General features: G+C 42.3%; 2 protein-coding genes across 2 annotated transcripts; one reads left to right on the top strand and one right to left on the bottom strand.

Moving 5' to 3' along the window:
• Positions 1–48,565: 48,565 nt before the first annotated feature.
• LOC134586156 (galactose-3-O-sulfotransferase 4-like) lies at positions 48,566–63,676 on the top strand. The gene is made up of 2 exons (XM_063441662.1): positions 48,566–48,908; positions 62,810–63,676. The coding sequence occupies exons 1-2, from the start codon at positions 48,729–48,731 to the stop codon at positions 63,674–63,676; spliced, it is 1,047 nt and encodes a 348-aa protein (XP_063297732.1). The 5' UTR covers positions 48,566–48,728.
• A 1,925-nt stretch (positions 63,677–65,601) lies between these two features.
• LOC134585498 (aquaporin-12-like) lies at positions 65,602–71,663 on the bottom strand. Its single transcript, XM_063440922.1, has 3 exons — positions 71,046–71,663; positions 67,341–67,457; positions 65,602–66,064 (listed from the first exon to the last, which is right to left on the bottom strand). Exons 1-3 carry the CDS (start codon positions 71,650–71,652, stop codon positions 65,850–65,852), a joined length of 939 nt encoding a protein of 312 aa, XP_063296992.1. The 5' UTR covers positions 71,653–71,663; the 3' UTR covers positions 65,602–65,849.
• Between the last annotated feature and the right edge of the window lie 426 nt (positions 71,664–72,089).

Raw genomic sequence — 72,089 nt, 5'->3', positions numbered from 1 at the left:
AGATTAGGTGGTATAGCTCTCTGGGGAGATCTATATGACATCTATGCACATTTTCTTCACTGCATGCAATTTGGCACTATTTTCATTGCGTGATCACATACGTGGATTCACTGTAAAAGTCTTACAAATTTGTTTGCATCTTATATAGCTGTATGCATAGCTATTCCTACATTTTTCATAGTTCACATTTAATTTACATAGATATATATTCACATATCTATACACTGCTCGGGATAGATAACTCTGTAAAGGTTTTGTATATGGGTTTCCTAGCAACACATGTACACGTCAGCACGCACGTAGCACGACGGGTCACGTAGTCACGTGATCGCTAATTCACTTCCGGGTTTACACGGAGGAGGGGAGGTGATTCAGTCACGATTGGTGAGTACATTATTGATTATGTTATATATTTGGTTAATGTTTATTGATACACTGATCTTGAGGAAGACCCTGAGGGGTCGAAACGTCGATCGTTATTTCAAAATTTGGAAATAAAATACTAAAGGACTTTTTATGAAGTCTTATTTCTGCATATATATCTTCTACACGTGGGATAGCACCAAGGCATCTATAACTTGATTTTTGAGATAGGGTGAGTGCCAAGCATATTTGTTTTTTGTATATATATATATATATATATATATATATGCATAAAAGCGTATCATTTTTTGGGGGGAGGGGAGGGGAAGGGGAGGGTGGATCTTTGGTGAGTTCCCACACTTTATCCCCAGGACTTGACCCCTGGTGGTCTGGACACGAAGTGGTGGTGCAAATTTAGATTAGGGGGGTGGCTGAATTTAGTCGTGCCTAGGGCAGCACAAATCCAAGATACACTGCTGTTTATATTACTAGACTGTAGACAGTGTTTACAACAAAAAGCCTGAAGGTAATGATTCTACTCACCAGAGCTGTAGTTGTTCTGGTGACTATAGTGTCCCTTTATGTATTAAAATCATATTATTTGGTAGACTTGTTTAGAAGAACTATGAACCTATGAATGTTTTCAATGAATCACTTAAGGTCTGCTCCCTGTCTCTCCTGGCAGTGATTTTTTTTTTTTTTGTGATGACTTTTTTTATTTCTAGGTCTTGATTGGTCTTGTACAGATAGACATTTATATAAATAATGTTGGGGCTGATGTTATTGATGTTTAAGATATTTACTAATAAATAAGGTAAGACTAGTCAATGGTTCATACGGTGTTACATTTTCCCCCATTTTTTTGTCTATTTGTTAAAATTAATAAGGACTATTTAAAAAGATATTTTACAACATGAAACACTTTTCAATAAAAACAAATATTTGTTCATGTCATTGTGATAGTGATTTTTTAAAAATAATTTTAAAAAGGTGAATCGAGTATAATGCAAACTAAATATAAAAAATCTGGCACATCATAATATCATTCTTTTAGTTTAGAAGTATCAAAGTTAAGCCCTCCAGCAACTGTTATGAAAAAAACTCATTAGAGCATAGAACATCTGTCACATAACACCATTGTATCCTTACATTTTTCAGGACAGCTGAATTAAATGGAAATACAGTTATTCATTAAACAGGAGACCTCATTAGGTGCCAACTTTGCATAGAATCTAAGAATCACAATCACAGTTTTATGTATGCTGGTTAACTGATAAACCTATAAAGATTAAATAGAAGCACGGTAAGGGCTCAAAAGGCTCAAAAGGTACAGCCAAGGAGTTGCCAGTACCTTCCAGTGGGCAGGAAACTGTTGAACAGTCTGATTGGTCGAAGAGATGAATGGGGAGAAATAACAGAAAGTTAAGTGTGTTGCTAAACCAGCATAGTGCGCTAATAATCATCACAGCGTCAGAATCATAACTTTGATACATAAACAACACAAGATAAATTGAATAGAAATTGCAAAATAGTAAGAAAAGAGAAGAACAAAATAAATGAGAGGATGAATGATTAAACACTACAGGGAGAGTTAGACGGGTGCATAGCAAGCCTCACATCTAGCTCACCTGTGAAGATAAAGGCATTCCCGAAGAAATCAAAAGAGAAATATAGGAGTGAAATACGAATTCTAGACATGAAACGCAGTATTGGGAGCATTTGCAGGTAAGCATTTCACTTTTTAACGCTGTAATGAATCTCCTGCACTTTGTTACTAACTTCTTCATATAACTGCAATTAAAATTGATTATTTAGCATTTTTATTTCTAAATAAATAGTGCAGCTTTTATTTATTTATCTTTAATTTATGTTCCATGATATACAATTGTATTATTTTTTTCCTGATCATTTGCACGGAGCCAATAACGTATATGAAACAGGATTACAGGTTTCTCTGATTTTTCACCTGAGTTTTTACCTGAGAGAATATTTCCACCATCCATTTAAAAAAAAATCCTTCTTAATAAGTGGACATAATTCTGTAAACTGTAACATAATTCGATTTTAGTTCCTTAATTAGTAGCAAATGTTTTTTGTCTGCTCTAAGTGATCTTTTTAAATGTCTCTCTCTCCATGTATACGTTCACATGGATATTCAGTGGTAATCATTGGGAATTGAAACTGATTTAAGATAAGTAAGTCAAAATGGGCATATTGGAAAAAATCTTCTAGTTAACAATGATTCCAGTTTTTCAATTTTAAATTTGAATTCACTTTCAGGATTATTCATTAAAGTGTAAATAGTTACAGGCAGTAACAGACAAACTGGAAACACAGTTAAAGGGTTATTCCATCGACCGTGATCACTTCTGCTTTTAGAAATGGTCATGGTGGTAGGAATCTGTAAGCGCGGCGTTTCATCCAGAGATATTTGCAGTTGCGTGCCTGGGGCTAGTTACACACCTAATTGAAATTCAGTATTAAATGTATGTCTGTCGTCAATGCGCATAGACATACAGAGCTTCTACCTTGCAGGCAGTGTGTGTCTCTCCTCGCTTCCTTTTCTTTCATCTAATGCCTCCCCAACATCCCGCCTCCATATACTGCCTAAAAAATATACCCTCTCCTGTTCTCCCTCCCCTCGCCGGCTCAGAGCACGTGCATTCACACTGAGCCGACCTTTCCCCCCACCCAATGATTAAATGGTTAAAAAAAACAAAAAACTTGGATTGATCTCTTAGTACTTTGTATTCCGTGCGCTATGGAATCTCCTTAAATATATATATTTCTGACATGAAGGTATTTAAAAATGATATAGCAATATTTACCAGTCTCTAGAATGCTAATGTAAATCTAGAATTGAAATGGTAGAGTCCATTCACTGTTCCTTTCTTTGTGGCTCTAGGAATGATATGACCTATTAAAACTTATTTTACTATTCAGAAGCAGGGGATCATCAAATTTACAAACATTATATCAATGACTAGAGTCAAACAAATGTGTTTTTCAACAGGCTGTTAATCATTCCTAGAGCATAAATCAGGGCCAGTGAGGCACTATTGGCTAAATTTCATACTGCAAAATACATGAAAAGAAAAACAATTGTAAAAGATTTTGGTAGTGAATTTCTATTTTATTAAAAGCTCAACTGTAATACTTACTATGGGAGTGTTAAAGGGATGATATAGATAGTACATTCCATATAAAAGATAAAATATAACATATCGACCAACAAAAGCCATTAACTGAGATGTTGACAGCAACCTCAGGCAGTTTACTGCATCAACAGGAAAAGGTTTAACCAAATAGGACCCTTTCATTGTGGTATATGGGGGTCAGATCTTCATAAACCCCTTTAGTGTTGTGGTTAATGGACTAAATATTTTAACACTCAGCAGCTCCACTCATCACATAGGATGGGTGGAATTGCTCTACAAACTGATTGTAGATACTCAAAGGATTTAAAAATAGTTTATACAAAGCTCTTTATATGACTCCAACGTAAATCTCTCCTGTGAAATGAGATCCTCCTCACTTGTGGGTACAGCATTCACATGTTGCACAACCAAGTTGGATAATATCCACAAATCAAAGCAATAATTAAAACTCCTCCTTTGCTTTGTCTGAGCAAGGATGCTGAGTTATTGCTGCAGTGATTTTTACAAATTGCTTCAGTTGTAAGCAAAATCTGCCACTTTTCTAGAATTGGACAGTCATCACCAGGTCAGGTACTCAGATTTACTTATGGTTGCAAGGTTCCAGGGAGCACCAAGACACAGTTGTACTTGCCTCAAAATGCAGACCATGTACTCATGGGAAGAATTACTTTGGGTGCACTCAAGCCCAGGCTACTAGTAGTGAAAGTCTGGCAAAGGGGGCTGTGGGCTGCAACGTCAACATATTCTTCTGAACACTAAAATAACAGTAGGATGCAGGGATGCTTGTTTTTTTTAAGTTTCTGCAGCAGGCAGGAATTGTTTATGGCCTTTGCTAGCCTGGCACTGGCTGGGTTTGTGCTTGGGCTGATGCAGATCCGGTGGATTGCAGTATGAGGCTGACCAAGGTTTTAGATTACAATGGACATGCATGATGTCGCTGGAGGTGTTTGCCAGGCACTCTACATGCAAGGTCACCTTTAGCGCAGGGCAAACGGTACAGCTTCCCCAGGCCCAGTTACTCTTGGATGCATCTCCACGGCCCCGTGGATGCAGCTGGGTGCCCACACACCAAGCAGGCCCACCAGGTGGCCCATGCACTTACGGCCACCTGTTGGGCTTGTATCAGCAGGGGCCCGGTCGGGCACTGTGGCCCTTTAACAGCGTGACCTGCCCCCTTGTTTTTCGGCAGTACTGGGAAGAAGTGACTGCTGTGAGTCACTTCCTCCCAGAGAAAACGCAGAGCCGCACGGGAGAAGGAGGAGGATGAGGAGGCAGCGAGGAAAAAGGCTTGGGTGTCTGACCCTTACTCCCAACTACCTCAGGAATCACACTGGACCCCAGGAAGCCACCCTCCAGCAAAAGGTAGGAAACTGGAGGGTGGGTTTCCAAATGTAAATTTTTGCATGTCTGAGTGTGAGTCAGTATGTCTGTTTGTATGTCTGTGTGTCTGTCAGTGTGTCTGTGTGTTTCTGTGTGTGTGTGTGTGTTTCAGTAAGTCTGTGTGTGTATGTGTCAGTATGTTTGTAAGTGTGTGTGTCATTACGGCTGTCAGCTGTGTGTGTCAGTTTGTCAGTGTGTATCAAAGTGTGTATCAGTATGTCTGTCAATGTGTAGTAAAATGTATAACAGAACAATTATTTTGACATATATATGAACTTGACTAAGTATTCTATTTAAGTAGTAAATAAAATATATATTTAAAACATTTTGAATATTACTGACCTTGCAAAACCAACACAGATAACCCTATTTTTTCCAGAACAGAGACTTATCTCTGTCCAAACAATATTAGTCAACATATATTAGAGTGTGTAACAATGTCAACCGCTTGCCCAGTAAACAGGCTCAAACAATAAAGATTATGAACTGAGTGTGGATTAAAAACCAGTTTGAAAAATGTAGGCCGACATAGCTAAATTGTGAGTGTAAGTGTGTAGGAGAATCCAAACTGGAGGGGACTGTTTTTTCTATAATATTATTGCCGGTAAAATAGGTGATAACATGCTTTATCCCAGCCATATGTCTGTTATAGTGAGAAACATGTATAATATCAGCATACACTGCAAACGCTGTGCTAAACAATTTCAAGTAAAATGATGATCCAGGGTGGTCATGATATAATGGCATATGCCAAGGGCTGTCAATAACGGGTGATAGCAGCTGGCATGTGAAATCGTACACTAGAAATTTGTTGTTACTTTGTGTCTTTGTCCAGGGGCTGGGAAAGTGCAGAAGCACACCAGGGATGGGAAGGTTTGGTCCCATACTCTGCATAACAGCCAACTTCCTAGAATATAGCAGGTCCCCTGTTTCATCATCCTGGGTTTTGTCCTGTATTATCTCAGTTCTGAGGACACCAAAGAAAACTCCCCATAAAATACAAACTGAACACATGTTCGATCTCTCTTTGAAGCTGCACAAGACAATACGGTGCATTTATAGCCATGGTCGAGTGATTCAGGAGTACTCGGAGCATGGACAAACCTTGTTGGCTGCTTTGGGCAGCTGGCATGACGAACTTCTTATTTCTACAAGAGTCACTATTCATGCGATAGGGTCACCTCCATGCTGCCATGCTGTCCTCACCATTCAAGCTGTCAAGAGTTGCAGGTATAACCTGGGTTATATGCTTTGCATTCTCTAAACATGTGCCACTATGCCATTTCTTTTTAACCCCTTAAGGACCAAACTTCTGGAATAAAAGGGAATCATGACGTGTCAGACATGTCATGTGTCCTTAAGGGGTTAAAGCCGCGTTGAAAGGAACTGATACTTTTAACTCTAGATTACTGTTCTCTTTTATTGTATCTAGTGGTTTGCTTAAGACTGAGATGGTTGAAGATAAGGATACCAAATAATAGGACTGGGATTGCAGCCCAGAAATTATAAGTACACTCTTTATTTTTCACCTTCAGCAATGAAAGGAGAGTCAGACCTAAATACAATTACAGGCAACAACAGAACTGAAGCAGTGAGAGTACAAAACATGTTGTTATGGAGGTGAAATAATAGGAAAGGAAAAAGTAAATGAGTTAGAACTTGATCGAGGAGGTCGGTGATTTATGTGAAGTGATTATTTGATCACAATTATTGAGAGTGGTTAAGTTATTTTAGCCCTTGTAAACAAAATCATATACAATGACAAAAATAAAAGGACAAACAAAAGCATATACAATAATACAATGTGTGTGTCCCTCTTTATATACATCTATATCTAGAAAAAATACAGTTGGGCATCATCCGCATAAATCAAGTTAGACTTTGGGAAGTCCTGTGGGCACATACATTTAAAAAAATTGTGTTTCCACAACTATCCCAGAGTACCTAGTTATCATTAGCAATAAAAATGCTAAGGGTATGACATTATATGCAATGCTTTCTGGAAGCATTTAGCTAGGTGCCACAAAGTTTGTGGTAAGACCAAAAAACACTACAACACCCCACAGAGCAGAAAAAAAACAAACATTTTTTACTTTAGACTTCAATTTCCATTCCAGAATCTTTGTGATATTGACAAGACCCAAAAGGATGATGGTTGGTTTCCGGTCACCGGTCCTTTGGTTTAAAGCTGTGTTTAAAACAGCACCTATAGCTACGTGTCCCTGCAGAAAAGGAGGGGGAAGTCTTAAACATGATGCCTATCTGTGCTCATTTTTGAAACTTTGCAGAGGCTTTCAGTAACAGCATGGTACATGCCAGAATTTCGATTTAGATAAAGTCAGTTTTATATTTAAACAGTCCCTATAAAGTAAAGTAAAATCTAGGATAAACAGTGTTCCAACAATCACAGAAGGTCCAAAAAGGAAGCAGACATCCAAAACAGCTCACTAATCAGCGCAGATTGAAGGTACCACAGAGTCAAGGCATTCCACGCTAAGCAATATTCAAAGAAAAACGTATCCAGCACCTAACATCTCCCTTTAGCATCACTCATGGTCATGAGTGAGAGGAAAACATAGAGGTAAGGTTAGTAAATATCTGTGCCTACAAAGCCCCCTTTGTTTGAACCTCTTTTTATTTATTTCTGGAGCTCTCTAGTTTTCATAAAATACATAAGGTCAAGTAGGGAATACGTTTATTTATGACTCGAATGGCAGAATGATTTGAACCAGACGCTAGATACACGAGTATGGAACACAGCATTTGTGACACACAGGGGTAGATGGAGGTGTGCCTCCCATCTAGAACTTATGAGGAAGATACAATATAGATAGTACATGGTACCAGATAGACTAGCACGTATATATTCACACACTTCTAACATTTGTTGGACATGCTTACAAGAGGTGGATACGATGTACCACATATACTGGGCGTGTACCGAAATCAAGAAATTCTGGCAAACAGTGGCGAACATCGTGACCACTGCATTAGGCACACACATTGAACTCACTTACGAATTATGTCTACTATTTATATCACTAAAAATTTCAGCGCTAAGTAGATGTTCCCCTTAAAAATTAAAAAGGGTGCATTAATATGCAGAAATGGAAAAGTCATATAAAAAAATCATATACAAAAGAAAAAAGAAAGTGTCCAAAAGTTCTGTCTAAAACAAAGTCCTGAAAACAGAGTCCAAATATCGTGGTGGTTTGCAGGGGCTCAGTAGTTGGTAGAAATACCTTAGAAAAAAGGAGACAGGAAAAGATACATAGCGTGATACTGTATCGAAAATGTATTACCCAAAAAATAGGAACAAAATAAAAGTCCCCCCCAACTTAAAACTCGTACATTAGAATAAGTTTTGTACTCATCATAATATGTAGCAGGAAAAAAGTCTGTCCCAGCAGCAGGTGTATCTCCCCGTGGCAGCTCCTCTCCGGTGCACTCGGGAAGGCTGTCAGTAATGAAGTGAGCAGGGGAACGCTGGCTGAAAAGTCCGGCTTCTGATGGGCACTTATATGATCTGCTGCAGATGGATGTTGAAAATAAATGATGTAAAGCACCCTATCAACGCGTTTCGCCCTTCTACCGAGGGCTTTTTCAAGATAGGTGCTTGGAGCTTAGTTCGGCAGTTTTATACCTTGCCGGGTAAAATAAATTCAAATTCCTTAAAGGTGTACACCCTTATTTAAAAACGTGTAGAAAAAATGAGGCAAATTCATATAGACAAAAGCTAAATAGGTCATTCATCTAAAACATAATATACAATGAAGGTTGTGTAGTCTAATCTTTATACATTGACACTTTAGAAGAAATGAAAAATAGCCTAAAGTATACCATTTTACTCCTTGCTTCATGCTAAGAGATTAAGCATGGGACAAATGTTTATATATATAATAGTAGCAAGTAATACATATTCCTTGTGGGTAATACAGTTATTAACTTAATAGCTATAGAGTATATACACTGGTCTAAAGTTTTCCCATCTGGACAGAAACTTCATAACAAAATGTATCTCCTAGCGTAATAATGTCCTTATAAAAAAAGTAGAAGGGAGGAAGTGCTAATTTATAAGGCTCAAAGTAAAACTTGCATTTAAAATCCATGTATAAAACAAAAACGTATATAAAAGTATAGAGACTCATGAGAGTTCTACTACTCAATTATAAAAACTCTGTACATATGAATGATGTGTAATCTGAAAACTAATGTACGTATTCATAATAAGCAGTATATATGGTAACTAGTGGCTATAGAGTATATGTTTAAGTCTAAAGTTTTCCCATCAGGACAGAAACTTAATAACAAATTGTATCTCAAAACGTAATAGTAACCATTAAAGGGCAAGAAAGCAAAAATGCTAGTTTATAAAATTAAAACTTAACCTTCATATGTAACAATAGTGCAAGAAAGTTTCTAAAAAATTCATGTTTGTATTCCTGCTGAATTGTAAACACTCTTGGATATATACATATAAAATGCATGTACATTAGAGGTGGGTAAGTTGTCTTTTGTAAGTATAGACCACGATGAAACAATATTGTTTAACCCCTTAAGGACCAAACTTCTGGAATAAAAGGGAATCATGACATGTCACACATGTCATGTGTCCTTAAGGGGTTAAGGGTTCCCAGTTGATTGGGAATGTAAATCCTTATTTTTATCTAAACAGTGGTAAAATTAGTTAGTTTAGCAAATGGTTATACATCATGCTATGTTCTGTTATAAGCTATTACTGCTTCTGATCCTATATTATAATATATTGGCTAATTCTAACTCCGCATTGAGACCCTGAGGGGTTAGGGTCTTGAGGGTATATATCCAGAACATTTCCCGATATGTTAGGATTTTACTTAATTCGCCTCCTCTCCATGGTACTTCTACTTTTTCTATCCCACAGTATGAGAGGAGTGCTGGGTCTCCATTATGGTGTGTTCTGAAATGGTTGGAGAGAGAATGTTGCTCGAAACCCCTTTTAATATTGTAAACATGTTCCCTGAGTCTAACTTTGAGTGTTCTTTTTGTTTGACCCACGTATTGGAGGCCACAGGGGCACTCCAACTTGTAGATAACTTGCTTGGTGTTGCAAGTAATGCAATGTTTAATGTCGTACATTTCTTTTGTGGCTGAAGACTGGAAGGTGGTGTAATTTTTCCCTTTAGAGCTCAATTTGCATATGTTGCAGTTTCCACACTTGTAGAATCCCTTTTGACCTGTTAAAAAATGGTTCGGTCTCGTGGGCTTGTTGTAACTGTGTACTAGTCTGTTCTGCAGTGTAGGCGCCCCACTAAATATTATCCTTGGGCGTGTGGGTAAAAGTGTAGCTAAAACCGGATCCTGGCGAAGCAGATGCCAGTGTTTTTGTACACTCGCTTTTATGCAATTGGCCTGTGCACTATAGTTGAATACTACAGGGCACATATTTTCTGTGTCTTTGTCCCCTTTGGTTTTCTCCTGCCTGGTTTGTAAAAGGGTAGTCCGTTCTATTTTATTTACTTTCTGGAGGGCTAGTTCCAGTGTTCTCTCATCATAATCTTTCTCCGCAAACTGTTGTTTTACTTTTTGTGCTTGTGATTCATATACCTCGTGATCCGTACAGTTTTTTTTGACCCTTAGAAATTGGCCAAATGGGACATTTGACAGCCATGATGGATAATGGCAGCTTGAGGTCCAGATGTAACTATTTACGTCCACACTTTTAAAAAATGTCTTGGACTTTAAAGTGTTCTGTGCATCAATATAGAGGATCAAATCTAAAAAGTCTATGTCTGTAGAGCTATACTTATATGTAAACGATAAATTGTATGTATTCTTGTTAATATATGCCAAAAAATCGATGAGCTCTGTCTCTTCCCCTTTCCACACGAAAAAACAATCGTCGATGTACCGTCTATAGAAGACCAGGTTCGTCCCCCACTGGTGTCCTTGCAGACAAACAGACTCTCCCAGTGGGCCATAAAGATGTTAGCGTAGCTGGGGGCAAACCTGGTCCCCATAGCGTTACCATTGGTTTGAAGGTATATGTCGCTGCCATACCAAAAAAAATTGTTGTTTAATATGAAGTCGATGCACTCAATTAAAAATTCCACTTGTTCCATAAACATCGTAGGTTCTTCCTATAGAGTTTTTCTTATTGCCTCTAGTCCCTGGTCATGTTTGATAACGGTGTACAAAGATGTAAAATCACAGGTTACCATGAAATAGGTTTGGTCCCATTTTAGGCCTTCTATACATCTTAGGAGGTGTCCACTGTCTTTTAGATAGGATCTTGCTTTTTTAACAAACGGTTGCAATATTACATCAATATACTGGGATAGATTGCATGTGAGTGATCCTATCCCGGAGATAATAGGTCTGCCCGGAGGATTTGAGAGGCTTTTATGTATTTTTGGTAACTGGTAAAATACTGTTTTTTTTCGGATATACAACCATGACAAACTCCAATTCTTTTTTGGTTAAAATATTTAGGAACTTTCCCTTCTCCAATATATTAAACAAGCGTTGTTTAGTATCTAGTGTGGGATCCCCCTTGATCAATTTGTATGTCATGGGATCGTTGAGTATTCTCCTGCACTCAGTGTCATAATCTTTAGTGTTCAGGACCACAATTCCCCCTCCCTTGTCTGCCGGTTTAATTGTGATTTCAGTGTTGTCACTAAGTTCCTTAAGTGCCGTACGTTCCCATAAATTCAGATTTTGTTTGTGTTTGACTATTTTATTAGGTAACTTGTCTATGTCCGCGGTTACTGCCAGGCTGAAAGCCGACATTGGGCCACTAGTTTGGTTCGTCGGACAAAAAGTTGAATTGTTCCTTAAGGTTGTATGGTGAAAGGTGCTATATTCTGGTTTCGGTGCCCCAAGGACTATATTGTTTGAGAAAAAAAAATTTTAAGTCAATTTTCTCATGTATTTTTGTACATCTAGAAATGCCGTAAAAGGATCTGACCTCACTGTAGGAGCATATTTTAATCCCTTGTTTAGCACCTTAATCTGATTTCATGAGTCTCTATACTTTTATATACGTTTTTGTTTTATACATGGATTTTAAATGCAAGTTTTACTTTGAGCCTTATAAATTAGCACTTCCTCCCTTCTACTTTTTATAAGGACATTATTACGCTAGGAGATACATTTTGTTATGAAGTTTCTGTCCAGATGGGAAAACTTTAGACCAGTGTATATACTCTATAGCTATTAAGTTAATAACTGTATTACCCACAAGGAATATGTATGACTTGCTACTATTATATATATAAAAAATAATTGTCCCATGCTTAATCTCTTAGCATGAAGCAAGGAGTAAAATGGTATACTTTAGGCTATTTTACATTTCTTCTAAAGTGTCAATGTATAAAGATTAGACTACACAACCTTCATTGTATATTATGTTTTAGATGAATGACCTATTTAGCTTTTGTCTATATGAATTTGCCTCATTTTTTCTACACGTTTTTAAATAAGGGTGTACACCTTTAAGGAATTTGAATTTATTTTACCCGGCAAGGTATAAAACTGCCGAACTAAGCTCCAAGCACCTATCTTGAAAAAGCCCTCGGTAGAAGGGCGAAACGCGTTGATAGGGTGCTTTACATCATTTATTTTCAACATCCATCTGCAGCAGATCATATAAGTGCCCATCAGAAGCCGGACTTTTCAGCCAGCGTTCCCCTGCTCACTTCATTACTGACAGCCTTCCCCAAGTGCACCAGAGAGGAGCTGCCACGGGGAGATACACCTGCTGCTGGGACAGACTTTTTTCCTGCTACATATTATGATGAGTACAAAACTTATTCTAATGTACGAGTTTTAAGTTGGGGGGGGACTTTTATTTTGTTCCTATTTTTTGGGTAATACATTTTCGATACAGTATCACGCTATGTATCTTTTCCTGTCTCCTTTTTTCTAAGGTATTTCTACCAACTACTGAGCCCCTGCAAACCACCACGATATTTGGACTCTGTTTTCAGGACTTTGTTTTAGACAGAACTTTTGGACACTTTCTATATTTCTTTTGTATATGATTTTTTTATATGACTTTTCCATTTCTGCATATTAATGCACCCTTTTTAATTTTTAAGGGGAACATCTACTTAGCGCTGAAATTTTGATTGCAAATTTGTTCTTGGGAATTTGGGAAAATTATTTTTGTTTTAGCAGCTATGATTGTTTAAGTACCAGAAGGTACCATATTTTTTGTATTATCTACATTACACATAGACTTTTTATATAGGTCTTTTATTTTTTATTGCGCTCTCTTTTCAAGTATTTCTATATTTATATCACTAGATTGCATTCCTGGCCCAGCATCTTTCCTACTTTTTCACATACTAATAGCAGCAAACTTATTAATAGCCAAGACATGGAAAACTATTGCTCTTCCAACAACACCAGCACTATTGAACCAAATTTCATTGAACTTAGATTATGAAACAATGGCGCATTCAACCCCAAAAACACCTACAGGAGGCATAAGGTAAGTGGGCAATTTTTGTCACCAACACTTCAGATGAGGTGATTGGAGAAGCCAGATGAAAGGGGAGGTGTAAGAGGGGGGAAGAAAAGGGAGAGTAAAACGGCCCCCAAAAAATAAAAGTACGGTAAGATAGTGGGGCGAAAATAGTGGGAAAGCGAGGAGGTGGGAAAAAGGGAGGTCACAAATGACGGGCCAAACTGAGGTGTGATTTCTAGTCATCATGGGTCAACAACCATATCAACAACCATACCACACAACTGAGCTTGAAATGGTATAGGCAAACATAAGATGCCCCATCTGTTCTGATTAGGTTTTATAGCATCTATTACGAATACAGAGTGCACCCGTATAAGCCACCGGCGCAAACTCACTTTGTAAATAATTAAACCCTTTTTTCTTTCTCTAGTGTATCTTTATCTTTCTTTAATTTCTTTTTAAAAGAGAGTCAAGTATCACAGAGAGGGTAATTTAGAATGGGGAATAGCCCCTCCACCAAAGGGTACGCCACGTGTACTGTAAAAAGAGAACATGAGGGGATAGACGGCAGCAGCCACTTACCACAACCACTTAGCTGAGGGTGTTAGCCAGTTAGTTATTCCAGACCACATGGGTGGAATCCAAGGTTAACAATGTTGTCCCGCTGTACCAGTATAGTAAGGGCAATGCCATAGAGGCTCAGATTTAGTGGCAAAAGATATGCTTCAAATCGATAGACGCCCAGAATAACCAGTCGGTAATACATCTGATGTGACAGGAAGTACTTATTTAGTAAATAGCCATGGCACCAAACTCAAATGGGAATAAGCAACCTTTCTTAATGTCAATGTACATATTGTTTTGCAACTACAGGCTGTACTGTTCTAACCCTAGAATCCCTACTGCGATGGGGATGGTAATGCATATGCTTACCTTTTTATCTTCTGAATCCCGTTTAAACGCTTTTGACTCAATAAAAATTGTCAAATTGAAAGAAAAAATGATACATGGGACAAAAGGAAAACGAAAGAAAAATAATAATGACACGTCCTCTTTAAGGGGAAAGATTGTTCCAGATAACTTTGCTGTTTGGGTTAAAAGTGGGTATGTCCTCCTCCAGTTATGACACATGTATTTGGCAACCAGTTGTGCCATAGCTTTGGAGTCTTAGATATGTAGCATGGATTTATCTTAGTACCCTCCTCCAGTATGTCATCTTACCACCTTCCCAAGTCATCTATATTGGAACCCCACATGAGTGCCCTTCTTAAAGGAACACTCCAAACCTAAAGTACTGTACTAGATTCATTTATGTAAACCAATAAGTTTGAATGACTATCTGTTCCTGTCCAAATTAGAGATGATTAAATTGCGTATACGCAGAAGTAAATTCACACTGACACACGAGGTTCAGGTTAAATGAAAGTACTTCGAGAAAATTTAATGGCATCTGTTTAAAAAGCGGGTACGCAGACCCTTATAAAGGCAATATTACATCATCATAAAATATCAAGATAACAACAAATAAACATTATTAATTGGGTTAGGTGTTAAGTGGTTAGGTCAATACCCTCCCATCAATATTATTAATTGGTCTAGGTGTTAAGTGGTTTGTTAAATGTCCTCCCATCGAGAGGTGGCGTCATCTTGGACACGGGTGTGGACTTGATGGCTCGGGCGCCATTTTGAGTAGCACGAGGCTTTACTCGATGGGAAGGAACTTTGTCGCCCATTTTGAATGGTTAATACTGTTATATCCAAGGTTATGTTCAAGGCTTTAAGTGAATAGACATTTTATTAGTACAATTCTCATGATCTAACTATGGCATACAATGTTTCATACTACAGGAACTTAACTATTCCAGTGCTATTCATTTCCTTCTAGAAAAGCATTCTTTTTCTAATATTCTAAATGCTGTTAGGAAAATCAATCATTTAGGAGTTTAATGGGAAGTTTAATAAGGATTTTAATAATTCTATAACAGTCCCCCCTATAAAATGTTAGACACTAAAAGATAAACTTTATTTGTTAGTTCCAGAAGACGTGTTAGCCCAAAGGCACAGAAACGCCATGACCGCTAGCTAGGTGTTATTGCAAAGTGCAAATCTGTCCCTTCCTGTCCCTAATAGGCTACAGCTCATCCGTCAGTACGGTTCAGGAACTCTCTTCACTCCGCTGGTATCCCGCAGTGGCTTGCCCACTACATCTCCGCACGGCAGTCTACCCATAAAGACGGACGCTGTCCCTAAGCTGGTTCCCTACCTAAAACTCTTGCACTTTATCAGTAAAAGGGATAGTTTGCAGCGGTATACAGGGTGAAGTGAGATCTTGGTCATCAACTGTCAGATGTGCGAAAGTTGGTGCCGCTTGGTCTGCAGTCTTCTGTAGGAATTTTCTCAGGCAGGGGAGGACACAACAAACGAGAAGAGCGAGAATAAAGAGGAAAATTAGTAGAGCCATACCAATGTGAATTAAAGCTTTTTGCCACCCTGTCATCCAACCAAACCACCTTTCCCAGGGATACTTTACTCCAGAATTCCTTTTCAACTCTTCAGAGAGTTTATTTAATTTTTTTATGGCCATGGTGACTTTGCCATTCGGACCTGTGTTCTCTGGAATATAGGTGCAACAGGTCATTGTGTCAGGTAGTATTTTACATACACCCCCCTTTTCAGCTAGAATCATATCTAAGGCCATTCTGTTCTGGAAAGTCATCCGGGATGTGGCCTGCAATTGTTCGGCCAAGCCCTGGAGGGCATCTCTGGTATAGTTGACAAAGCGTTGTTGGTTTTAATAAATGTAATTAATCCAATTTAAATTCTTATTGGCTGTGACTATGGTAAAGAGAGATTCAAACCCCGCAGCAACCTCATCTCTTGCTTTAAATTCATTAGGTACCCCCCTAGGCACCCCAATGGCATCAATATAAATATGGGGGTCAAAACTGCCTTTTACTGGGGCTTCGCGCTTGACTTTGGTTGGTGTGTGTGTAGGCCCATGTATGTCAGGGTGAGTGTCAGAGATAATATGTATGGGCATGATGGCTTTAGCCAGAGTACACTCCCCGCACCACTCCATGTCCTGGATCTTAACTGTAAATTCCCACACAACCAGTAAATATCCCCTAATGACCTGGTATGGTGTTGTAATAGGTACGAAGGGACAGTTCTGTAGTTGGCACAATAACCTTTGGAAAAGTTACCCATGAACTTACCAATTCCATCATAATTGGCATAGCAGGTGTAGTTTCCTTTATAGATCGTAACGCCATCTGGGGGTTTGACATTTTCGATTAGGAGGGGGTATTCTACTGCCCATGCTTTGCAGAGGGACCTATTAAAGTTGTAGTGGTAGGCAAAAAGACTTACGAAGCAATTTTCCATTTCTAATGGCAAAGTCAAGGGCACGGTGCCAAGATGAGGCCGGGCACCACCACACACATAGCATGCGGTTCTGTTATGCTTGTTAGCATTATACTTCATCCATTCCAGCCATAAATTAACATAATTGAAACCTGTTTCAGCGGCCATGGTATCTTCAAAGGTGGGGTTAGCAATGGCCATCATATCTTTAAAGGACTGGATGTGTGGTTTCAATGGGTTCGGGACCATGTGGGTAGCCCCTTGCCACTCTGGAGAGTGGCACATATCTTTTAGGTAGAAGTGCCCCAATTTGTTATAGGAACCTCTTTTCCAATACATTCCCATTACATACTGGTCTGCATCTTTTGGACTGGGATGTTCAATGTTCAGAATCAGTTTTATGGGTGTACCTCCTCCAGGCTTCCTTAAAGTCATTCTTTGGAGGAGGGATCTACCATGATCATCTACCTTAGATAAGGCACTTTTGGGTTTATAACCCCAGGCAGGCCCGGCATTCCACCCTGCAGCCCCCCAATGGTTACAGTTGTGTCCCTATTGTTTGTCAACTACACAAACATAGGGGTCCTTAGCATGTGGTATATCTTTATAAATGGTTTGAATTTGTGACGTAGGGAAGGGGCATTCTACAATGTCACAATAGTCAAAGGTATATGTAGCCACACGGGTACATGACGAATTGTACTAGAAGGTGTACCCGCTGGCATCTTTAGTAATGGCTACTTGTTGGGCCTTAAGGAGACTAATTAAGGTGGTGATGTACCAGAGATACATGGTTGTGCAGAATCTGCTTGTTCTGGTGCAGGAGTCTTCTTACAATGGGAAGCGTGAATCCAATGTGGCCTCCCAGCCAACTTGACGGAGGTGGAGGTGATCAGAAGAACTTGGAAGGGTCCGTCAAACCTTGGTTCTAGGGTATGTTTCCGCACAAATTTCTTGACTAGAACCCAATCTCCAGGAAGCAGTCTGTGTGTGCCCGTGTCAGAATCGGGATCTGGAATTGAAGAGAAAACTTGGGCATGGATTTTGTTCAAAGCACTTGCAAGTTCAGTTACATAATCTACCAAAACATCAGTTTGAAGCTGTAGCTGTTGGGGAAAATAGCAGCCTAGCCTGGGTGCCGTCCCAAATAGAATCTCATATGGGGATAATGAATGCTTCCCTCTGGGTGTGTGTCTGACACTAAATAGAGCTATTGACAAGCTTTCTGGCCAAGGCATCTTTGTTTCCTGTGACATTTTTAACATTCTAGCTTTTAGGGTACCGTTCATGCGTTCCACTTTACCACTGCTTTGTGGATGATAAGGGGTGTGGAAAGCTAGGGTCACTCCCAGAGCGGTCCAAATTTCTTTAGTCACTGATGCTGTGAAAGCCGGGCCCTGGTCACTTTCAATAACTTCTGGGAGTCCGAATCTACATACAATTTCTGCAAGTAGACGCTTTGCTGTTGTCTTGGCGGTGATATTGGATACTGGATAGGCTTCTGGCCAGCCTGAGAACATATCCACTATTACTAGTGCATATTCATGGGGGCCACTCTTTGGCATTTGAATGTGGTCTATCTGAATTCTCTGGAATGGGTACATAGGCTTAGCCAGGTGCTTTTGAGGTGTTTTGGTTGGCTTCCCTGGATTACACTTTGCGAAAATGACACAGGCCTTGCAGTAGTTGTGGGCCAGTGTAGTAATTCCTGGTGCATTGTAATATTTCTGTACAAGAGCAGTCATTAGGTCTTTCGATAGATGTGCTGGCCCATGAGCCCACTGCACAACTGCCGGATATAGATTCCTGGGGAGGCAAAACTTGAGATTGTTGGAATACACCCCATCCTTCAGAATTGCTCCTTTCTTTTTCCATTTCTGTATTTCCTCAGGGGCAACTGTAGCTTGTTGTTCCCGTAGGATTCTTAAGTCAGTTGGAAGAGTCTGTAAAGTAAAAATAGGAGTTTCTTCGTTTCCGGACACTCCTTCATCCACTTCCTGCAATTCTTTTGCTGCTTGCTTAGCAGCCTGATCAGCCAAATGGTTGCCCTTTGCTTCATCTGTATCCAATTTCCCATGTGCTTTTATCTTCAAAATGGCCACTTCTTCTGGGAGTAAGAGGGCATCCATTAGCTCTTTGATCGCAAAACCGTGCTTGACTGGCGTACCGGCAGTGGTAAGAAATCCTCTTGTTTTCCAAATTAATCCGAAGTCATGAGCCACGCCCAGTGCATATCTTGAATCCGTGTAGATATTGGCGCGCATTCCTTCAGAGATCTTGCATGCTGAAGTCAGGGCTTGCAATTCAGCTTCTTGTGCAGACATTGTTGATGGTAAAGATGATGACTTGATAATTTCATCTGCTGTGGTTACGGCATATCCTGTATGGTATCTTCCTTCTTCATCAGCATACCTTGAGCCGTCCACGAACAGAGTGAGATCAGGATCTACCAGTGGGTCCTCATGCACGGTCGGTAAATGTGTTGTTTCCATTTTCATCTGTTCAAAACAATCATGAGGTGTTTCTGGGCCGTAGTCATTTACTACGACTAAATCCTGGAATTCATTTTCCAGGAAATGACGTGGCCAAGCTTCTAGGTGGTCGGTTGCTGGATATTTGACAACGCCTTTTTCCTGTAGCTGTGATTCATTCATGGTGGCCCATAATTTTGCCATGGGCCCAAGATCATTCCATGATTTTGTTTTTAGTTTGGTAACAGGGACATGTGGAATGGCAATGTCCCAGTGATGATACAAAAAATTGAGTTCTGGAGGTAGATGAATCAAGACCATACTGTTGCCTTCAGAGTCACAGTAGAAGTCTTGTGAGGTCAGTTTTACCTCAACAAGATGATAGAGCTCATCTTCATAGCAGGGTTCAGGAGTGATGGTTGGTTTGTACCACATGGTACAGAAGGCGTATCCTGCTCCATCACAGAGAGGTACTTGTCCATCATGAAAGGATAACTTGGGATGCATTTTCTTGATGGTGCCAGCAAGAAGAAAAATATAGGTTTCGTTCATGATAAAACCATAGTATATGCCCCCCTCAGGGAGTGGCAGAAGAGTGGACGGATTGAGAACCTGACACCTTTGAAGGGTGATGTTGTCAGGTAATAGAAGATGACATTGAAGACGAAGATGTCTGGCAGGAGTGACATGTTTAATTTGGACTTGATTGACTATGGCAGAAATGTCATGAGGGGCCAAGACAACCAGAGGGTGGCCAAGGACTAGGTCTCCAGTTCGTTCAATGAGTTCCCTAGCTGCAAAAACGGCCCGAAGGCAAGAAGGGGTTCCTCTGGCAACTATATCTAATTGACATGAGAAAAATCCAATAGGCCATTGGCGGCCTCCAGGTCCATGGGCTTGAGTAAGTACTCCTGTAGCATGGCCTTGTTTTTCAGAGACAAATAGTTTGAAGGGTTTGGTATAGTCTGGTAGGCCTAGTGCAGGAGCAGAAGCAATAGCACGTTTGAGAGTACAGAAGTTATCATGGGCTTCCATGGTCAAGCAAAATGGGTCAGACTTTAGTGCGTCATAGAGGGGTTGCATGAGTAGAGAGGCCTCTGGGATCCATGCTCGGCAGTAAGAAATGAGGCCTAGGAAAGCATGTAGAGACTTTGAGGTCCTTGGAGACGGAATATCCAGTACTGCTCTAACTCGGTCACGGGTGAGATGTCTAGTACCTTGAGATAGACAATGGCCAAGGAAGATAACAGTAGATTGACAGAATTGAAGCTTGAGACGTGAAGCTTTACATCCTTGTTCTGCTAAATAGCAAAGGAGATTAATTGAGCATTGTTCTGTTATGGGTAGGTCATCTCCACAGAGCAGCAAGTCATCTACATATTGGAGCAGGACGACCTCAGGATGTTCAGATTGCCATGGATCAAAAATAGAACACATGGCCTTTGCAAATTGACTTGGTGAATTTTGTGCCCCTTGGGGCATGACAGTCCATGTGTACTGTTGTTTTTCATGTGTGAAGGCAAACAGATATTGACAAGTTGGATCCAGAGGTACACTGAAGAAGGCATTAGCTAGATCAATCACTGTGAAGTACTTTGCAGAGGGTGGAACGCCTGAGAGAAGAGTATGTGGGTTGGGCACAACTGGAGTGTCCAAAACTGTGGCTTCATTTACCGCTCTGAGATCCTGGACCATTCTGTACTTTTCTGGTTCGCCTTTAGGTGTCTTTTTCTTGACAGGAAACAATGGAGTGTTGCAAGGTGATTCACATTTGACAAGAGCACCTCTCTCCAGGAGTGCCTGAATTTGAATTGTGATAGCTGCAGCTTGTGCTGGTTTCAAAGGATACTGTGATTTTCTTGGTAATTTTGCTCCTGGAATGAGTTTTACCATCACAGGTGGGACTTTTAGATGACCTATATCCTCTGGGCCTGTGGACCACAGTTTTGTAGGAACATCTGTCTTTAGTGAATCTGGAAAATTAGTCCTCAGTTCTTTTGTATCCCCATGGGGTTCTTCAAGATGTAGCATCAGCGGTAGGGAGCACAAAGCTGAGGTGTCTGAATCAGATAGAGGGGTGGATAATTCCACTTGTCCACCTGGAGTGAAGGTGATAGATGCCTGCAGGCGTGAAAGAACATCAGCACCTAACAGGTTAATGGGGCATGTGGAAGACACCACAAAGCGAGCAAGCAAGCAAGGGTAGTTGCCAACCCGTAGAGGAGTTGTTAGAGGACTTTGTCTTGGTAGGCCATCCACTCCTACACAAGAGACATCAATTTTTGACAGAAATGATGAGTCTGGCAGGTCTTGTTCTCGCAGAACACTTCGGGCTGCACCTGTGTCAACAAGAAATGTAGTAGGTTGTCCTTCAATGGGTAGAGTCACAGTGGCAAGTGCCCCCCCCCCCCTTGATCCCCTGTAGACACTGCCATCACAGGGGTTAATGACACAGGCTTGCCAATTCCCTAATCTTCCGGCTCCTGTACTATTGGATGGACTTTTGGGGTCCTGGGGGCAAGAGCAGACTTGGTCACTTTCTTGGGCTCAGGACATTCACTTCTGAAGTGGCCCTTAGCACCACAATTAAAGCAAATTCCATCCTCGGGCTTGGTGCCTCTTGGTATTGGTCCAGGGCGAGACACCATGAGAGGAGCTGAGTTGGGTTTTCTAGGATTCTGTGCAGATTCCAGACCTCTGGCCACTAGGAGTAATTTGTCCAATGGAACAACTCTATATTCAGGGCGTGCTGCAATGATACCCTTGCGTATAGAGTCTTTGATGCCCAGGACAAAGGCACCAGAAAGCATTTGAGAATGAATCTTATTAGTAAGATCAAATCCCAAATCCGTGAACACTTGAAAGAGTCTAGCATGAAACCTTTCCACTGATTCTCCTTTTTCCTGAACAATATCAGTGAGGCCAGCAGCCTGATCTGCAAGCTTGTCCTTAGCCCAGGCCTTCAGCTGATTACAGAATGAGATCCCAGAAGCATAATCAGTATCAGTTTCAAGCAAATCTGTGCTGAGGTGGCGGGCGATGCTAGGCCAATAAGCATCCCCGGCTTTTATGGCACAAATGCTTAGTAAATCTCGCCAAGCGGCGGAATAAGTCTTCTGGATTTGAACCAACCCTCGGTAAAAAGGCATTGGTTGTTTCTCTGGGTCTGGGAGTGATTTCATTAAAGCACTAGCCTGGGTGGGATTAAAAGAGACATATTTTATAGGAGACTTTTCTCCCCGACCCATATGTCCAAAAGGATCATTGAGGGAACTTCGAGGCTGGGGCTCTGCGGCATCTTGTGGAAATCGTACACTAGGACTGCTATCCACATCATACTCATCCTCATATGAGACTTGGGGCCCTGTGGGAGGGGGAGCCGTTTGAGGCGTCAGGACCGGGGGATATGAGGGAATCCCGGACGCTGTGGAGGCCATTGGGTTATGGGCATGTGATGAAAAATCATTAGGGAGTACTGGCATTAAGGGCGCTGGGTTACTAGGGGCCGCCATATTGGAGGCCTGGAAGGAAGCTGCGTTAGGATTAAGGAAAGTAGTGGCGGCCATGTTGGATGTGGGCACATCCGGGACAGGCTGGGTCGGGGTAGGCGTGAGTGGGGTCTGGGGCGTGGTTAAGGAAGGGACGTAGGGATTGATTGGATAGGGCAGGGCCGTGGGATAGGGGTAAGGGTATGGCCAGACCATCTGGGCAGGATTTAGGGCGGAACCTGGGAGGAGTGGGATAGTTGGGTAGGGATTGGGAAAGGAGGCAGGATATCCGGGATATGGATGCGGAGGTGGAGAGGCGGAAGTCTGGGTAGCGGGAGGAGTAGGCGGAGAAGGTGTAGTGGGTGGAGGGATGGGTGGAGTGAGAGGAACGGAAGCAGGTATAGTAGGAGGGGCTGGAGCGGGTGTAGTAGGATGGGTGACAGCAAGAGAGGAGGGGTTAGTGGACGGGGCAGGAGCAAGTGGGAGGGAAGGGGAACAGGCGGAGAGAGAGCGTAGAGAAGGAATGTCGGATGAGAAAGATGGATTAGAAAGGGAAGATAGAGTGGGAATGGATGAGGATGATGATAGTTGTAGAGATGATGGGAAGGAGAATAAGGATCCATCAAAATTCAGGACTGGGTAGACAGGGGCGATGACAGGGTGGGGGTCGGGAGGGTTAGGGGTGGGGACCATGGTCAGCTGTACGGCACTCATTGCTGACTGAACCATGGGAGTGGACATCCTCTGGGCGCCATGGCAGGGCGCTGGCTGAGGGAACCCCCAGCAACACAATTTTTATGATATACATACAGTTTTAAACCTTTGTGATCAATTTCTTCCTCAACCCATCCCTCCTGCTGAATAGCTCTTGCTACTCTGTACCAAGCTTCTGCTGTACGGAGCAAATCATGGTCTAACAGCTTGCCTTTCTTTTCTGTCAATAATCTACGCCAGCTCTCTGGTTGCAATCTGCCACATGAAGGTACGGCAATACCACATACCTTAGCAATATTTTCAACTTTCTTAATCATTTCCCCCTCTCTATCTTCCACCAGATCATGCTAACCAACCCTTACTGGGTTTATCTAACTTCTGACCCATCCTCCCTATATAAGGCGTCCCAGATATAGAGTAAGAGAGAAAAGAAGGTCTACAGTGCTCGACTGCTACGTAAGAGTGGGTTCCTACGTACGTCTTCCCAAAACGTAGACTAGTCACTTATTCCGCCTACCCGAGGTAGCCACGGATTGGAGCGAGGTGAGAAGTGTGTGACCAATCACTTCTCTCACAAAGAGAAATAGGAGGGGAAAGTGTAAATAACACAGAAAGTAGAGTAAAAGTGAAAGCAAGAGTAGACACAGAGATTTGTGTGACAGTCAACAAAGACAATTTGCAATTAAAAATACAGTGCATGCATCACAGTTCAAATTAAATTCAACAGTAATCCCTTTCCTTTACTCGTGTGGGCAAAGCCACCTCCCTCAACCTCGTAGTGTCCCCACTCGGAGAACGATTTTCGTAAATCTCACTACCAGCAGCCACAGGAAACAGCAACCAACTCCGACCCGAATCCTGTGTAGCCTCCTTAGTTACAGTGGTCCGCAACCACCTCTTCCCTCACTCCCGTAGTGCCCCTACGGACCCACCCGTAAGTCCCACTACCACGTGGTGCTGGAGACAGCAATGCCTGCTTGAATCCACCCGCCACAAGAATAAAGACTGGAACACTACCAGCATCAGCGCTCGAGGCTGAAGTGTCCTGTCCTCTGCAAGCAGAGAAAATAAGTGTCCAATGAGGCTAGCTAAGCTGTCAAAGCGACACTATGGGGAATCCCCAGGAAGCAGTGAGTCTACACCGACTTCCACAGATCCCCCCCTCCTCTTTTTCCATCCTGCCGCAGCTACCCGGCACCTAAAAGAGGTAAACAGGCAAAAGAAGACCCCCAGGAAAACTTCCACAGGTCCACCCCCCTTTTTCCTTACAGCCACAGCCACGTGGCTCCTAAAAGAGGTAAACAGGCAAAAGAAGACCCCCAGGAAAACTTCCACAGGTCCAACCCCCTTTTTCCTTACAGCCACAGCCACGTGGCTCCTAAAAGAGGTAAGCAGGCAAAAGAAGACCCCCAGGAAAACTTCCACAGGTCCACCCCCCTTTTTCCTTACAGCCACAGCCACGTGGCTCCTAAAAGGGGTAAACAGGCAAGCACTCTACCCGGGCACTAAGCCAAAAACGAAACAATGCAAACACACCCAGGCAACAGATAGTCACATGCAGGTAAAATAGGTATTAACAAATAAGATATAGGTTCTCTGGGCAAGATATTACCTGTCTTTGATGTCCTCTCGGCAGCCAATCTCAGACGCTGGGGCAGGTCAATCACAGGGGCTGGAACATACCGGCCAGGTGCTGCAGCAGACTCTACCGTGTATTCAGAGGTGATCAATCTCCTTCCTTCCCCCAGGATTCATCCACCCCGCGTCTTCTTGGACGGCTGCCCTAGCAGGGCATAACCCAAAGCCCCACGTTGATGCGCCAAATTGTACTAGATTCATTTATGTAAACTAATAAGTTTGAATGACTATCTGTTCCTGTCCAAATTAGAGATGATTAAATTGCGTATACGCAGAAGTAAATTCACACTGACACACGAGGTTCAGGTTAAATGAAAGAACTTCGAGAAAATTTAATGGCATCTGTTTAAAAAGCGGGTACGCAGACCCTTATAAAGGCAATATTACATCATCATAAAATATCAAGATAACAACAAATAAACATTATTAATTGGGTTAGGTGTTAAGTGGTTAGGTCAATACCCTCCCATCAATATTATTAATTGGTCTAGGTGTTAAGTGGTTTGTTAAATGTCCTCCCATCGAGAGGTGGCGTCATCTTGGACACGGGTGTGGACTTGATGGCTCGGGCGCCATTTTGAGTAGCACGAGGCTTTACTCGATGGGAAGGAACTTTGTCGCCCATTTTGAATGGTTAATACTGTTATATCCAAGGTTATGTTCAAGGCTTTTAGTGAATAGACATTTTATTAGTACAATTCTCCTGATCTAACTATGGCATACAATGTTTCATACTACAGGAACTTAACTATTCCAGTGCTATTCATTTCCTTCTAGAAAAGCATTCTTTTTCTAATATTCTAAATGCTGTTAGGAAAATCAATCATTTAGGAGTTTAATGGGAAGTTTAATAAGGATTTTAATAATTATATAACAGTACTTTAGCTTATATATCTAAAGTGCTTTATATGTGAAGAGTGTGTCCTCTTTTTATTGTAGAAAAAGTGATATTTTCAATCGAAATTCCCACTTTGATAATTTTACCTTGTTACACCTCGCTTGCAGACATCTGGCCCTTTTACTTCCTGGTTTTCTTAGCTCAAAAAGGAGAAATTACCCACAGCACTTGCCATGCAAATACTTTTTTTATTGAGCTGCATGAGGAAGTCTGTGATTGCACAGACACAGAAAGTCTGGCCTAGGTTCTGGAGGGCCTGCAAAGGCTGTAAACAAGATCTGCAGGTTTTGTAAGCTGTTTTATGTATACCCTCAAAGAAAATAATACATAGTTAAATGCATATTCATTGAGGGTGTATGTACTAAATAGTGATGTTTTATATTTGTGTGTTTTTTTTATTCATTGTGTCTATTTATTCATTGTGTCCCTTTAATCATTCTGTTTTATTAACCTCCCCAATATTCCCTGTAACACCACCTGATATCCTCACGTAGGTTACCAATGTACAGGACTCACATCGACAAGGGCACCAACACACTGTCATGTAAGAATATACAATTGTAATTACCAGATTTTACTAATTACATGACGTAAAGTCATGATTTTATAAAGGACACGGAGGCGAATATTATGCTTATCTCTTTCTTTATTATACCTCAGCAGCAAAGAGAAGGTATAAGATATTCATAGAAAAAAACTCAATAAGAACAGGTTCTCAAAGGGTTAACATAACATTCTACCCTTAACCAATAGGAACAGTCCTCTTGTCCATAACCACCCATGTGACCTTTCCTCTCCCTCTTTCTTTGGTCATGCCGAAGCTGGATCATCATAACTTGAGAAGAACAATTTGGAAACTTTATCCCTTGTAACGAACTCTTCTATGCAACTGAACTGTAGAAGTTATCCGTTTGAACTGTGCTGACAACTGGTCATCTGAAGGTTTCGATATTTGATCTTCAAGCTGAAATGGGATAGAGAAAAGAAGTGGTAAAATATGGTCTCGCAACTGTTTGCCACATTGGTGTTGCTTAACTCTATGTATTCGTTATCTGTACAGATTAACTTGCCTGTTGTATGTGCTATGGTATGTAATATAACTTATGGTACATAATCGACTCGTATCTAGACAAACTCAACCTTACCTGCATGTCAGGATATATCGGGTGGGCTTACAATTCTGTCTTAAAACTGGTTTGAAATGACATACTTACCGGGTGGGCGAATATTCGCCTCCGTGTCCTTTATAAAATCATGACTTTACGTCATGTAATTAGTAAAATCTGGTAATTTTATTTAAGGACACGGAGGCTCATATTATGCTAGTTCAAAGCTGTGCAATGACTGTCGATGATATGTGGTCTGTAGGGTGAAAATAGTAATCCTTAAAGGTGGACTCACGGGACCAATCCGCCGTCCGCAATAGGTCTTCCAACCTGCATCCCAAAGTGAACGCTTTGGACGCCATAGCTCCCCTGGTGGAGTGTGCGCCATATATGGACGTGTCTATATTAGCGGTGGTCATTATCCACTTCACCCATCGGGCTATTGTTACCGAGGATACTGGTTGGTGTGGCGTGTTGATGGCCAAAAACAGTTCGTGGTGTCTCGGATTTCTAAATGCCTGTGTCCGTTTTTCATATTCCTTCAGGCAGGCTATTGGACATAGGTTTACGTTATGAGGGAATGCTGGGTATGATATTGATGAAATCGTTGTTTTGGTACGTCTGGAGATGTTGAATGTTACTCCCGTTGGGGTGAACGAGCGTGCATCAACGTCTAGTGCCCGAACATCCGAAACTCGTTTGCATGAGATCAGGCAGAAGAGCATGGCCAGTTTCGCTGATAGTTGCTTCAATGTGAGAGAAGAGTTCTGTGGCCATCTTTCTAATAAGTTTAAGACTAGATTCACGTCCCACACTGATGTGTATCGGGGTTGTGGGGGTCTGGCAAATCGAACCCCACGTAGGAGTCTGCACACCAGTAGGTGTTTGCCCGCTGGGGATCCTTCCCAGCCTTTGTGTCCAGTGGAGATCGCTGATCTGTAAACGTTGATCGTCCGATACGCCAGGCCTTGGTCGTATAGGAGTGTGAGGAAACGTAGCATATAATTCACAGAGGCACATACGGGATCCACTTGTTGTTCCATGCACCAACCACTCCAGGCGTTCCAGGCCCTACTGTAGGATCTCCGTGTTCCTGGAGCCCAGGCTCCCGCCAATAGTTCGAGAGTTGTCTGTGGAACATCTGGTATGACCCAGGGTCCCCTGAGAGGAGCCACGCTAGCAATTTGAGTTGACCCTGCATCACCAGTGGATGTGGATTCCCTTCAGGATCCGAAAGGAGGTGTGGATGCTCTGGTAGCAATCTGGGAACATCTATGGACATCTCCATGAGTGAAGGGAACCAAGGCTGTGTTGTCCAGAATGGTGTTATGAGGACCATGGACGTCCGCGAGCGGTCGAGGTGTACCAATGTTCGTGCCAGTAGAGCGAATGGAGGGAAAGCGTATAGTCTTCTGACCGGCCATGGATGGAGGAATGCATCCGTAGCTACTGCTTCTGGGTCCGGTCTCCAACTGAAGAATTTCGGAAGTTGAGTATTCAATCTCGACGCAAACAGGTCCATGTACATCGGGCCCCATAATGTCTGAAGTTTTAAGAACGTTGCGCGGTTCAGGTGCCAATCGCTGGCGTCCCGTAGGTATCTGGAATTCCAGTCTGCTACGGTGTTCGAGAGTCCCGGAATGTATTCGGCTTGAACTGATATGTTGCGTTCCAAGCAAAACTGCCAGAAGTCCGTGGCTAAGTCTGCCAGGATTTTGGATCTGGTGCCGCCGAGGCGGTTGATGTATTGGACTGCTGATATGTTGTCCATCCGCAAAATGATGGAGCAGTGCGTTTTGGGACCCAGGAGGCTCTTCAGCGCGAAAGAGCCTGCCATAAGTTCCAGGCTGTTGATGTGTAGTGCCTTTTCCGGTTGGGACCATCTCCCTCCCGTGGAGATAGGACCACAACGCGCTCCCCAGCCCCGCGTGCTGGCATCGGATTCTATTATGCAATCTGGGGCGGTGCCGAAGATTGCTCTGCCATTCCATGCTTCCATGTGCTGGAGCCACCACCTGAGCTCCTCTTTGGCTGTGTGATCGAGTGGCACGGAGTCTGAATAGGAGTGACCTGATTGTAGTTGTGCTGTTTTCAGTCTCTGCAGGGCTCTGTAATGTAAGGGGCCCGGGAAGATTGCCTGTATGGAGGCTGAGAGGAGTCCGATTATTCTGGCTAGTTGTCTCAAGGTGAGCGTTGGACGAGCCAGCGTTCTGCGAATCTCCTTCTTGATAGTCTTGATCTTTGAAGGTGGTAGGCTTAGGGTCCCTTGGACTGCCTCTATAGTGAATCCTAGGAATTCCATGGACTGGGAGGGGATTAGAACCGATTTCTCCCAGTTGATTAGGAATCCCAGTGTCAGGGTACCTGAAGCCTCTACCTCTAAGAGAGGTAGAGACTTAGAAGTTTATCCGTCCGGACGGCATGTCTCCTCGGTTCCTCGCGGTTCACCCGGTCTTGCAAATGCCGGCCGCGAGGGAGCCACTTCCTTTTATAGCAGGAAGCCCAGAGGCCGACGTTATGACGCCAACCCGGAACGCCCTGTCACTCAAATCTGTGGAGACGAATCAGGACTCGTCGGAGGCGTGTCTTCTCTCCCTAACCAGCATACTTAACAGTGGCTATCTCATTTACTCATTGCCCTGTCGTGGTTCTAGTCTGCCTAGTCATACAGTGCTCTGATATTCTCTTGCCTTTTGGTTCTGACCCGGTTTTGGTATTTACTCTCCTGTCCTTCTGTTATCCTTGACCCGGCTTGTCTCTCGCTTACCTGTCTTCTCGTTCCCTCGACCTCGGCTTGTCTCTGACCATTCTATTGTAGTTTTACGTTAAGTCCGGCCATTCTAAGGACCGGTATACGTATCTGCTACTCTTTGTACTCTGCGTGTTGGATCCCTGACCCGATCCTGACATTACGACAGGGCCATGGATCCTGCAGGTACAAATTGTCAGCTTGGTTCTCCTGATCCTAGGTTTGACGCCATGGATCATAGGATGGATCAGATGGCTCTAGCACTACAGGCGCTACTATCACGTCCTATTAATCCACCTGAGGAGATGCGTAATACGTCTGCTTCTTCTGTGGGTTCAGGACTAGAGGTAGCTAATGTAGGTGCTTCTTCCCGAGTTACCCCACCTGTACGTTATGCTGGTTCTCCTGAGAGGTGTCGGGGGTTTTTGAACCAGATCAGTATCCATTTCGAGCTACAGCCCCGCTCCTACCCTACTGATAGGGCAAAAGTGGGATTTATTATTACCTTACTCATTGAGAAAGCTCTGAGATGGGCTAATCCGTTGTGGGAGAATGATAATCCATTAGTCTATAACTATAATGCCTTTGTAGCTGCTTTTAAAAGAACTTTTGATCCCCCTGGCAGGAGGGTCAATGCAGCCAGATTACTGTTGCGCCTTAGACAAGACAACCAAACACTTGTGGATTACGCACTAGAGTTCAGGTCTTTGGCGGCAGAGGTAAAATGGAATGAACAGGCTTATATAGACGTATTTTTAAATGGATTATCCGATGTAATACTTGATGAGGTAGCGACAAGAGAGCTTCCCGAGAACCTGGAAGACTTAATTTCCTTTATCTCTCGTATTGACGAACGTCTAAGGGAGAGGCAGAATACTCGAGATAGAACCGGTAAATCTTCCTTTAGACTAGCACCATCATTTCAAATTTCTGAAACCCAGACTCCACAGGTTTCAGAACCTATGCAGTTAGGCCTTACTCGTCTGTCAGAGGAGGAGAGACAGTACAGGAGAAGGGAGGGACTATGTATGTATTGTGGAGTCAGAGGTCATGTACGTTTGAGCTGTCCCAGTCGTCCGGGAAACGCTCGCACCTAAGTTTCTCTAGAGGACAGACCTTGGGTGTTTCGATTTTGTCCTCTACTCATAACTACAAAGAACATAGACTCCTATTACCGGTCTCTTTAACTTGGGAGAGGGGAACCTTAGAGACTATGGCATTGATAGATTCCGGCGCTGCCGAGAATTTTATCGACCAAAAGTTTCTCACCAAACACGCTATCCCATTCCAGTTAAGGAAGACACCCTTGGCTGTTGAGGCCATTGATGGTAGACCTTTAGTTGAGCCTGTGATCTTCCGGGAGACCACACCTCTTAACTTAACTACTGGTATTCTACACAAGGAGGAAATATCCCTACTACTCATTTCATCTCCTTCTGTTCCCATAGTCCTGGGATACTCCTGGCTTAAGAGACATAACCCCTTTATAGATTGGAGATCAGGGGAAATAGTTTCGTGGGGTCAGGATTGTCAAGAGAATTGTTTAAAGAAAGTGTCACCTCTCTGTAGTGTCAACGCACTTAATAATGCTACCGACTCTACCAAAGTACAGATACCGTCCTTGTATCAAGATTTAAAGGCAGTATTTGACAAAGGAAAGGCTGATACCTTACCGCCACATAGGCCTTTTGATTGCAAAATTAATTTACTTTCTGGTACTATGCCCCCCAGGGGTCATGTATACCCTTTGTCTACGAATGAGAACTTAGTTCTAGAGGAGTATATTCGTGAAAACCTAGACAAGGGCTTCATTAGAAGATCCTCCTCTCCTGCTGGGGCTGGATTTTTTTTTGTTAAAAAGAAGGATGGTTCTTTAAGACCTTGCATTGACTACCGAGGGCTTAACAAGATAACCATTAGAAACGTATATCCCATTCCCTTGATCACCGAGCTTTTTGATCGATTAAAAAATTCTAAGATTTTCACTAAGTTAGACCTTAGAGGTGCTTATAATTTGGTGAGAATTCACGACGGAGACGAGTGGAAAACTGCATTCAATACTCGATATGGGCACTATGAGTATACTGTAATGCCTTTTGGTCTCTGCAATGCCCCGGCGGTATTTCAGGACCTTATTAATGAGGTTCTTAGGGAGTTTCAAGATGACTGTGTGATTGTATACCTTGATGATATACTTATACATTCCAGGGATATTGAAACTCACCACGGACAAGTCAGAAGGGTTTTACACAAACTTCTTCAGCATGGCTTGTACTGCAAATTAGAGAAATGCAGCTTTGACCAATCCCAAACTACCTTTCTTGGTTACGTGATTTCTGGAGAGGGGTTTGAAATGGATCCGGAGAAGCTCCAATCCATATTAGATTGGCCTTTACCCAAGGGTCTCAAGGCTATCCAGAGATTTATTGGTTTCTCCAATTACTACAGACGTTTTATTAAGGGATACTCCTCTATCATTGCTCCCATCACCAATATGACCAAACAAGGGGCTGATACTAAGAATTGGTCTACTGAAGCACTTCTGGCTTTTAAGACGCTCAAGGAGCTGTTTGCTTCCGCACCAATTTTAGTTCACCCTGATACTACACTACCTTTCCTACTCGAAGTTGACGCTTCTGAGACAGGTATAGGTGCCGTCCTGTCCCAAAGGTTGGGTGTAGATAAACCATTACACCCTTGTGGATACTTTTCCAAAAAATTGTCGGGTACTGAAAGCAGATATGACATTGGTGACAGGGAACTACTAGCGGTTATAATGGCCTTAAAGGAGTGGAGACATTTATTGGAGGGTACTTTGCATCCCGTTACTATTTTGACAGATCATAAAAACTTATCCTATATTGGAGAGGCTAAACGACTATCATCTAGACAGGCGCGTTGGTCCATATTCCTCACTCACTTCAACTACGTACTCACATATAGGCCAGGTTCTAAGAATTCTAAAGCCGATGCCTTGTCTCGCCAATATGAACCTGCTGTCGTGTCTGAGCCGGTTTTGTCCTCTATAGTACCTAAGTGTAACATTATCGCTAACACTACTCTCAAAGTCCATTCTCCGCTACTTGATCAGATAAGGAGCTTGCAGCATCTAGCACCTAGACTGACTCCGGCTTCCAAACATTTCGTTCCTCCTGAACTCCAATTGGAGCTCTTACAGTGTCTTCACGAGAGTAAGGTGGCTGGTCATCCGGGGGTTCGCAAGACGTATTCTTTGATCTCCAAGGATTTCTGGTGGCCTTCGTTACGGAAGGATATTAAGGATTTTATCGGAGTTTGTGAGGTCTGTACTAGAACTAAACTACCGCATTCGCTTCCTTGTGGTCTTCTACAACCTCTGGAAATTCCTGACAAACCTTGGTCCTGTGTGGCAATGGACTTTATTGTGGATTTGCCTGTTTCTAAAAAGCACACTGTTATCCTCACCGTAGTTGATAGGTTTACCAAGATGGCACATTTCGTACCTTTGCCTAAACTCCCGACTTCTCCTGAATTAGCGGAGATCTTTGCTAAGGAGATTTTTCGTTTGCATGGGATTCCTTCGGAGATCACTTCTGATAGAGGCTCCCAATTTGTTTCACGTTTTTGGAGATCATTCTGTTCTCAATTAGGCATCAAATTGAATTTTTCGTCCGCCTATCATCCTCAGTCTAACGGAGCTGCCGAGCGTACCAACCAGAAGATTGAGCAATACCTACGTTGTTTTGTTTCCGAACACCAGGACGATTGGGTCGGTTTGATTCCTTGGGCGGAGTTTGCGCACAACAATCTCGTTTGTGACTCTACGCATTCAAGCCCCTTCTTCATGAACTATGGCTTTCATCCATCTATTCTTCCCTCGGTTTCTCCTTCCCAAGGAGTGCCGTCGGTTGATGTCCATGTGGCCAATTTGAGGAAGTTGTGGGATCAGACTCGACAGATTCTTCTACACAATTCTATGCTGGTTAAGAAACATGCTGACAAACGTAGAAGGGCGGCTCCGAATTTTGTTCCAGGCGATAGAGTTTGGTTGAGTACTAGGAATATTCGCCTTAAAGTTCCTTCCATGAAATTCGCTCCTCGTTATATTGGTCCCTACAGGATCTTGACTCGAATTAATCCAGTGGCGTATCGTCTAGCTCTCCCAGCCGCTTTACGCATCCCGAACTCCTTTCACGTGTCATTGCTGAAACCTCTAATCTGTAACAGATTCTCCTCCACAATCGCCCCTCCGCGCCCTGTTCAGGTGGAGGGTCAGGAGGAGTATGAGGTTAACTCCATTATTGATTCTCGTGTCTCCCGGGGGAGAGTACAATATTTGGTTAACTGGGAGGGGTTATGGTCCTGAGGAGAGGAGTTGGGTACCACAAGAGGATGTTCATGCTCCTCACCTTCGCAGGGCATTTCACTCCCGCTTTCCATCTCGCCCCGGCTCCTTCCGCCCGGTGGGCGTATCTGAGAGGGGGGGTACTGTCAGGGTACCTGAAGCCTCTACCTCTAAGAGAGGTAGAGACTTAGAAGTTTATCCGTCCGGACGGCATGTCTCCTCGGTTCCTCGCGGTTCACCCGGTCTTGCAAACGCCGGCCGCGAGGGAGCCACTTCCTTTTATAGCAGGAAGCCCAGAGGCCGACGTTATGACGCCAACCCGGAACGCCCTGTCACTCAAATCTGTGGAGACGAATCAGGACTCGTCGGAGGCGTGTCTTCTCTCCCTAACCAGCATACTTAACAGTGGCTATCTCATTTACTCATTGCCCTGTCGTGGTTCTAGTCTGCCTAGTCATACAGTGCTCTGATATTCTCTTGCCTTTTGGTTCTGACCCGGTTTTGGTATTTACTCTCCTGTCCTTCTGTTATCCTTGACCCGGCTTGTCTCTCGCTTACCTGTCTTCTCGTTCCCTCGACCTCGGCTTGTCTCTGACCATTCTATTGTAGTTTTACGTTAAGTCCGGCCATTCTAAGGACCGGTATACGTATCTGCTACTCTTTGTACTCTGCGTGTTGGATCCCTGACCCGATCCTGACACCCAGGTTGTGAAGGAGGGATAGTGCCCAGGATAGATGTTGTTGAAGTAGAAGGGCATCCTGTGCCATGATCAGCATATCGTCCAAATATATGATCATGCGCACCCCTCTGCTGCGCAGCAGTGCCACTACCGGTTTTAGCAGTTTTGTAAAGCACCATGGTGCTGATGAGAGGCCAAATGGTAGGCACCGGAACCTCCATGTCTGTTGGTTCCATTGAAACTGGAGGAGGTGGTGACACTCCTCTGCGATGGGGATGGTGAGATAGGCATCTTGGAGGTCCAGTTTGACCATCCAATCCCCCAGCCTGAGAAGGTCTCGTAGGCAATGGATCCCTTCCATTTTGAAGTGGTGATATCGTACGAATGTATTGAGAGGGCGTAGGTTGATCACCGGCCTCACGCCGCCGCCCTTTTTGGGAACCAAGAACAGGTTGCTCAGGAAGCCTGGGGAGTGAGGCGCGACCTGGTAGATCGCGCCCTTCTCCGTCAGTGTTCCGATTTCCCTCGACACTAGTTCCCTGTCTTGGGGGGCAAACACCATCCGCCTCCTTATAGTGTATTGTATTGGGTTTTGCACAAACTCTATGTGGTACCCTAGCACTGTGTTGAGGATCCAGGCTTCGGACGTGAGTCTTTGCCATGCCCCGAAAAATTGGGATAGTCTGCCTCCCACATGTGTTATACCAGAATAAGGTAGGGGAAGAGAACTTACCATAAGGCCGTCGGCCGTATGTGGCACCTCTGTGTCCTCTGGACTGCCATGATCTGCCCCTGACAGGAAAGAAGGGTGTAGGATTCCTGGCTTCTGTCTGTGGGAACCTGGATGTAGTGGGGCCTCGGTAGCCCCGGTAGGAGCCCCGTGATGAGCGGCTGGACAGACGGCCCCGATGTCTGCCAGCCCCCCCAAAAACCTTTGGTGAGAACACTCGTTTGAGATTTGTTTGCGCCTTGTCCAGGGCTGTAAATGTGCTCACATAGGTACCCAACTCTTTCACAAAATTGTCTCCAAAAAGGAGGCCTTTTGCCTGTGTACCAGGCTCAGATATGGCCATGTTGACCAGTTTCGGGTCGATCTTCATGAGGATCGCCTTTCGCCTCTCTGTGCTTAGCGCAGCGTTGGAATTGCCGATGAGGCAAATAGAGCGCTGTGCCCATTCTCGAATAGCCAGGAGGTCTACAGGTGTGTCACCTGAAAGTGCCGCTTCGACCATGTCGAAGATTTTTGCGCTGGGGCCCAAGGAGTCAAGCACCTTGTCCTGGCAGTGGCGCAGCGAATAATCCAAACCCTTTTTGGCCTTCCAGCCAGCTTTGCCCAGGAATTGGGCAATTTTTGGGTCCACTTCTGGTGTGGCACAGGCCATATCAGGGACCGTCGGGCGTGGACATTCCGCCCTTAGCTTGTTCCTGGTATTTTTATCCAGGGGTTTCCTAATCCTGGCCGCAATATACTGGGCCACATGGTCAGCCGGAAACCATTCGGTAGACCTAGGATGTTGTAGGTCGTCCGGGTTAAAGAGGGGCTCGCCCTGAGGGTCCAGGATGATGGAGTCATCCTTAGCCGCCTTACCCGTGTTGGTAGGGTTTGCTGCCAGGCTGCGCTCCGGAGAGGAGTTCTCCGATTCAAAAGAGTCTATTTCGTCAGACTCGTTCAGTACCTCCTCCAGTTCCGAATCAGAGTCGGATGTCTCAGTTTGGGCTTTTGCCCATTTCCATTTCCTCACCGTTTTTGCCCGGTGGGAGGCTCGTTTACGTGGGGGCCCCACGTCCTCATTAGTGACAGGGCGCAACCTGTCCGTCATATGTGTTTTGGAGGTTCGTCCAGGTGGGTCTTTTCAGTGGCCTTGCGACCGGTGAGGGAAGCAGGCTTGTCATCTTGGGCCTTGGGGTGGAGGCCGCTAGGGTTGTGATTAGACGCCAGGATGGCGTTACTAATGGATTGTGTCAGGTTGTCTGACATTGCCCCCATAGCCGTGTATATGGCCTGTGTGACCGACTTGGCCATGGTCGCGTCCAGGAGCGTATGGAACTCCTCTGAGTTCAGCTGCTCCATGGAAGCCGCGTCCTCTCTCTGTGGTGAGAGTGGGCGCGTGGCAGGGGACACCCGGAGCTTGGTGTCCTTGCTGGCAGTAGTAGGAGTGCCAGTCTCCTGGGCTCTGGGGTTCAGCATGCTAGATATATAGGCTGAAGGGAGTGAGAGAAATTGTGTAATATTCAGTTTGCACAAGCAATTGAATAACCACAGAGTGTATGTGTAACTCTTATGAATGTACACTCAAACTGTATATATACACAGAATTATTCACAGAGTTTCCTGGTACAAGAAATTCTGATTAATGTGGCTGGCTAGGAGTGATAGGACAAGGCACAAGCAAAAGACTGTCAGCTTACCGAGTGTTCCCTCCGGAATGGCCGCAAGGGAGCACTGGTAAGCTGCAAGCCCCAGCCAGCAGCCAATCCGCACACTCCCGCCCGCCCCTCAGATCACAGGAGGGCGTCGGGAAAAAGGCGGGAAAAATCCTGTCAGCCGTTAATGTAATGGCTGCCGCTCTGTGCGGCTGCCAATGCGCATGCGCGAGCGTTTACCAGCCGCGAAACGCTTGCGCCGGAGAAAACGGTCGCGGTGAGCGCTCAGGGGGGAAGGATGGGGATATGGAACGGGTAATAAACTACCCGGAGCGGTGAGGGAGGGGGTGGGTTTACCGCCTGAGGCGGTAAACCGCTGAGTGAAGAAAACCCCAAAGCGTGTTGGCTTAAAGGGGTATACCTAAGGAAGAAAACTGTGTGGAAAAATACATAAACAGTACATTAATTCAAGCAAATTAAGCAATAAAATTCCTCTGACTAGAGAGAAGAAAATTAGGTGGTACTTAGTTGAGGCAGCAGCAAAGAAAGAGAGAGAGGAAAGGTCACATGGGTGGTTATGGACAAGAGGACTGTTCCTATTGGTTAAGGGTAGAATGTTATGTTAACCCTTTGAGAACCTGTTCTTATTGAGTTTTTTTCTATGAATATCTTATACCTTCTCTTTGCTGCTGAGGTATAATAAAGAAAGAGATAAGCATAATATTCGCCTCCGTGTCCTTTAATAAAATCAAAATTATTCAACCCCCATTAAAAATCATACTTATTATCAATATTTACAGACTTTCAACTGTTTGCAATGAACAAATTAAACACAAACAATAGAAATAGCTCAACACACCAAATGCTTCAAGTGGTTCCTTCATATTCAACAGAAAATGCAACTTATAATAACTTCTCCAGTTTCAAAATTATTCAACCCCCTGAATAGAATCCCTCACAACAGCAAAAACATGCAAAACAGATGTTGTTTCATGCACACTTCCTGTAACTAATCAAGGTCTTCATAAGCAGGAATACCTTAAATACCTGGATTGACTAGGGGTTTGTTGAGTGTCATGTTTGACTGCATGTTAGAAATAGGGCTAAGACAAAAGAATGGTCCACAAAGTTAAGAGAAGTGATCATCGCCCTTCACAAACAGGGAACAGGATAAAAAAAAATAGCAAAGGCACTGAGAAGGCAGGCTGTGAAAAACACTTGAATAGCTGCAAAATATCATCAGCAAGACTTGTTGGTAACAGGCACTGAGATTTTAGTAAGCATAGTAAGGCGTGTACTGAACACAGAAGGTTTCCATGCCAGAACTTCAAGAAGCACACTAATACTGACCCAAAAGCACAAGAAAAAGCATCTCCAATATGCGCAAAATCATATAAACAAGCCTTAGAAGTTTGGGGATTCTGTTCTGTGGAGTGATGAAAAAAAACTGGAACTTTTCGGCCCAATAGATCAGCGGTATGTCTGGAGGAAGAAGAATGAGACATATGCTGAAAAGAACACTGCCTACAGTTAAGCATCATGGTAGCTTGGTGTTGCTCTGGGGCTGCTTTGCATCCTCTTGAACTGGAAACCTGCAGCATGTAGAAGGCAAGATAGATTCCTTGAAGTATCAGGAAGTCCTAGGAGAAAACCTCATGCCGTCTGTGAGGAAGCTGAAGCTTGGGCATCATTGGACCTTCCAACAACACAATGATCCCCAAGCATACAGCGAATTCTACCAAGCCTTGGTTGCAGAAAAAGTCCTTGAAAATTCTACCATGCCAATCATATTCATCTGACTTGAACCCCATGTAGTCAAAAAAGGAATTCAAAAGAAAAAACCCGACAGTGCTCAAAGAAAAGACACACTTCATGCTCCCACTGAGAGACCACATTCCCCTTACCATACTATTAGGAACCCAAGCGATACTCCATCTCCTCCCCCAGATACTCCCCCTTCACCTTCTTTTTTTCGACGGGACCTCATACAAAACAGAAAGAAATGGATGGACAAAACTCAACCTTGGGATACACAAGGGAAAAGACAACGATCAACGGAAGAAGGAGACAGAGAAGAAAGAAGAAACCAACGCAGAGAGAAGGGTAGCAAAACTTTAATTTAGAGGGAATATTCAACTTATCCAACCAATTTTTAACTTCGGAACAGATAGATGTTTTTAAGAAAGGCCTAAAGTTTGCTCCCACAGCCGATTTTAACTCTTTTGATTTTTATGTAGACATGAACCTTTTTATTAGAAAATTATGCCTCAAAAATATATATATTTTTTTTAATAGAGACAAATACCAGCCGGAAACACAAAGCAATGAGTATTTCCATACAACATTGAAAGAGAAATCTCACTTTTTCCCTAGACACCTGATTTCTAACGAATTCAAAACATTCGAAACTATGGTGATGAAAGATATAGAATTTTTTTTAAAAACAAATAGGTATCAACACAACTTATCAACAAAGGCGTTAAAGAACATTAAAGGCAATGAAAATTTAGTTACTAAATGCTTTCCTATGGACGTCCAGCTTGTCTTCTCGCTGTGATTTTCACAGTGAGAATCGCGGAAGTGCCTCTAGCGGCTGTCAGTAAGACCGCCACTAGAAGCTGGATTAACCCTTAGTCTCTACAGCCATACTATCCTCAAATATGGGATGACTACCATGTCTTCTAAAGTCCTAATGTGTGGTTTGAGGGGATTAACAGTCATGAACGTGGCACCTACCCATTCAGGTGAGTCCTACATGTCCCATAAGTAAAAGGTCTCCTGTTTATTGTATGAACCTCCTCCCTTCCAATTCAGATTTTATTAGCTGTAATGCTTGGGAGAATAGATTCAAACTTAGTTTATTACCTTAAAATCATTTGGTACCCCCCTTGACACCCCTATGGCATTAATATATATGTGTGGGTAAAACCGCCCTTTATAGGGGTGCTCCTTTTTGTCCTGGAGCATGAATGTGGTGTGTCAAGAGTACCTTGGTGATTGTCATGTATTATGTGTATGGACATAATAACCTTGGCTAGGACACATTTACTTATTCTTAATCTTATAAATCTTGTTTCATGCTACCCTAGTACTGGCAGACTCAGATCATTTAGAAATTCAATATTAATATCACCACAAACTCAAGATATGTGTATGGGGGGCAGTGTGTGTATGGGGGGCAGTGTGTGTGTGGGGGGGGGGCAGTGTGTGTGGGGGGGCAGTGTGTATGGGGGGGCAGTGTGTGTATGGGCCTGCTTACCTGTATGAATCTGATAGTTTTCTTCCTCCAGCAGCAGTGGGGCAGCCGCAGACAGGCTCCTTCTCACCCTCCTTCCAGCTGTATGTGAGCTCCGTGTGAGAGGGAGCAGGGGGTGTGATGTCACTTCCTGCCCCGCCTCCCATCCTCACGCGGAGCACTGAGCACTAGCTGCAGGGAGAGAGGGGAGACCTGGCCAGGTCTCACACGGAAGGGGGTGAGGGGGAGAGGTGGATTTGCAGAGTGATGGGTTGCAGGGGCCCTTCGACTCATTATGGGCCCCTGCAACCTTCTTACAGCACTTTCTTTATCTTCCTTCTGCTGTGGAGATATCTGATCTGATGTCTGATCTCCACAGCAGAAGCATGGCTGTGCTGCCGGGCCCCTGACTGTCTCGGGCCCTCGGTCCATGACCGATCTGCCCGACCTGTCAGTCCGCCCCTGTCCACATATACCTGGCAAAGGTACATACGGGGGTATTGCTGTACTCAGACCACATAGCTGAGCAACATATGAAGTATTATACAGTGGTAGCACACATAAGGTTTGCAAAATATACTGTGCAAACTCACTTTGTATGTCAAAAAGGCAGAATTACACCTGGTACAAGCTAGTGGAAAAATGACTCCACGCTAAGGTTCAAAATATGCCTTTTAAAATACCCTGGGATGTTTTTTTTAAGAAATGGTATGGCTTTATGGGGTATTTGGATTATATAGCCTGGTAAAATACTCTAAAATGGGACATGGGCACAGCGTAAAAATGTAAAGTTTGAAAAAAAATGGAATGGCTGTGTCCTAAATGTGCCCCTCCGATGTCCACATATACCTGGCAAAGGTACATACGGGGGTATTTTTGTACTCAGCAGATATAGCTGAGCAACATATGAAGTATTATACAGTGGTAGTACACATAAGGTTTGCAAAATATACTGTGCAAACTCACTTTGTGTGTCAAAAAGGCAGAAAAAATGCTTATTACCACTACACTTGGTACAAGCTAGAGGAAAAATGATCCCACGCTAAGGTTCAAAATATGCCTTTTGAAATACCCTGGGGTGTCTACTTTAAGAAATGGTAGGCCTTTGTGGGGTAGTTTGAATTTAAAACCTGCGAAGATGCTTGGAAATTGCACATAGGCCCAGCGTCAAAATTCAAAGTTCGGTAAAAACTGATATGGCTTGGTCTCCTATATGGCACTGTAGCTTGAGCTACCCTGGAGTGTCTACTTTTACAAATGGTAGGCCTTTGTGGGTTTTGAACAGTCAAACTGTTATAATACCCCAAATGGAAGCATAGGTTCATTAAATCCGTTTCTCAAAATTCTACTGTGAATACTGAAAAGGACAGGTCTCCTGTATGGCACTGTAGCTTCACAAAATAGTGCCAAAGACATACAATAGGGGTGTCATTTTACTCAGAAGACTTAGCTGAGCATAATTTGGGGGGTTTGAACTTAGTGGCAAATATGAAATATACAAAATGCCCAGCAAAAATGCAATCCATATGTAAAAAAATGCACAAAATTATTTTTTACCACATACTTTGGCATATATTGGTGTAATAATGGGGCATGTTAAGGCATAATATGCACATCATGAGATACCCTGGAGTGTCTACTTTTACAAATGGTAGGCCATTGTGTTTTGTTTTTTTGAACAGTCAAACTACTATAATACCCCAAATGGAAGCATAGGCTCATTAAATCCGTCTCTCAAAATTCGACTGTGAATACCGAAAAGGACAGGTCTCCTATATGGCACTGTAGCATCACAAAATAGTGCCAAAGACATACAATGGGGGTGTCATTTTACTCAGCAGATGTAACTGAACACAAAATAAAACTTTGTTCAGGAATAGCACACACCAACTTTACAAAATACACATGAGAAGTTCTTTGTTATAAGTTTGTGTGCCAAACCCCCCAAAAAACACAATTTTACTCCAATATTTAGCAGAGGTTGGCGGTGAAATGGCTACGTAGAAAGTGTCAAAACAACCTTAGGTAGAGGGGCGGGGCCTGACTGCGGAACGGAGCAGTCGCATGTCGCTGCTGCTCCGGTTTTCAACCGTGCTCACTGCCGAATACCGACAGATTGAGGCTGTAAATCACACTACAGCAGCTCCCAAACGACTGGGGCCACCGTGACCTACACGTAGACACCCGGAAAGCTGAACTTACCACCGATCCCGACTCACACGCCTACGAGCATGGCGGCGGAGGGAGAGACGGCCGCTCTCTCGCCGCTGAAACAAGCTACGGGACAAGGTCTGTGCCTCCGTTCCCCCCCCTATGGACCGGCGGGGGTTATCCCGGTCCCCACCAACGGGACATACGCGAAATTAGAAACTGCAACCTCCCACCTAAGACGGGACTCCGGAGGTTCTGGGCCCAGACATTTAACGGGCACCTCAAAGAGCACACTCCTTAAGCCGCCCAGAGACGCACTAGAGTTCCTAAACCAGTTAGGCACACGCATGTGGGGAGGACACATGCCCAAGGGACTGCCTTACAAACGAGAGTTCAGAGCACTGGCGGCCTGGATCCGCCCGGCCGTCCGGCGCCAAATGAGGGTACTCCCCACACGAGCAGCCAAGGCGGTATCCCAGCGGAACCACGGCCTAAGCGAAGCCTCTCCAAAACATGCTGGCAAACACGGGGCGGATGCAAGACCCGACTCATGCGAGCTCCTGAGTGCTTTCCAAGCAAACCGCCAAACGCACCCAGCCACTAAAGGGGCCACACGCTCTTCTTCCGAGCTGGGGGTTCATCAAGAGGTAACCCTCCCAAGCCACCCATACACCCGAGGAGACAGCCGAGCACCGGCAAGCCCTTGGGCCCACGACCCTGTTGATGGGGTCAATGGAACTGTGGCAAGAACCCCTACTAAGGCCTCGGGCCGAGGACACATGGTCCCCAGACACCAAGCAACAGGACAGAGCGAGCAGAGAGCGGGGAATCAGAAGACACTAGGCAGACACGATGCCGAGAGTACCGTCTCTATGGAACAACCTTCCTGGCTACTGGGCCTTTATCCGACGGGCATGGGCTGAACCATAGACTTTCCGCAACCTACCAGCCACAATGACTAGACTTCCACGGACATACCAAATCTTTTCCGAACAGCGGTATTTCTCACTCTTAACATGTTTTCGATATGCTACCTAAATTTTACGGGCCTTGCATGCATGTATAACTTACCCATTGATTGCCCCACGCTAATACATATGAGAATCTTTACCTAATGTGGCCCACGTGAGAGGAGGGCTGATGTGAGACTAATCCCGACACCAGCTAATCGGACTCGGCAAATCCACCAGCCCAGGATGAGAAGCAAGTTATTTAAGTGTTCTAAGTTATACCATACTGACTGTCTCACCTACTTTATGCCTTTTATTTTTTATTTTTCTGTTCGTGTGTCACACATGTCAGCCAATGCCGGTGAACTAACACACACACAACTATCATCCTACCACTAGGGTACCACATAAATGAGCTGTGCATTATATATACACATATTGAGAGCAACAACACTCACCTATAGAGTCCCCAGTGTATATAGAGTCCCCATGCATGTACAACAGGTTACGAGTTCTGAGCACCTTGCGTTAGTTAACGCTCTCACGACTACTAGTTCCCAGTGGTTTTATAGTATGTTTTATATTCTGTTAGCTATATTTTGTCAGTGCAAATTATATATAGGTGTCTATGTATACTCCCTCACGTATAGGAGAGACTGGAAGCCTGCTGCTATTAATCATAACGTGGTAACTCATATTTTCTAGCACTCAATATCTGACCTACAGCAACTGTTATACTTACTTTGCCAAACTATCCATACTTATGTTTAGTCAAAGCTCTCAATTTCATGTTTTACGCTTGATTATATAATATAAAACGAGGCTGTTAACTCTATAAAAATTTAAAAAACGAAGCATCGCTATCCTAGAAATGTAATAGTTTAAAGATGATAATGTTTTAACCCTCTACTGTATTCAAACTATACGTTTCCCCCCTTCTCTTCTGTACCCCATCAACAATGCTTCAATAAAAGAAAGATTGACAAAAAAAACAACCTTAGGTAAATAGCCTGTGGTGTCTACTATATATAAATATATACTTTTGTGTGGCAATTTTGTTTTCTTTTATGGCTATTAAAGGGACACTATAGTCACCTGAACAACTTTAGCTTAATGAAGCAGTTTTGGTGTATAGAACATGCCCCTGCAGCCTCACTGCTCAATCCTCTGCCATTTAGGAGTTAAATCCCTATGTTTATGAACCCTAGTCACACCTCCCTGCATGTGACTTGCACAGCCTTCCATAAACATTTCCTGTAAAGAGAGCCCTATTTATGCTTTCTTTATTGCAAGTTCTGTTTAATTAAGATTTTCTTATCCCCTGCTATGTTAATAGCTTGCTAGACCATGCAAGAGCCTCCTGTATGTGATTAAAGTATAATTTAGAGATTGAGATACAATTATTTAAGGTAAATTACATCTGTTTGAAAGTGAAACCAGTTTTTTTTTTTTTTCATGCAGGCTCTGTCAATCATAGCCAGGGGAGGTGTGGCTAGGGTTGCATAAACAGAAACAAATTGATTTAACTCCTAAATGACAGTGAATTGGGCAGATAAATTGCAGGGGAATTATCTATACACTAAAACTGCTTTATTTAGCTAAAGTAATTTAGGTGACTATAGTGTTCCTTTAAGCTTACAAGACAAACATACCAAATTCTAAAATCGCTCCACATTTAAAGTTTATTTTACTCCTTGTGCTTTGTGACCTGTAACTACCAAAAAAAACTTAAAACCCCAGACACATTATATATTCTGTAATTCAGAACAACTAAATGAATTTATTTGCAATTGTTTTCCTTAACCTGCACTAATTGTGCACACATTATTATTGCAAAAACTGTAAAAAAAACTCTTTTTATTTGCATTTTTCTGTATTTTTGTATAATAAATAAGCATTTATGTATATATGTGTTACATCAAATTAGAGCCCTTTCTGTCCTTTAAAAAAACTGTACATAATATGCGTCGGTGCAATAAATTAGTAAAATGCAAATTGCAGTTGAACGCAAACAGCAAAAAATGCTGTTGTCGTTAAGTGAAAGACAAGCTTCTGAAGCTGTGTCCTTAAGGGGTTAATTACAACTGTATTTAATTTGATGCTGGTAATAACAAATATCAATGACTGGGTATATCAATACTTTTTAAGACGGTGGGACTTGCAGACACTGGTTTTCTGGGGCTGAACTGCAATGGTTCATTTGCTTAGAATGTCCCTTTAAAGAAGATTTTGAATGCAATTTTTACTTATTACCTACATACATTAAATATGTGTTTGTGAGGTCTGAAAATAAAATCATATGGGGAAATACAAATAGCTCTATTTTGGGAATCCTGTGTTTCTGTTTTTTTTCTCCTCCAGTGCAATATCATGTAACTGGATGTCAGCTGCTAAATCGGAATTACATTTAAAAGAAAACTTGGCATCATATGAAAAAGGTTGGCACAAGTTATAGTTATTTTCAACTGTATTCAGCAGTATTATTTCCATAGACTTAATGCTTATCCAATACATTTGTTCTGCTGGGAGTATATAGACCATCCTAAAATAAAATGTATGTTCTTAATTTCCATTCAGGAACCGTCAAAAGTGGTTATTTACAGCCCTCATGATCATGACAGCAGTGGTCCTCGTCATACAAATGAAGGAACTAAAGAGGTACAGATACGAATGGTTAATGGGAGTGGGTAATAAGGTGAATATTGATGAAAGTGCCATGCCAACCTATTGGTATTTCAAAAAATGTCAAACTTCGATTAGCATCTAATACAATATAATATCATTAATAATAATTTTCATGATGGATCCATTCTTGGAGCTGGGAAGTTATGTGTGGTAGAACAATTGTTTTCCAGGTGCTGACTCCTTTGTCTAAGGGCTAACTCATTACATCCGCGTTATATAGACAATAAAATGTTGTTTTTGCAATATATATATATATATATGACGAGTTTATTATTGTGTGACAGCAAGCCTAACTTTTATTACAGAGATACATTATAAGTATAGACAGATATATAAAATAATAAAGTTGTCTTTCTCACCCTTCTTTTTTGTTTGTTCATTCTTCATTCCCACGTTCTCTGCTAGAGACCTTGGAGTCTGAGTTGTCTGTGCAGTATCTTACCTTTTCCTAGAACTGCACTTTTCTGAATAGGGATTTCAGATGTCCCACCTGGAATCTGCTGTAGCCACTCTCCCAACTTACCCAAGTGCTCCTATCACAACTGAGGCTAGTACTGCCTTTACTTTCCCAATCCTTTCTAGCTCCTGATTCATTTAATGGTATTTGTCCAGCTTATCACGTTCCTTCTTGATTTTATGGTCACTGGGTATTGCCACATTCACCACCATTGTAGTCTTCTGTTCTTTATCTACCATCATGTTGAGTTTCGATTTTGAAGTCCCACGGGGTCCTAGCCCTGTTATTTTCAATTACCTTTTGTGGTATCTCCCACCTCGAATAAGGAAGGCCCAGACTAAATTCTGTGTAGATGTTATGGTACACAAACCAAACAACTTGTTTGTGCCTCTCAGTGGATGCTGTTCCAGCTCACAGTCACATTTAGCACCCTTGGTACCAAGTGTTTGTTAGTACATAGCGCCTCATTGCATGCCTGTCTGGTAGGTCCCTGCTTCTAATGGTCTAGTGCTGAGTGCATGTTGCTGTCTTGCTGGGATTTGTGCCTCAGTGCTGTCTTTCAGTCCTGCTTTTAAAAAACACTTGTAGCATTTCATCATGTGAGCCACATCCACTGTTAGATAGGTGGACTGCACAAATATAATATAAGTACAGAGTTCAAAATTTCCACTCACCCACTAGTCATTGGCATTGGCAAAATCGTCCAAGGTTTGTAGTGGTGAGCAACTTTTTGGTCTGTCTAGTAACACAGGACTAGAACTGTTGTGTCCTGAATATTTACACTGATCAGCCACAATATTGAAACCAGTGACAGGTGAAGTGAATGACACTGATTCTATTGTTACAATGGCACCTGTCAAGGGGTGGGATATATTAGGCAGCAAGTTAACAGTCAGTTCTTGAAAGCAAGACAAATAAGCAAAAGAAAAGATCTGTAACCATATAATTAATATTATTCATTTCACCCGTCAGTGGTTTTAACCTTGTGGTTAATTAGTGCATTCACTACTTATAACGTAGATATTACATATTTATATTGTGAGGACTACAGGATAATTTGTGCATTATTATTATTTTTTGCTTCGTGCACCATTGAGAAATGTATTATTTACTATTCTCTATTTATATTTGTCCACTCTTTTGTAAAAGATAAATAGCACTGCAATGTAACATTACAGTTTGAGGTAACAAAATAGTAGAAAGTAAGTAATAATTCACAAAATTATCTTAAAATGAAAGTTCGGGAACACTGTGTCAACCCCTACAGCAGGTTGAAGTACTGTTGGGAGTTTCGAGTATTCCTTTAAAAAAGAATTATTACAACTTCACCTGCCAGCCATTTACTGTGCACATTCCATAAAGTTTCTTTGTAGATCTGTCATACACATTTCTTTAAATTGTATCTGCTTTCAAGATGGCTGGTGTCTATGTGTGATGTCAAAATCACACATCCCAACCCAGTCCAGTCAAAACTCACCTCAAATAATCTTCGTTCCCCAAGTAATTACATGGAGTTGCCTGAGCGAAGCAGCCTATTAGCTGCCCTCCCCTCCCCCCCGCCCCCCCCCCCCCCCCACCACCTTCCCTAATGTTGCTTTGACTGTTGGCACGTTCTCCATGCTGATTAGGTGATGGTCTAGAGACTCATTGGCTATTGACCAAGCTTACTCTAGACAACTCATCACCTTTAAGTTATCCAACCCACACACACTCAAACAGGTGGGGACAGTTATTTTGAAAATGAAAGAAGATCAAACCATGCATTGCGGAAATTAGATGAAACTGTTAAAAATGCAATACAAAATATGTGTAACTTTTTGCATTCTGTCCAAGTTTAGTTTATTTTGCTTTTCCTGTGCAGATGGCGTGAACAAGTGAATCACAACATCAATGAACTAAATCTTGCACTTCAAAGAAGAAATCTAAAGGAACAATCCATTGCAACAGAAAGCCCTCAGTTCAAAACTAATACTATTAAGACTTGGCCTGTTAACCTTGTTAAGACTTCATTGAGCGAGAATAGAGGGAAAATAGCAGGTCCCTGCCAGACAAAGACCCATATCTTCTTCCTAAAAACTCACAAGACAGCCAGCAGTACAATCATGAACATTCTGTTCCGTTTTGGAGATTCTCGTAACTTGACATTTGCCTTACCCATCTATGAATTTCCCCAGTTTATGTACCCCAATTTTTTCTATTCAGAGTATGTTGATGGCTTCTCCAAGAAGAACAAGAAGGAGTTTCATATCATGTGCCATCATATGAGGTTCCAACTCGCTGAGGTATGTGAAAAAAAAAAACCATTTGAATCTCCCAGGCAAGCTTCAGCTTTCTTTGGAGTCTGTTGTCTAGCAACCTGCTAACAAATGATGTCAGATACTGTGATGTCACCTGAGAAGGAAGGTTTTCCATTCCATAAAGTCAAAATTGAAATATCTGTATTTGCTAGTTAAAGAGTTACTCCAAGTATCATAACAAATATGGCCCGCTGTTGTAGTTATGATGCCAGGAGTTCCATGGCCCCTTCCCCAGTAATGGGGCGAACTGTTTTGCAATGGTTTGCCCTCTTACCTGAGTACCCTGGACTCCAAGGGTCCTCAATGGCTGGTTAAGCAGGTCCCGCTGGTCATACACTTGCTGAGAATGTAAACTGACCTGTCTAAACCAATGAATGACATTCTGTGCATAGAAATACTAGAAACCCTTGTTCTAGGATGACTAACGATGCCCCAATGATGCACCTCATGGTACTTGGAGTAACCCTGTAAGTGTATGGTGTTCTGAACCTGATGTATTTTTGCTTATTCTCAGATGTCCTCATGTAAGTTCTGGCTGTCTTTATTTTGATTAGTTAAGGGCTTTTTGTCTCCTTTGTTTATGTGTTCATTCTACTTCCTCTTTGTGTGGCTGTGTGTCTTTGCACACTTCCCCCTATTTAGAGATTGATATACTGTCACTTGAAAACACTTAACTGGTGAAACGCGTTGTGTTTTTTTTTTTTTTTATTCTTTATTTAGTTGTGCAGACAATTCCATATAGTTTTGTCATGCTCCAACAGCAATTGACAAAAAGACAAGATACATGGTTTACATGTAGTAAGGCAGTGAGAAAAACGTGTGCACATTTTTTAAGAAGTAATGACAAGTTATGGAACATGCTTAATAAATGAGGCTTAATAAAACGGTCTAGATCTAGATTGTGGCGTTTACTGTCAGAGTATGAAAATCTATCTACACTCTGGGGTGAATGGGAAAGCTATTTTCAACAGTATGCAGTTGATTGTAAAACCACTGGGGGTCCTCTCCCTCATGCAGCTTTTGGAAAGTGATGGCATTGCTGCCCTGGAGGCTAGATGAGCAATGTGTCGATAAAGGTAGCTGCCTGGGTCTTTTGGCCTGTGCCGTTGTTGGGCCATGCTTCGTAGGGGTTAATTCTCGGGTAGCTGAGCGCTGCGCTCGGGGGCCAGAAGAGTAAAATAAGCAGACAGTTATAATACCAACCAGGCCCTATGAGGTAAAGTAGCATGAGTGGTGACCTGGCAGATATACCTATATGGCTGGTGGTATTACGGGAGGTGCGTTTGGCTTAATATATCAGGCTATAACATAAGTACATCCATCATTGCATAACTTGCTATCTTTAATCTCTGTATTCCACTGCTATAATAATACCGCTATACCCAGCATGACGACTCAATATAATAACAATCACGTAACTTAAGATAAAGCAATAGGCCAAAAGCAAAGAAAATATATCAGAGCGCTATTGGATCAGGCGATCAGAGGAGCTTTGTTTGCCTCCATCTTGCATGAGTCCCCTCTCATCCGATCCCTAATGGCGGAAAGCCGACGGCATATACTGTGGAGTCGATGCTGCCTCGCCGCCTCAGCCGGGTCACATGTCAGAGCGCTGTCTGAGGACTGCTGTGTAAGGGGTCTCTGCCCCACAGTGCCCGAAGTGCAGGTTGTTCTATAGCCGAGCGGTCGTGGGTTCTCCGCCGCCGTACTGTGTCAGAGCGGGTCCCATGGTACTCCGCCGGTCTGTGTGCCTGGTTGGCTGCTTGTAGATTTCTTCGGTTGAGGCGAGGTCGAGTAATCGTTGCTGCCTTTAGCTTAACTGTCACAGTAGGTATGGGTGGTCGGTGGTAAATGCGCCTCCAGAACTGTTTGCAAAGAGCATCAAAGCGCGCTTCAAAGCTCTCTCTCCATTGCAGCTCAGCGGTACAGTCCCGGTAGAGCGGCGGCCATGTTTTGCGAATCACGCGGTTGTCGTGTCAGCGGGGGATCTTGTAGTGTGGAAGAGGTAAGTTTCCCCAGCGGGGACCGGGATAACCTTCACCGGTCCATAGGGGGGGTTGCAGGGCAGCAGACAGGCCACCGATCAAAGCGAGCCCTGTGCTGGGGGAGTGGCCACCTCCCCCTGTCTCCAGGCTGGTGGTCATGCTAGGCCGAAAGGTTCGGACAGCGGATTTCCTCGGTGCAGAGGAGTATAAAGGACACCCACGAGTGCCCACTCTTTGCAGGATCGATCCACCACTCTAAATTTCAGTCGATTTGAGTAGTAAAATCTTTGGTTAATCTCAGTTGTTCAGGAGCTGTGACAAACGTCTGGCCATCTTGGCTGTCAGGCCCCCCGAAACGCGTTGCGTTTTTAATACTACTTTATTTTAGAATTATTTTATAGTTTGGTGATAGATTTATTTTTACCATCAACTACTAGATCACTTGAAAAAGCTCAACTGTCACTTGAACAATCCTAACTGGCAAAACACATTATGATCTTAATACTAATTTATTTTATAATTGTTTTATAGTTTGATGATAAATTTATTTCTACCATAAATTACTAGACCTGCTTTTATATTGTTTTATTTTTATCCTTGGTTATTTTATCTACATTGAGGACCTCTGCCAGCACTGTAGACCTTTTCATCTAGAAATAAACCAGGTGGGATTATACCACCTAGGCTGATTTTATAGAGCATACTGGTGCTCCAATAAATGAAAGTAATTTTTTTTCCAGTCCCTACATATATTGCAGCATACATAGAGCACTATTTTTCCTTTGTTTGTATTGCATACACTACAACATGGATCTATACACCAACAACGGGGGTTATCCTTTTAGCGGGGATTACACCTCTTCAGGCTGTTGTCTACAAGCTGATTGAATAGGTCTTCGTTTGTAAGTGTATTTTATATATTTCTTTTTTATATATAAGGTTTTATTTGTTTCCAATTGAATTGCACTATTGGTACTCCCTGTTTCTGCTTTATTTTTATATTACTGGTCTGAGCACCTATACCAAGCAACCTATTTTTCCGTGGATTTACCTTGACCCTTCATCCATCATTCATCATTTATCCCAGGCAAGGATCATATTGTCAGATGCTGATCAAAGTGAGCTAGTTGGTAGCTCCACACTTGTGAGTGTATTTTTAATTTTATAACATGACAGGAGGCTTCGTATTTGCTTAAGTCTCTCTTTACTAGAACTCCACAGCAGCACAGAAAAACAACCAATCAGAAAAAAGTTAGGTACTATAAAACTCCCCTCCCCATGCATCATTTCCTCTTTCTTTGCTGCTCTGCAGACAGTACAGGTCAGAGTACCACTGCCTCCTGCTAATAGTGGGTGGCTTTGGGTTTTATTCTTATTTTCAGTATTTTATTTACTATATTATAGTTTTCCCTTGTGGGATTTAATCTTATATCTTATATCTTCTTGTGTATTCTATACTGTTTTATTTCTATATACTGTGTTATATATCTTTGTGGGATTGTATTCCTATTACTGTGTTATATATTTTTGTGGGATTGTATTCCTATATACTGGGTTATATATCTTTGTGGGATTTTATTTCCTATATACTGTGTTATACATCCTTGTGGGATTTTTCTTAGTGCCTGTAACTTCAGGCTTTCACTGTATTTTTCCTTTATTTGTGTGTGTTTGTGGGGGCTTTGGGGTCCTTGCTGTCTTCTCCTTAGACTGGTACCCACCCCCTGTCCGTTTCCCTTTTCTTTGTATGCCTGTTCTTTTCGTGTTTTTGTGCATTCCGCCTTTGCCTGGCGGTGTGTGTGCCGCTCGGGGGCTTCAGGAGGCTGACTACTCCTGCCTCCTTCGACCCCCGAGCTCCAGGACCGCGGAGCTCATCTCCGGCGGTCCCATGTGGCTTTCTGGTGGCGGGGGTACTCGCGTGCGCGCACGAGTACCCAGCGGACGGATCTTCTTCCCCACGTGGCCGCGGCCACCTCCGCCCGCGCACCGCGTGTGTCCGACCGGGTGGGGGAGAGTCCGACCGGGAGAGAGTGCGACCACTCGCGGCCCCTCCCCCGTCGGTGCATTACTCGCTGGAGGTCTGCCTCCACCAGCTCAGTTTAACTGCTGCATGTCAGTTTGTTTCCACACGGAGACTCATACAGCTATGGGCTGGCACCTTCTACAAGAGACATTGTAGTGACAATTTTAACATGAGTTTTTCTATATCCAGGTGTATGTAGGCGTGGGTGTATGTATTTGTATATTTGTATGTAGTTTTGTGTGTGTGTGTGTGTGTGTATAGCTGTTGGGATGTACAGCCTATAGACAGTATACCATATACTGCTCCGTCTGTGTCACAGACCTTCTTTTACCACTGACACCATGCTTCATACGCTTACTTCCAGTGGGAGCCTGTACCCTGCATACACCATATTTACTGTATCAGAGGCCTACGTCTGACCCATTTTTCGCATGGTACACCAGGACCTATTATGACACACAGATTGCTGTGTGTTTTACTGACTGTGTATATCACAGTTTACTGGGAGTTTTACTGACAGCGTATATCACGCTGACAGTGTAGATCACGGATTGCTGTGAGTTACAGGTATTATGGACTGGGATTCATGTGCTTCACAGTATATATTTTTCGGATCCAGCTATGGGGTCTCAGAGGAGACTGTCCTGGTATGTGTTCGCTGTCCATGGTATATATATATAAAGCTAACAGACCTGGATCTGGCTCAAACTGGTATGGGGGACCAGTCTGCACTGATACTATACAATAGTTTCAGATATGATGATGGTATCTATACTCAGGATGGAAACATCAAACAGATCTGTGTGAGCATGTGCATTCCAATTCACAGTTTAAGGAGAGTATCGCTCAATGTATCTTACTTTCGTGGACATGGTATCACTGGAACAGCTTCCGCTTATACCAATACAGCTGGGATACCGCTATTTGCCTGCTGGGCATTCAGGGACTGCCAGTCCCGGTTCAAGTTATTCACACAGCATTACGCTGTCTAGAAGGGTTGATGTCTGGGGGCCCTAGGTCAGGGTGCTCTGAGGATCTACAATTTTCGGGGGAACTCTACCCAAGCTCAGAGGTCCCCATTACTCATCCAAGACCCATGGTAAAGCGCTGCGGAATTGGGTGGCGCTATATAAATAACAGATACTCATACTGATATAATATACAACCCAGGATTGGCCTGCTACGCCTGTGCCCCATTGATTGGCCTGCTACGCCTGTGCCCCATTGATTGGCCTGCTACACCTGTGCCCATATGAACGGCCTGCTATGTCTGTGCCCATAAGAATGGCCTGCTATGTCTGTGCCCATAAGAATGGCCTGCTACGTCTGTGCCCATAAGAACGGCCTGCTATGTCTGTGCCCATAAGAACGGCCTGCTATGTCTGTGCCCATAAGAGCGGCCTGCTACGTCTGTGCCCATAAGAATGGCCTGCTATGTCTGTGCCCATAAGAATGGCCTGCTATGTCTGTGCCCATAAGAATGGCCTGCTATGTCTGTGCCCATAAGATCGGCCTGCTATGTCTGTGCCCATAAGAACGGCCTGCTATGTCTGTGCCCATTTAAACGGCCTGCTATGTCTGTGCCCATAAGAACGGCCTGCTATGTCTGTGCCCATAAGAACGGCCTGCTATGTCTGTGCCCATTTAAACGGCCTGCTATGTCCGTGCCTATTAAGACGGCCTGCTAGGTCTGAGACCATTTAAACAGCCTGCTATGTCGGTACCCCATTGTTGGCCTACTATGTCGGTGCCTATCTGAATGGCCTGCTATGTCCGTGCCTATTTGCTTGGCCAACTATCCTGTGTCCATTATTTTGGTCTGCTGGGCCTGTGCCCTTCTGACGGGCCTGCTCTATTGGTGCCGAACCCTTTTAGGCCGCAGGCTTGGGGGAATATCACTGAGGAAATGCCAGTGCCCACCAGTGACATGGAAATTGGCAGGTACCCAGACAAGCGCCATTGCCATACTATCCAAAGGACACCAATGTACGGCCATCTGAATATGGTGGGTAGGGTGAAGGCCCTAAACCTCATGCCTGGAGGGCAGGGTTTCTTATGAGGACCCCGGTCATACATCTCCAGGGAGAACTTCGCACAGGCAAGGATCGGTGCTCAGACACCTACAGGAGAACGCGGCGTTTTCCTTGTCTTTAACATCTACCTCCGTATCTGCTTCCCGGTATCCTTAGAGGTATCGGTAGTTTTTTCCTGCGTTAGGTTAGCTCCTGGCTCTGTTCAGTGGGGCTTACCTTCCGGCCTGCTATTTGCCTTCTATCTGAAATAGAATTTATGTATTTTCTCTCATCTACGCTTTTTTCGTTTTCGTGACTTCCTTTTCCTTTCGCTCGGGTCGTCGAGAGGCCTGACTTGACCTCCTCCGACCTCCCGGGCGCTCGTGGATTGCGGAGAACGTCTCCAGCTTTCCTCAGGCTGCCAGCGGTCATCCTGGACCCCGCGCGCGCGCGCGCGCACGGGATCCGGGCGGTCAGTTGGTAGTTTTATTTATTTATTTATTTATTATTATTTTTTTTTTCATTGTTGTTTTTTTACGTAGCTTGCCATCAGCCTTATGCTGATATTAGTATTTGGTGTATCCTGCAATTGGTCACCCTGAGTCTCTAGGGACTCTAGTTTGGACCACGGAAGGGTGCGGCCCTCCATCATCTCGATCCAAGAATACTTTATTTTAAGGAACAGAAAGCAAACCCCTCTCAGATACAGGACCGGACACGGATCTGTTATTAGAGGGCACAGCCCTCCCTCAACCTCAGCCAGATACTGAGATGGATACAGAGGACATGTTTGGAGGACACATTCTCATAGAGAGAACCGGTCACGGATGTAGACTCTACTGTTTGGTTATTAAGGCGCGCGGCCCGCTCAGGCTATCAGCCGGACGCTATCACGTTAATCGACCACTTTAGTAGAGAACACGGCTCTCTCATACACCCGACACTCTACAGGACCGGCCATTTGCTCATCACACAGGCTTGTACCTGTGCAAGACATCAATGACTACATAGAGGGGCGTCCCTCCTGCATTCAATTAGATCTGACGTCCGTGCTACTGATTTTGTTATAGAGGACTGCCTAGTCATGCAAGATAGACATTTTAGACTGGGTCCCTCTATTCTATCCCCTGTAATGGCTCTACTGGGTCCGGACCAATTGGGTACGCACACTCCTGGAGATGGTACGGCTATCGGATGGCCTCCGGTATTACGAGAGTGCAGGTTTTGGTATATTCCGCACCATATAAATCGGAGAACTGCTTTCTGTTTTGGATATCCAGACTATTGCGGACCAACCGCGCAGACAGTTTCTCCCATATCAAGATGACAGGAGTTACGGAAACCTTCATGGAGCAAACGGACACTGTCTTGCTCGGGTACCTAGATTAAGGAAGGCCTGTTATCTGGTCTGAAGGTAACCGTACACATGGTTCACATGGTAAGACTGGTAACCCCGGTTGTATTGAGTTCCCCGGTCATTACGATCTCGGGATAAGGGGGCAGGACTGCCCCATCTCCTCGGAACGCATACCTGGTGAACAGGGATTGGAGATGCTGGGTCCTCCGTCTATTAGCTATTTACCCCTCGCTGGAGCCGTTTTGTTTTTTGATTCGCGCTAACCTACTCTTCAACTACCGTCGAGGAGACCTACGAGACTTTGTGAGAGTGCCTGGGGTACCCCGGCTACTTCACAGACACCTTTCACTCTTAGACGAGGACATATCTGGATGGAAATCTGCACTCAGGTTTGCACTTTCCATCCCTTTGAATATTTCTGGGATTCACTATTCCAGAAAATAGTCGACCACTGTCCCTCCACACGAGTTCAGTTCAGAACCATGAATGGACGTCCTTTTGGAATCTTTTCTCTACAGAGTCTGAGGATTACACAGTCCATTTGGAATATCGGAATCACTTAGGATACGGCTAGTTTGACCACACTCTCGACTGCATTACAGATTTATTCTCGGATGAGACATCTCACCAGGTAGGCCAGGAGAGAACGAAAGATCCTACTCGGTTATATTGCGTCTTGGTGGTGTACTTAGACGCAATCCTTGTGATTGGGGATCTACCTGCAAGGCCGCGTCGCCGGATGACCCTGACACGATCGGAGGAACCACCTTACTGATCAAGAGTTGAGTCATGATGGTAGTTTCTTTTCGCGGCCCTACGTCCGCAAACGGCCTTCGATATTTTACAACTACAAGAAAATGGCTGATAGGTCAGCTTGCAAGCTCATGTCCCGACCGCTAGGAAGCGGGTCGCAAAACAAGGTTCGATGGATCTATCAGCAGATGGTGTTTTTTCCGTGTTTGAGATGCTTCGTCGGCTGACATCTTCATTGATCCGTCTACTGTCGTTTTTTCGCAGTTGGTAAGTACAATTAGGATTACTCTGCTATCTCCTGGAATAGGTACCACCGACACGAACAGCGTTGGATTTGTTGACTGAGCGTTAAAACAGCAAATACGAAGCCTCCTGTCATGTTATAAAATTGTAGATTATGCTAGCTTTAGTGTACCTATAATCTTAATTTTATTAATGACAGGAGGCGAGTATTTCCCACCCATTCTTTTCCCACCCTTGTTTTATGTTAAAAAATTGGATTAATCAGGTACGTATGCAACTTTGTTTGTTGTCTCTGCTACCTGTCGCCTGTTCTTATATCTATGTTTATTTTCATAAGTAGGGTTGGGATATCTACATATTAAGGTTAATTTTGGTTGCTACATTGGGTACCTACATGTTTATTCAGAGTACATTTCATTGGATAATCAACCTGTTCGATTCTGTTTTTCTCTCGTTTCAGTTTACAGTCCATCAACACTATCTAGTTTGACGGTTACTCTCGGATGGTGGACATCGTTATATTCATCGTATCTAGGACTTTGTTTCTTCCCCATGATGTTCTCTGCCTTTTATCCTGTTTTGTCGCAGCTTGAAAGAGGAAATGATGCATGGAGAGGGGAGTTTTATAGTACCTAACTTTTTTCTGATTGGTTGTTTTTCTGTGCTGCTGTGGAGTTCTAGTAAAGAGAGACTTAAGCAAATACTCGCCTCCTGTCATTAATAAAATTAAGATTATAGGTACACTAAAGCTAGCATAATCTACAATTATTTAATAATATCACTTTGGCTATACAGTATTACACTATTTGGCCTCTTTCATGTTTTATTGTCATTTCATATGCTCCAAGATTTCCTGTTACCATTCTTATAGTACATTCTTGTTATATGTATTGTTATTTGTTAGGCACAACCTGTCTCTAGCTTGAGTTAGAGGGACTGAAACTTCAGAGTTTGCTGCCTTTAGAGTCAGCGCTGTATCATCCCACATTTTGCTTTTGTTCTTTCTTTCTTTTATTGTTACCATTAAATATCATATAAATTCCTTCTATACCACTATATATTTTTTTTATTATTGTTTCACTATTATATTGCTTTTTATTAATGAGAATTACCCTTTTACATATGTCATATTAATGATAATTAAAGTTTGAATGTATTTGTGTCGTATAGTTAGTATTATTGTGAGCTACTAGGTGCACCCTTTTTGTTCTGTTACTTCCCCTGATTGTTCAGTATTGTGGGTTGCTGCAGATTTTTTTATTAATTATTACCCACATATTTAGTTTAGTCAGTAATTGTAGTAAACCCTTTCTGGCCCAGATGGCCCTGGATGTCAGTGGTGAATGCCTGCTGAGAATGTTGCACTGGGAGAATTACCAGGAAGTTTTTTACTTCATACCATTAACATTAGGTCTGGAAGACATAAGCAGACTGGGTGGGCTCCTTAACTTTCCTTTTCTATCCATGACAGATGTGCTAGAATTTACTCAGTCCAGTTTAGCAAAGAGTCTGGGACTCCATACTCTTCAGGTTGCAGACTTCAGCTCTTAAATTTTTGACAGGAACAAGTTGGGCTTCAGATCCCCTGTTGTTTGTTTCTTTAAGGCTGTATAAAAGAAGAAACAGATTAAAGCTCCAGCTTCTTTAACTCTCCAAGCTCTTAAAGTGAGCATGGTCTTCTTCTGCTAACCCTAGTTTTTGATTTGTTTGCCTTTCTATTTAGTTTTGTCCCAAAATATTTTTGCACTTTCTTATCAATGAAATATTATGTCTGTCTTTTTTTCCTAAACTTATTAATAAACGTTTTGGCAGATGCCAATTATTGGACTTACTGCATTGTGTTCTTGTTTATCTCTAAAGGAGAATTATTAGCCATTGGGCCTACCTTAGCAGCATATACAGTCCTCGATTTTTTTTTTTTTGTTCCAGTCATTAAATTATTATTTAGCATTTCTAACAGTGGTGGTTGTATTTCCTTTATTGCTTGAATAACCACTTCAAACTTCCAAAACCCCCACAGTTTAATAGATGTACATTCATGGATTCATATATTTTATGACTGCAGCCTTTGTTAGCCCTCCCCTTTTTTCCCCAGAAGAGATTTTCAGTCTCTTCACAGGGAAATAAGCAATCAGAGGCTTCTCATTGCACGTGCATGTGCACACACCCAATTGCATGTGCACTTCTGAAGCTGAGGAACTGGTCTTAGGTCTGTCAAGTAGAGCGTGCCTGCCACTTCATTAGCTCAGGTGAGCAAATGGAAGTAGGAAGGAATCCTCCTGGCTGTTTGATTGACAGCCAGGGGGGAGTTCCTAGTTAATTTATAAAAGTTCTGATTTCACATAGAAATCTGCACTTTTATAAACTAGGGTTAAACTAGGATACTCCTCACCCATAAGCTGAAGTGCTTTTGGTGTGTGGAGTGGTCCTTTGAGCATTTATTTCCATTTGTTATTGCTTAGCAAACCCTGCCCTGTAGAGTCAGGAATAGAAAATTGTGTACATGCTTATTAAATTTTCTTCTTCAGCCTATTTAATTGTCACCAATGTTCAACTAGGTATAAGACTGGGACATTGTTGCCAGAGCCTTCTATTTATTATGTGGACATTCTTCATGTCTTATCATCTGAGTGGATAGGAGCTACCCAAGAGTAATGCTGCCATGGAAGAGCCAGGAAAGAAAATTACTGTATGTAAGGAGAACATTTTAACTGCTGGATTGCTAAAATCCATGGGTTTTAACAATATTAATGGGTCTAATCATTACTATACATAAGTACAAGTACCCATTAATAAACTACAGAGTGATCACTAGATGGCAACATAAGTCCATAGTGTATGGGCTTAGACTAGATAAAGACTATCGATTTTGTCAAGGTTGGCTTGGTGGCCACATTGCAGGAACAGTTTTGTGCTTATCTTAGCCTTGAAAAGAACACTCCACAGACATAAACCACTTCAGCTTGGTGAATTGCAATCTGTGTGGGAAGCATCTCCTCCTAATTGCAGTGTATATAAGTGCTGATTTCGGTTTGAAATTAGCACTTTTATAACTGTCAGATTTAGAGAGCTAATGGAAGTGACAAGTCTGCTCTGCCAGAGAGTGCCTACCTTCTTCCCAATCACAAATATGCCTGTCTGCAGACTTCCTGGCTTTCAGCCTCAAGAATGCTTGTGTGGCTCAAAATTAGCAGCTTCTCAATGCGAATCCTGTGATTTGAGTGTTCCTTAGCACAGAGATTTAGAAAAAGGGAAGGGGAGGAACTGCAGCTTTTGCAAGCTGTTTTTCAATATACCCCTAATCAACAAATACAGAAATGCATGCATGTTTCATTAAAAGTATATCTACTAAATTGTTTTTTATTTATTTTTTAAAAGATCACTGAAGTCACCTAATACCACTTCATCTCAATTACGTGATTTGGGTGCAGTGGTCCTGTCATTTTAACCCTGCAATGCAATACATTGCAGTTTTGTAGAAATTACAATGTTTAAATTCTGGGTTAAATATGCCTATAGTGACAGCCACAAGAGGCACTCCTCCAGAACTGAGTGTTCATTGGATTGGACAATATCATAAGTGACATCCACTAGAATGCTGACATCGACAGAGTTGGCACTGAAGACTGTAACAGAAGAGTCTCCGCATAGGAAATAAGTTTTTTGTTTTTTTTTAATCTAAAGGAATTCTATAGTGTTAGCAATACAAATCTGTATTCTTAACACAATCGTGCCTCTCCACCCCACCTCTTCACCCCCAACCCCTCCCACAACCTCTCCGGCATTTAAAGGCTTAAAAACTCTTTAGTCTCTTACCTGATTCCAGTTTCGATGTCCCTCAGCGCTGGGTCAGCATTTCGCCTCCTCCGACGGACATTTAATCAATGCTTTCCTTTGGGGATTTCTCTGAGAGCATTATGTTGACCAGCATCATTTAATGGAATCCAGGAAGTGCCTCTAGTGGCTGTCTGATACACAGTCACTACAGGCAGTCTTAGTCCTGCAAAGTAAGTATTGCAGTTTCTCTAAAACTGCAATAATTTACATTGCAGGACTAAGGGGGACAAGAACATTGCACCCAGACCACTTCAATGAGATTAAGTGGTCTGGGTGGCTATAGTGTCCCTTTAATGTTTCACTGAGCAAAACAGGGGAGAACCAGTGACCACATCACTAAAAGGCAATCTATAGTTTTGACATTACGATTGTTATATTTGGGACAATAAGTTCCCTTTAAAACTGGGGTAATTGAATGTGTTTTATCTTGTTCTTTTCTTCTCCCTTCATTGCCTAAAATACCGGAATACAGAGTATTCTCGCTGATCAACTGAGAGCAGCAGAGGACTTGTGGCTGCACTTAGCAAGAGTAGGGCAGAAGGGATGGGGAGATGTCTGACAGCTTTACTATGGAGGCACTTGGTTATTGTAATAGTTGTTACGCATTTGTTTCACGTTCCACTTTTTAGAGATTTGGATGCTGTCTGATCTGTAGACAGTTCTCTATATTGCAGCATAAGGCAATGCCTCTTGACATAGGTTAACCAGATATTTTTGAGTTGCAGGGCCAAACATGGAAAGACCCCAATTACATTTTTAAATGATGCCAGTTTGCATTTTGCGTGCATCTCTCATGAATTAAAGATCCCTTTGTTTCTTTCACATAGCATATTTGTCTCATTTCTTGAGGATAGTGAGCGTTAAGGAGTGTTAAATGGACACTATAGTCACCTGAACAACTACAGCTTAATGTAGTTGTTCAGGTATGATCTATAGCTCCCTGCAGGCAATCTAATGTAAACACTGTATTTTCCAAGAAAATACAGTGTTTACATTGATTGATAGGAATACCTCCAGTGGCCGTCACTCAGACGGCCACCAGAGGGACTTCCTATCATGCAGGGCCCAAAAAAAGCCCTGTACACATCAAACGTATTAAAATAGGTCTGACGTGTGCAGGAGAGAGAAGGCACTGTGTGCGCGCCTTCTCTCTCCAGCCTGTCAGCAGAGGAGGGGGCGGGCAAAGACCACGAGCTGAGCTGTCAGTCAGCTCAGCTGGTGGCCGCGCACACCGCGCGCATGCGCGTTAGTGTGCTCAGGACTTCAGAGGGCGGCATGAATGCTGCCCTCTGAAGTATGTGCGCATGTGCGGCCAAGCCGCGCATGCGCACAAGGGAGCAATGACACTTCCAAATGGAAGCGTCTGATTGCTCCCTGCTCGCGCCCACCTATAGGGGGCGTGGCTTCACGAGGCTCCCGGCGCTGGAACCAGGTGAGTAAAAACTGCTGCCTGGAGAGTCCCTTTAAGGTTAGGTGATCATATTCTCAGGGCCCGATTTTCCATTAGACAGAGCAGGTACCCGCATACAGACATCTGTCCACTAGGTGGCATCTGTTTTCAGCAAGTAAAAGAATTCTATGCATGAAGGATACAAAAAAAATGCAGTGATAAAATAATTTGAATTGTTTCCTGTTTCACTTATGATCAAATTAATTTATGCTTAAATTCTCCATAGGTGGAAAAGGTGATGCCCAATGACACGTTTTATTTCACTATCCTACGGAACCCTGTCTCTCAAATGGAATCATCCTTCTCGTACTATAGGGGAATGGATATCTTCTGGAAACCTAAAAGCCTAGAAGAATTTCTGAGCAACACTTCTACGTATTATAATAGAAGCAGTACAAACAGCCATTACGCCAAGAATTTCATGACATTTGATTTGGGCTTTAACCACAATGGCTGGGAATCCGCAAAGAACTTTAAGTTGATATGTCAGGCAGTGGATATCATGTTTGATCTGGTGCTAATTTCAGAGTATTTTGATGAATCTTTGGTGCTTTTGAAGAATGCTCTTTGCTGGACATTTGATGATGTTCTATCAATACCTCTTAACAGTAGGAGTAACAAAACAAAAAAATCCCTCTCTAAAGAAATCCAGTATAAAATTCAGAGCTGGAATCAGTTAGACTGGCATCTTTACGTATACTTTAACAGGACTCTCTGGAATCAAGTGGAGAAGTTTGGAAGGAAGAGAATGGAGCATGAAGTAAAGGAGCTTCGGAGAAGGAGGGCCGAAATAACTAAATTCTGCTTCCAAGGTGAAGTGGACCCAGACAAAGTAAAAGACAAGTTTCTGAAACCCTTTCAAGCAGGAATAGCCAAGATCCTTGGTTACAACCTAAAGCCAGGACTGAAAGACGACGACAAGGATTTTTGTCAGAAACTGGTTACCCCAGAATTACAATACTCTAAATTGTTGTGGAAGAAGAAGAGCCAAACGCATAGCCCTCCTAAAGGAAAAGAGAGTAAATCTCCTCTTAAACAAAAAGAACGAGCATATTCCTACAAGAATCACTCAAATTCCACAAATTACTCGTAGCAAGAAATGTTATTATAGGTATTTCTTGTAGCAGAAGTATAAAAAAAAAGTTATTATGTATGGAACAATAGCTTGAAGAAATAATGTTGCAGCCTGTAAATGTGGGAAATTGCAGTCTTATTCCATTGCACAAAGTTATTCCTCCACCCCCACCCCCCCAAAAAAAAAAAACACAAAACTCTTTTATAATACATTTTCTCGCACGCTTGGCGTCTCACTTTCCATATGTTCAGTATCAATTTTTATTAAATATTCAGTCTATCAGAATGCTGCAGGAAGACAACTAAAAATGCGAACGATCAGGTATGTGACAATACAACAAGTGATACCCCGCGCCTGTATCTCACACTTGTTGTTTTGTCACATTTCTGCATCTCATGCAAGGTTTGGGAATCTTGTAGATTTGCTGCTGCCTGTTCATATTATAGCAAGCGCCTTCACCTGTCTTTTTTTCTGTAAACGATCAGGTATGGTTATAACTATTGCTACAAAATGTGGAATGTCAGCGTAGAGGAAACAAAGAAGATAGGATTAGGGGTCGATAAGCATTCTGACAATTTGTTTTCACGTCTAGTTATGGATTATGAGACATGAGCTGTTGGGTAGGGACAGTATTTCCTTAAGGCAGCTAGTTAGGAACGTTATCTTACAGCAGGATAATGTATCTTACAACACTGAGGTTTGCCTAATCTTATCAAATAATTACACCAAGTCCTTCATGCTTATCTTCCTTGCAACCTGGTAAGTTTTCGGAGATATGCAACAGTTGCTGGACTAGTCAAGGAACAAGTAAGTCTAATAGTAGGGGGCTTTATTAATTATTAATTATTTCTGTTCTGAGAATAGGTGGTATTATTGTTTTTGCCCAGTTCATCTGCTCCAGCACACCACAACTGTCTTTCTCTGGTATATTGGTATATCTCAAACCTTATTGTATGCCCTGAGCTTTTAACCCCAACCCTACATATATACACACACACACACACACACACACACACACTACCTCCAATAGTACTACATATAGGAAATTTACTTTCTAAATAGTAACTGGTCGGGTAATAAAAACTGAATTTGAAAAAACAAAAAGAAAAGCTGGAAACAAAAAGGAAGCGTTCCTTTTGAAAAAGAAAACCCACATTTAGTGAACAAACAGCCATATTATCAGCCCTAACATCTGGCTTTCCTGCAGATTTGTGCCCGCAAAAAACCATTTGACACTCTTAGAAAGAGGTCTAACAGAAAAAGTACTGGATTACACAAATATCTTAATTTTAAAGCATGTTGAACACATTTTTGTAACAAGTTGAATGAATCCCCAAGAGAGAAATGTCTTGTGGAATTAAGTTGGCCATGGCACCACCAATCACACATAGTGAGCAGAACAATGCAGACACACTTTGTTAGACTATACTTTATTACCTTGCAATCCAGTTGAGACTGGTTGTTAACTCAAATATGAATGTATTACACTATTGACACAATATAAACTTGTCATTTTACAACAGAGGAATTAGTGTACAAATGTAATAAGCTTATTAAAGCAGTGTTTCTGGCATGCTGGATTTGAATAGCTCTGCAGCACGTATATGCCATTAAAGGAGACCCTTAATTTACACAATTGAATAAAGCACACAAAATGACTATAACGTGTGTTAACATTTTTCTCTTTTCATGAGAAGCTCTGATTTATTTTAAATTAAAGATGACATCATAATCCCATTCAGACAGTGTAAAGCCAGGGTAAGCATTACAAATTAAATATTATTTAATTTCTCCTCTTTTATGTGTGCTCGCTCTATGCTGACTGCCAGTTGCAAAGAGCAAAGCTTATAACAATGGCTGGCACGCATATAGAGGCACCCAGTTGTAGGAAAATGTGTTTATTTTAACTTATTTTTCACAGCTCACAAACACCTCTAAAATGAATAAGTAAACATAATATCAAAAATTCTGGCAAATATCCGATACCCTTTAACAGCATCAATATTAGCATTACTGCTAGTGTAACTGTATTACTTTTAGTGACACTGTAAGGGAATGGCAATAGAGAAGTAACAATGGTAGTGAGGGCAGTTGTGAATTAGTAAAATGATAATTGGAATTTACAGACTAATACAGTGTTGATCTTCTTCTCCATCTTCATATCAGAGGCAGCATTGACATTTAACTACTTCTATTTTTTTGACTGTTCGTTATTTGGTCTCCGTTGACCGGCTTCACTGGTTTTCTTTTTAGATGGTGACTTGACATCACCAGATGTTTTAGCTGAAGTGGCTTGGAGTGTTTTTCTTTTTGGGGTTTTGTATTTTCCTTTCTGATTGTATAGAAGGTTCCTCTGGAAGAGCAACGGGATATTTCCCTCATGTAGGAAGAGTGCTAGAACCATGCCTACAGAAATAAAAAAAATAAAAAAAACAATTATTCAACTTGTCTTAAGGGGACTCTCCAGTGCCAGGAAAACATATCAATTTTCCTGGCACTGTAGGTTTTTATCACACAGACTATGAGCCCAGAGACTATGGAGTGTGATTTGGGCTTTTGATACCCTTTGTTATGGACTGGAGAATTGTAACAGGACAAGCTATCCACTCAACCAGCTTCTGTCTCCAGAGACTGCATTATAGTTTGCTTGTGGATGTTAATCTTCTGTAAGGGGATTAGTGTAAGAGCTATTATTTTTAACGCTATTTATATAGCGCCAACAGATTCTGTAGCACTTTACAATATTATTAGAGGGGGGATTTAACTATAAATGGGACAATTACAAGAAAACTTACAGGAATGATAGGTTGAAGAGGACCCTGCTCAAATGAGCTTCCAGTCTATAGGAGGTGGGGTATTAAACACATTAGGACAGGAAATTGCAGTCAAATAAGGTAAAAGTGAAGCAGAGCTGGAGGAGAGAGTAGAGTGCTGCCCTTTAGGAGAGAGCAAGAGACAGGTATGTGAGGTAGAGGTCACTCTAGGAGGCCATAAGCTTTCCTAAAGAGATGGGTTTTAAGGCACTTCTTAAGAGGAGAGTCTAATGGCAGTAGGCAGGCTATTCCATAGGAAGGGAGACGCACGTGAGAAGTCCTGCAAGCGTGAGTTGGCCGTACGGGTGCGAGCAGCAGACAGGAGAAGGTCATGGGAACTGCTGTGCTCGCTCTCGTGTATGTGCGAGTGTACAGCGAGTTATTGTTTGTGTGTTTGATTAGCTTGTATTCACTCTTCCTTACGGACAAATAAAATATTGTTAAAATGATTTAGTTAGTTAAGGTGATAGGTCAATGTGTTAATGTAGTTAATCAGTTAATGTGATTAATTTAATCCTTTCTGTACAAATAGCCCTCTTCTCTGCAAAATACAAGAAATTCCTTCTGTACTCAAGTGTGTGGATATTAGTATTGGTATGAAACACCAATTATAAATGTATTTGTAAAAGACATTCTGTTAAAAGTGCCATTGAAATGTAAAAATATTGTTAGTAGCAATTCGATTTTTTTTTAATTTTATGAAGTACCCAGGATGTTATAATAATGCATACATGAACATTAGCTAAAAGTAGTGTGATAAACATTTATGCATTTTACACAAATATTATAAAACATTTGCTCGTCATTACCAAATACTTCACTTCCAAGTATTATGTAATTTCATTTTGCTTTGATTATAATTAACTCACCAATCAAAGATCCGACCCAATAGACCAAAGCATAATCTTGGAGACTGGCTCCCGAGCAGTGGAATGTCAGTGATAAAGCCAATGTAGGATTAAAAAAACCTCCAGTGTACGAGCCAGCTAGGAGAGCAAACATAAGACAAATACAGTTTGTTACTCATATATGCAATGCGTCATCCATTCACAAACAAAACAATTATTTGGATTCAAGCCAAAACAAAAATGCAGGCTGAGGAAATTGGTTTTTCAGATGTCCAACAATAGGTAATGAATGGCTATTTAATGAACAATCAAATTGTGTCAATAATTTGATAGCCTCAAATTAGAATTTGAGGCCTAGTATAGCAACATAGAATGTGACGGCAGATAAGAACCATTCGGCCCATCTAGTCTGCTCAACTTTCTAAAATCTTTTATTAGTCCCTGGCCTTATCTTATAGCTAGTATAGCCTTATACAAAAACAGAAAAATAATCTATATATAAATCACTTAACTTAGTGCAGAGCTGGCTGAGTAGCTGGCAGCGGAGGCAACCCTAGATCATGTCACTACGCAATAATCACGTCACGTGACCGCCGGTAGTCACTTCTGCGTACACACGGAGGGATTGAGGGAGTTTGTCACTATTGGCTTGCAGCTGTATCCCATTTCTCCTACATTCTATATACCTATCCCACGCATGCTTAAACTCCTTCACTGTGTTAACCGGTACCACTTCAGCTGGAAGGCTATTCCATGCATCCACTACCCTCTCAGTAAAGTAATACTTCCTGATATTATTTTTAAACCTTTTCTCCTCTAATTTAAGACTGTGCCCACTTGTTGTGGTATTTTTTTCTTCTTTTAAATATACTCTCCTCATATCTCATCTAACATATGCAATAAGTCAAAGGGAGGATGTACCACAATCTGTCTATCGAGAGAAACCAAAGCTATTAGTCAAAGAAGGGTATGTGGTAAGAAAATCCACCTTGTTATGGAGAGATATCCAAAGGTGATCCTGTTGCTGACTCCGTCAGGTAGGTTTCTTTAATAAAGTGAGTTTCTAATTTTAAGTAAAAATTAGCCAAACTGGAAAATTTCAGCTATTTTGGCCTTGTGTTTTAAACTCACGTTAGTAAATAACCCTGACTGTATTGTTTTTTTGTTATTGAAAATGTTCAATAATATTAAGTTGGGTTGGGAGGCGCATCATATATGGATGCATGGAAAGGCTTTTGTACATGCACGGCAAAACGCTACTCTGCGCCAATCAGCATCTCTTCATAGAGATGCTTTTAATCAATTCATGACTATAGGGAGTGTTCAGGTCCATGCCACCAGAGGTGTTATTAGGCAGCATATATCTCTAAAAAGTCAGCATTTACTGTGTTAAGACTGCAGAGACATGCTATAGACAACAGATACACCACATTAAGCTGTAGTGGTTCTGGTGAGTATAGTGACCCCTTTAAAAGTAAGGACAAAATGCCAGAGGGTTTCTTTGATTGCTGACAATCATATGTACTATATGAAGTCTTGAGCATATGTTTCCTAATTACAGAATTGTCTGAACTCACATTCTGCCATGCTCAGCCACTTCAAAACGTGAATCTATATTGACCTGATCTGGGGAACCCTTCCCATAAAGGCAGAGAGATTCAATGGGTTAATATGCTAAACATACATTTAACTTGCTGAAACATTTTTCTTTCTTTTATACATAATTTGCTAATTTCCACTTAGAGCTAGAATTAAATTCACCCAAATACTGAAGAATATGTTAAATACAAGAATATGTTTCCAGTTGTCCCTTTATTAACAGGATTTTTTTCTCTGCGCCGTTTGGCTGCTTTGTAATGTTGTAATGCACTTGTTTACAGTGCTATATTGGGTCTGGCCAATTTGATGAAGAATTCCTCTCTAATATACAGGATATTAAAATTGCTTCATTTGAGATGGTGCCACCTGCTAGCCTTAGCCCAATAAACAGGGTATAACTGAGGTGAGTAATATGGTCTTAATCGGAACGCACGGGTGACTGTAGTGCTTCTGGTACTGGAGGTGACATCTCGCAATGCATTAATCGCCACATGAATGCTGAGCTGCTACTTCCCATAAGGCTAGACATAATGCACCATTAATTCATTGACTTAATTGTCCCATGATATTGTTGTGTGTATCATTTTCTGGTACTGCATGTATAATGTTCTGATACTACATAATTCCCCGTAATGTAAATACCAGGGATCATTTTTCACTCGGCCGCTCATAAAGGTCAAGTGGAAATTGAGCCTGTGTGTTGTGTTCTCCCAAGTGTCCTTATTTAGGAGGGACAGTCCCTATTTGGGGCCTACATCCATCTGCCCCACTTTTCTATCCCAATGTCCCTTTTTTTTCTTGGAACGCCACAGTAATAACACTGTGTAATGTGTCTCTAACTATAATAAATGGAACACATTTTTGAAATCAATTGTTATAAATTACATTTTAGCTCTATAATTTAATAGATCACCTAAATGTCTCAGAACGGCCCTGCCCCTGGACACACCCCTAACATTAAACTGTCCCTCTTTGCCTATTTGAAATGTTTAAAGACATGAGTGCGCAGTTGATGGCTATAAGGAAGCCAGCAGAGGCTCAGGAAGCCTGGGGACCAGTAGCATTAAGACAATTCCAGCTGCAGGGAGCTGAGCTTTGGAGAGTTCTAAACACAGCGCTCAGTAGTTTTCATTGTAATGATGCATGATGTTACTGCAGATTGAGCCAGAAGGCAGCTTTGCTTACAACATAATAAGAAGTGACAAGGATGGGCATGACAAGGTGAAAGTGGGGAAAGGCATTACAGGATATTCACTCGAAACAAATACAAATCCTGCATTTACACGTTCTGGCACTCAATGTTGTTAACTTGCCATAAATCAAATACAAAATTCTGTGTTTTCATTATTGTCAATTAAACATGCATTAACCCCTCTGGCAGTGGGCGTTCATAAAAGACATACATCCTTTGTAGTAGCTATTTAATACTCTGACAATATATGTAAATAGTGAGAAAAAAAAAACATCACAGCCAGGAGATACAATTCTAAGTGAGTTCCACTTTCATTATTTCTTTTAACGTTATTAAAACAAATATTTGTGTGACAAGAAACATAGCAGTCATCATTGTGGAGGGAGAGTATTCATCACAAAGACATTAACTCAAAGAAGGATGAAAATAAAATGCCATGTAGTATGATAAAGCAGTCTATGTAGTAATGCAGACTATACTCCGGTCAGGGGCAAAAACATTACATGAGAATTCAGAACAGTTTACGGCAATTCATTGTGATGAATCAACAGATCAACAGTATGCAACGTTGGTTATAGGCTAGCTTGTAGCAATGAATGTGAATACATCAAATAAAAAGGAGGGAGGAGAGAAAGAGAAACTATATCGTAATTTTGCAATATATATATATATATATATATATATATATATATATATATATATATATATAAAGCATTTGTAAAGTGTATATGGGCATAATACATGTTTTACATCTCAGAGTGGAAACATGGTAAATTTTAGGTTTATTTTAAATAACAGTTTTTTGTTTTTTATTAATATGCACTATACAAGTCTCTTCGACTTCCTCTTTAACTATATTGTGACACATAAGGCCCCCAGATTAATTTTAATATAAGTTTTAAACTGAAGGAATACAAATCACAGGTGAAACTTACCTGCATGCACCAGTAGAGTTACAGTAAGTGCTGTTACAGGACTCTTGTAGACTGGTCTTATTCGCTGGAATCGAAGAATCACTAGGTGATAGCAGAAAGCACACAGACCTTCAACAAATACACCTTGCGCAGGGGAGGTTTGTAGAGCAGAGCTGCACTCCTGTGCCATCATATTTTGAATTGTGTGAAATTCTGTCAATTCTAATGCCCAGTAATGGCTGGTCACCACTTTCGCAGCCTCCATGCCCAAATATTGAGACAATATCTTGGATAGAGTATCTATGAGAGGACAATCTCTCAAAAGAAACTCCTGTAGGGACACGGCTGAATTGGCAGATGCCCCACTAAAGGTGAATCCATGAGTCACAGTAAGAAGAAAGAGTAGTGTCATGATTACATCAGGACCAAAACCCCCTCCCCACATGCCAATTTCCATGAGCATTCGGAGCTCCATGAAACAGGCACATAGCTGGAAAGCACTTGACAGCTCACTTATTGTGCACTGATACAGCCTGGAAGGAAGGAGCTTCTTTGAAACATATCGGAGAAGCTGGCTCAGTACTACTGTTGTGACAAAGAAAGTTACCAAGATGTTCAGCCCTGCCATGGTGGAAACCCAAAAAAATCTAATGTCAGGTTTTGACAGCGACTGTATCTACTTACACAAATGACTGTTAAAGGGAAACGTGGCCCAATCTGCAAGCAGACATTTCAAGGACAAAGCTGGGAACCCTAGCAGATGTACAGCACACAGGAGTTTTGTCTTAATTATTCCTACAACGGAGAAGTTTCCCCGAGTTTCTTCATAGATTGAAAACTTCATAAATGCAATAAAAAGCATTTATAAAGTTTAGAGTCTATGTAGAATCTCAGGGAAACTTATTTTTTATTTCTATGGAAGTCAACAGGTTACTGATATAACATGCAAACCAAATATGACAAATATTGCAGTACGGTTAAAATAGCAAAACCTTTTAAGACCAATAGCAACTTTGCACTGTTAAAGGGACACTGCGTTGCCAAAATACAAAAAAATTAAAATCA

The sequence above is a fragment of the Pelobates fuscus genome, chromosome 2 (assembly GCF_036172605.1).
Source record: "Pelobates fuscus isolate aPelFus1 chromosome 2, aPelFus1.pri, whole genome shotgun sequence".
In the NCBI taxonomy this organism is placed as follows: domain Eukaryota; kingdom Metazoa; phylum Chordata; class Amphibia; order Anura; family Pelobatidae; genus Pelobates; species Pelobates fuscus.
Note: the sequence above shows the minus strand (reverse complement) of the source record. Positions and strands in the feature narration are given on the sequence as shown.

Coding starts and splice junctions, on each gene's coding strand:
- LOC134586156 (XM_063441662.1), top strand. CDS start 48,729: ATGAACATTCTGTTCCGTTTTGGAGATTCTCGTAACTTGACATTTGCC. Junction 48,909..62,809: donor TGAGGTTCCAACTCGCTGAG/GTATGTGAAAAA, acceptor AATTCTCCATAG/GTGGAAAAGGTGATGCCCAA.
- LOC134585498 (XM_063440922.1), bottom strand. CDS start 71,652: ATGGCAGGGCTGAACATCTTGGTAACTTTCTTTGTCACAACAGTAGTA. Junction 67,458..71,045: donor AACTCTACTGGTGCATGCAG/GTAAGTTTCACC, acceptor TTGCTCTCCTAG/CTGGCTCGTACACTGGAGGT. Junction 66,065..67,340: donor TTGGGTCGGATCTTTGATTG/GTGAGTTAATTA, acceptor TTATTTCTGTAG/GCATGGTTCTAGCACTCTTC.